Source organism: Gossypium hirsutum, chromosome A03 (assembly GCF_007990345.1).
Source record: "Gossypium hirsutum isolate 1008001.06 chromosome A03, Gossypium_hirsutum_v2.1, whole genome shotgun sequence".
Taxonomy (NCBI): Eukaryota; Viridiplantae; Streptophyta; class Magnoliopsida; order Malvales; family Malvaceae; genus Gossypium; species Gossypium hirsutum.
Genome location: NC_053426.1, coordinates 110279937 through 110342653, shown reverse-complemented (window position 1 = coordinate 110342653; position 62717 = coordinate 110279937). Strand labels below are relative to the sequence as shown.

At 32.8% G+C, this 62717-nt stretch overlaps 9 protein-coding genes and 1 non-coding gene across 15 annotated transcripts; 4 read left to right on the top strand and 6 right to left on the bottom strand.

The window, feature by feature from the left end:
* Positions 1-1948: 1948 nt before the first annotated feature.
* On the top strand, positions 1949-6404 carry LOC107886971 (inositol-tetrakisphosphate 1-kinase 3). Of its 2 annotated transcripts, none has more exons than XM_041101957.1 (10): positions 1949-2671; positions 3890-3971; positions 4149-4181; positions 4802-4922; positions 5066-5158; positions 5252-5371; positions 5468-5644; positions 5732-5787; positions 5881-5965; positions 6065-6404. In XM_041101957.1, exons 1-10 carry the CDS (start codon positions 2541-2543, stop codon positions 6157-6159), a joined length of 993 nt encoding a protein of 330 aa, XP_040957891.1. In that variant the 5' UTR covers positions 1949-2540; the 3' UTR covers positions 6160-6404. The 2 variants fall into 2 exon arrangements, with proteins under 2 accessions (XP_040957891.1, XP_040957894.1); XM_041101960.1 differs by having other exon boundaries at positions 2651-2671; positions 4149-4372.
* Positions 6405-7297: 893 nt separating this feature from the next.
* Positions 7298-11027, bottom strand: LOC107886970 (uncharacterized). Of its 3 annotated transcripts, none has more exons than XM_041101951.1 (4): positions 10723-11027; positions 8178-10453; positions 7977-8094; positions 7298-7667 (listed from the first exon to the last, which is right to left on the bottom strand). In XM_041101951.1, exons 1-3 carry the CDS (start codon positions 10895-10897, stop codon positions 8017-8019), a joined length of 2529 nt encoding a protein of 842 aa, XP_040957885.1. In that variant the 5' UTR covers positions 10898-11027; the 3' UTR covers positions 7298-7667; positions 7977-8016. The 3 variants fall into 3 exon arrangements, with proteins under 3 accessions (XP_040957885.1, XP_040957888.1, XP_016666571.2); XM_041101954.1 differs by having other exon boundaries at positions 8002-8094; XM_016811082.2 differs by lacking the exon at positions 7298-7667 and having other exon boundaries at positions 7753-8094.
* Positions 11028-12428: 1401 nt separating this feature from the next.
* Positions 12429-18498, bottom strand: LOC107886972 (protein TIC 62, chloroplastic). Its single transcript, XM_041101944.1, is given in 16 exon segments — positions 12429-12672; positions 12758-12844; positions 13160-13345; positions 13666-13851; positions 14284-14478; positions 14560-14693; positions 15195-15347; positions 15425-15535; positions 15600-15669; positions 15795-15876; positions 16224-16400; positions 16653-16692; positions 16779-16851; positions 16935-16998; positions 17001-17051; positions 18289-18498. Coding segments are annotated over 15 exon segments (1752 nt in total). The 5' UTR covers positions 18464-18498; the 3' UTR covers positions 12429-12672; positions 12758-12789.
* A 3381-nt stretch (positions 18499-21879) lies between these two features.
* On the top strand, positions 21880-25419 carry LOC107886975 (4-hydroxy-3-methylbut-2-enyl diphosphate reductase, chloroplastic). The gene is made up of 10 exons (XM_016811090.2): positions 21880-22325; positions 22410-22606; positions 22739-22918; positions 23189-23320; positions 23425-23499; positions 23590-23695; positions 23786-23880; positions 24050-24235; positions 24354-24440; positions 25108-25419. Exons 1-10 carry the CDS (start codon positions 22058-22060, stop codon positions 25171-25173), a joined length of 1392 nt encoding a protein of 463 aa, XP_016666579.2. The 5' UTR covers positions 21880-22057; the 3' UTR covers positions 25174-25419.
* A 42-nt stretch (positions 25420-25461) lies between these two features.
* On the bottom strand, positions 25462-28604 carry LOC107886974 (cytochrome c biogenesis protein CCS1, chloroplastic). The gene is made up of 8 exons (XM_016811089.2): positions 28119-28604; positions 27802-28021; positions 27586-27697; positions 27183-27455; positions 26678-26943; positions 26428-26584; positions 26255-26338; positions 25462-26051 (listed from the first exon to the last, which is right to left on the bottom strand). The coding sequence occupies exons 1-8, from the start codon at positions 28495-28497 to the stop codon at positions 25896-25898; spliced, it is 1647 nt and encodes a 548-aa protein (XP_016666578.2). The 5' UTR covers positions 28498-28604; the 3' UTR covers positions 25462-25895.
* Positions 28605-31167: 2563 nt separating this feature from the next.
* Positions 31168-33055, bottom strand: LOC121222047 (UPF0496 protein At4g34320). Its single transcript, XM_041101934.1, has 2 exons — positions 32670-33055; positions 31168-32585 (listed from the first exon to the last, which is right to left on the bottom strand). Exon 2 carries the CDS (start codon positions 32561-32563, stop codon positions 31415-31417), a length of 1149 nt encoding a protein of 382 aa, XP_040957868.1. The 5' UTR covers positions 32564-32585; positions 32670-33055; the 3' UTR covers positions 31168-31414.
* A 9424-nt stretch (positions 33056-42479) lies between these two features.
* Positions 42480-42623, top strand: LOC121225486 (small nucleolar RNA snoR83). The gene has a single exon (XR_005923365.1). It is a non-coding gene; the product is annotated as a small nucleolar RNA snoR83 (small nucleolar RNA).
* Positions 42624-42840: 217 nt separating this feature from the next.
* LOC121222038 (probable NAD(P)H dehydrogenase (quinone) FQR1-like 2) lies at positions 42841-44283 on the bottom strand. 2 transcript variants are annotated; one of them, XM_041101924.1, is made up of 3 exons: positions 44031-44283; positions 43384-43943; positions 42841-43304 (listed from the first exon to the last, which is right to left on the bottom strand). In XM_041101924.1, the coding sequence occupies exons 2-3, from the start codon at positions 43899-43901 to the stop codon at positions 43067-43069; spliced, it is 756 nt and encodes a 251-aa protein (XP_040957858.1). In that variant the 5' UTR covers positions 43902-43943; positions 44031-44283; the 3' UTR covers positions 42841-43066. The 2 variants fall into 2 exon arrangements, with proteins under 2 accessions (XP_040957858.1, XP_040957860.1); XM_041101926.1 differs by having other exon boundaries at positions 43384-44260.
* Positions 44284-45891: 1608 nt separating this feature from the next.
* On the top strand, positions 45892-49122 carry LOC121222034 (urea-proton symporter DUR3). Of its 2 annotated transcripts, none has more exons than XM_041101919.1 (9): positions 45892-46208; positions 46308-46415; positions 46497-46592; positions 46673-46755; positions 46840-47060; positions 47170-47432; positions 47504-47742; positions 48102-48665; positions 48744-49122. In XM_041101919.1, the coding sequence occupies exons 1-8, from the start codon at positions 46032-46034 to the stop codon at positions 48367-48369; spliced, it is 1455 nt and encodes a 484-aa protein (XP_040957853.1). In that variant the 5' UTR covers positions 45892-46031; the 3' UTR covers positions 48370-48665; positions 48744-49122. The 2 variants fall into 2 exon arrangements, with proteins under 2 accessions (XP_040957853.1, XP_040957851.1); XM_041101917.1 differs by having other exon boundaries at positions 45900-46208; positions 48016-48665.
* On the bottom strand, positions 48915-51865 carry LOC107886980 (HVA22-like protein k). Its single transcript, XM_016811095.2, has 8 exons — positions 51579-51865; positions 51259-51317; positions 51062-51159; positions 50537-50588; positions 50161-50224; positions 49854-49949; positions 49473-49545; positions 48915-49243 (listed from the first exon to the last, which is right to left on the bottom strand). The coding sequence occupies exons 1-8, from the start codon at positions 51594-51596 to the stop codon at positions 49134-49136; spliced, it is 570 nt and encodes a 189-aa protein (XP_016666584.2). The 5' UTR covers positions 51597-51865; the 3' UTR covers positions 48915-49133.
* Positions 51866-62717: the final 10852 nt, after the last annotated feature.

Below are 62717 nucleotides of genomic sequence, written 5' to 3'. Positions count from 1 at the left end.
TTTTTTTTTCTAGATTGTATTATTAAAAAAAATGACGTTGTCTTATGTTTGAATCTCACCATATATGAGATTTTCTTTATTTCATATAAAAATATTTTAAAAACACAAAAACACCCTTATGATAATGCAACTTATTTTATAAAAATAATGGTCTTTTAGTTATTTCCCAATCAAGTTAATCACTAATTGACTATAACTTCACTCAATCCATAATTTATATAATAATATAGATATCCAAAAATAACATATTAAATAAAAATAAATTAATAATCAAATGTTTTTAATATAAAAGATTTTTGGAAATGTTTTTGACTTTTTTTCTACAATTATAATATATATAGTTTTTTTAACAATCTCATTATAAGTTCTGATCATATTCGTTCTTTTTGACACAATGCTTCGAACTACCCATACCCTTCCTCAACCCATAAATAACAGGATAATTCGTTTCAACACACTTAAATTAATATCTTACTGCATTGACAATTATACTCATACTAATTAAAGTCTAAGTATATAGTTTGAAGGACATTTTAATATATATTTGAAGGGAAAAAAGAAGAAGGTGATTTTAAGTGCATATATGAAAGAGATGAGGGTTGATATGAACTCCACTAAGCATATTCTTTGCAAAATATATAAAAAGGAATATTCCATAGTAAGTTATAAATGGCCATAATAACATATTTTTATATGTTATTGTCACTTTAATATTAAAAAATAAGTATTAAAATTAAAGTAATAAATATTCAATAGATAGGAAAAATAACAATGGGCAATGATGTTAATTTAGTAATAATAAAAAAAAGAAAAATATTTAGGATTAAGTTTTTAGATTTTATAATGCTTGACGCGTGTTCTATAAGAATATGATAAAATATTTAAAAGTATATTTAAAAAATGACACGAAGGTTGTTAGACTCGACAAGTAAGATCATAGGTTTATAGGTGTCCTATAGAAGTATAGTAAAATGTTTAAAAAATAAATATTTTACAAAAAAATACTAGACATGTGATAATTTTTTAAAACTACTTGTAAAAAAAAAATTAAAGCTAATGTGGTAAAAAAAAGTGAAAACCAATATTATGTGTGAATATTTAATTACAGTTTTAAAAAATAAAAATAAAATTAATAAAATCATACAAATATTCTAAAAATAAAAAATAATTAGTTCCAAAGAATTGAAAACAAAATCTAAAAGAGTTGTTGAAGACATTATAAAAATTTCAAAAAATATATATATTATATTTTTCAAAATTTTAAAAATATTTATTAATTTATACATTTATTTGAACTTTTATAATTTTTAAAATATTTTATTTTTAAAATCAATCAATTGATGATAAATGTTTATAGATATTTTTAATAATTGTATTTATTTTGTGTTCTTCTCACCATGTTAGTTTTTATAAACATAAATAGATATCTCCATATTCAATTATTTTTATTTACTTACTTTTGAACGATACATAAACATTTTAATTTGTAAGATGTTAAACTACTCATTTAATAATTTATTTACCGACATAATTAATATTATAAAATTAAATTGCTCTGTTTATTTTGAGGGAGACTAAATAACTTGTAATATAATTAAATATTTCAAAATTTAATTTTGTCAAACCAAATTTGGTTTTGTTAAATTTTGTTTCAAGAAAATTATTCCCAAAAAAGGAAACACAAAATAAAAGTATATGAATGTGATAAATACAATTATAATATATATATATATATCTTGATAGAAGGATGGGTGTAGCTGTGGCTCTCCACTTTGAAAGAATTGATGCTTTTTATTTGTTCCAAATTCCAAACCTAATATCCCACTTGAAAACAGAGTCAATGCCAACAATGAAATGGGTCAGAGTCAAGATAATTGTAAATTTCTGTAATCACCCTAAATTATTTTTCTGCAATATCCCAGTTTTTTAATCCATGTATGAATAAAAAGGAGCCAAGATCAAATTTTCCCAGAAGTGAAATTCTTTTTATTTTTTTAAAGATACTGAGATGTAAAATTTGTAGTAATGGCAAGGGTAGAATGGGAAACAAGTGGTATTATTTAACTTTCCATACTATCCTCTGCTTACTAACAGGTCCTCTCTCCTATATAATTAACAAAGACCAATGCTTGTTTGTGCACCAAATCCTAGTACAACAATTTTGTTTTCTTGTTATTTTGCTCAAATTTCACTTCTTTTCATTCAAAAACCCAATCTTGCTTCTGCTAAAACTGAATATTCCCTTCAAGAATCCAATACCCAATATTTTCTTCCTCGTGTTTTTTTTTTTGGTTCTGAAAACTCCCATTTCCGCGAGACATGTATGCATTTATTTGGGGAGAATTGTAAAGAGGAAGAAAGGGTTTAACAAAAACTTGATTCTTTGTTTATTTTTCATCTTTTTTGGTGTCATTTCTTGTTGGAGAACAATCTTCAGAGAAGGAAGTTGACAAAGGGAAGAAAAACCCAGAAACCAAAAGAAAGAAGAAAATATATATCTTTGTTTTTTTAGTGTATTTTTTTAAAAGAAAAGAGTAGATATGAGGATAAAGGGGAAAAACTTTGATGGAGAAGGTGGGGAGGAAGAGGAACAGAAGCTTGTTGTTGGGTATGCTTTGACATTGAAGAAGAAAAAGAGTTTCTTGCAACCCGAGTTTGAGCGTTTGGCTTGGTATATTATTCATTACTCAAATATCCACTTCACTTTCCATGTATATATATGTATATTTTATTTATGACTGTGTTTTTGTATGCATATAGATGTGAAGAATGGCTTTTAACAATTCTTGTTTGAGTTGTATGGTCTTGCTAGTATTGCATTTGACTTTGGTTAGAGCTACAGTGTGTCTATGTGTGCGCGTGTGTGTACATCCTTTTGTATGAACATGTATGCATAAATTATAAATTGAGCTTTTCTTTTATCTCCAGTTTTTTTTTTTTTGGGGGGGGGGGTGGGGTGTGGTGGGGCGGGGAGGTGGGGAGGAGATATGTCATATGTAAGCACTGCTAAAATTGTGTGTGTGTGCAAAGGTGATCCATGCAAATCATGTTTTTTGCTTAACCTAAAATGTCAGTGTTCTGGTGGATCAAGAATCTTAGTGCCAATTGTGTTGATTCTCTAGATAGGAATATTCCACCATGTATACCATTGGGACTAGCTGTTTGGAAGAAATATAAAAGCCACTTGTTGTTGCTCTTTTTTTTGGTTAAAAGATCAAATTGGACCAAAACTATTGCATGCCACCTTCCCTTGTTGCAAGGAACTTTCTGCATTGTTTATTTCTGTTTATCAGATTCTCTTCAATCTTCATCTGAATAGCCTGCTATTTCATGTTCTGTTCTAATGCTTAGTTCATGCATTACATATATACATATATGATAAGGGGTGAGGGAAGGAGTTGTCCAGGGATTGTACCGAGATTAGGTGTCAACTGAAGACTTGAATCGAGTCGAGTCCTTTGCCACTACACCAGTGGCTTAGTTGATAGTTCGTGGATTATTATTGTGACTTGAAATGTGGTGCATTTAAATATAAAGAAAAAAATGGACTCTCAAAGCTTGACTCTGGAATCCTTTTATATTCTGTAATTTGTTTATTTATGGTGGCAATTTTCCTGTCATGTTTGATTGCAGTATTCCTGATTTAAATCCGTAAAGAACATGGAAGGATTCAAATCTTTTAATTCTGAATTTTGTATAATAAGTACTACAAGAGCTTCTTTGGCCTTCAGTTATAATCTCTCATGTCGCATTGTGTTGGACCAAACAAGAGAGAAATTATTTCTTGGGTGAATTATGAGTTAGAAAGGATGTTTTAGAGTTCTACAAGTTTCCAATAGCTTTTAGACATTCAAGAATGGTCATTAAAATATCTTTATGCTTGGTGCAGCAAAAAGGGGATATTATTTGTCGCCATTGATGTAAACCTACCGCTGTCAGACCAGGGTCCTTTTGACATTATTTTACACAAGGTTAGCGTGACTTCATATTGTCCTTATGAAATGGTTGAAGGAGTTTTATAGGTTTCCTTATCAACAATCATTCCCAATTCATTGGCGGATTATAGATTAATATTCTTAGTGTCTTTTCTTTGTATATTTATTGCCAATAATATTTTTAATGAACGATGGCTCTTATGCTTCTTCCAGTTGTTGGGGAAAGAGTGGGGCGATATTGTTGAGGTTTGTTCTGCCAAGATCATTCTTCATTTATTCATTTTGTATTAGACAAGGAATTGAATGCAGTGTTGCATTTTCTTGAGTTACAACTGCTGCTATGAATTTATGCGATATGTTCTTGCTCGGAGATATGGAAGGGACTGTAACTGGCTCAACAGAAAATCCCCTTAACATCAAAACCTATCTTTTTTCTGGTATAATATGCTAAATTCTTGCTCTCCTCATCATGAATCTCATCAGATATTTGAAATCAGTATCTCAAGAATTGGAACAAAGTGAGGATTTTTCCTTTTTCTGATTCATTATGCAAAGTCTTGTAAACATCAATGATGTGGTCAGAGAACATTGATTTGGCTTAATCATAACGAATCTTTCATAATAACAATAACAGGGCATGTGCCACTTTACAAAGTTTGAGTAGCATTTGGGTGAAACACATTTAGTTCATGTCGCCCAATGCACCGAGCTATTCAAAAACTACGTTTTCCTCAGAAGTACAGGACTTTGCCTTTGCCAATTTCAGATTCATGTTCCAAAAATAGAATTAAACATGATGGCTAGTTGAATATTTATTCTTTTTGGTATTTTTTCATTATGTAAGCACTTGTTTTTTCTGTCTGAAGGACTATCGACAAACACATCCAGAAGTAATTGTTATTGATCCTCCATATGCGATACAACATCTACACAATCGCCAGTCAATGCTTCAGGATGTTGTTGATTTAAACTTATCAGACTTCCATGGTAATCATGGTGTCACTATTTTGAACCCCAGAGATACTTTTTTACTTCCCCCCTCCCCCTTAAAACTTTGTTGCTTGTAACTATAACAGTTGAAGGAAACACGATTGCTTGGTAACTTTTTCAATGGCTGTTCATTGTTGTAGGCAGAGTTGGTGTTCCAAAACAAATGGTTATCGTGAAAGATACTCTTTCCATCCCTGATGAAGTTGCTAAAGCTGGGCTGAAGTTACCCTTAGGTATCTTCCATTTCTATATATATATTTTTAGTGCTTTATCTATATATCTGTTGATCAACATATAGTTATCTATGTTTTATTTCATCATTTCAGTTGCTAAACCACTAGTAGTGGATGGAAGTGCCAAGTCACACGAGCTGTTTCTTGCATGTGATTGGTCCTCTCTATCTGAACTTGAGCCTCCATTGGTACTACAAGAGTTTGTGAATCATGGTATATTGTCACTATCGATGCATGAACCTCACTATTTCCTTTGTACACATCTTTTTTCTAAATATTTGAAAATAAACTATGTTTGTCTCATCACAGATGGTATTCTTTTTAAAATTTATATCGTTGGGGATGCAATTAAGGTTGTAAGGAGATTCTCTCTGTCCAATGTCAACCAATGTCAGCTTGCAAAAGTTCCTGGTATTTTTCCTTTTCCAAGGGTTTCATCGGCTGCTGCTTCTGCTGATGATGCAGATTTGGACCCCCGCGTTGCTGGTAACTGATAAATATATGACATTCAGATTATGTGGATATAATTATAATTTCAGTTGTGTTTGCTCTAATCTATCATTTTTGTTGCAGAACTTCCTCCAAGGCCTTTGCTGGAGAGACTTTCAAAGGAGCTCCGTCACCGGCTGGCAAGTTATTTTTTTCACCATATCAAGCTAGGGATGGAATTGTATAATTTTAATTAGTTCATGTAGTTTAATTATATTTTCTGTGCTTTACAGGGCCTTCGATTGTTCAATATAGATATGATCCGAGAGCATGGGACAAGAGACATCTTTTATGTGATTGACATTAACTACTTTCCTGGTAAGTGGATGGAGAATATTTCAAGCTCCTTACACTATCGAGCTTTTCTTTTATTAGAACATCATTGGATTAAAGAAGGTTTTTCATGTGCTCTTTCAGGGTATGGCAAAATGCCTGATTATGAGGTCATTTTTACAGATTTTCTACTGACTTTCAAGAAGAAAAAGTACAGGGCTATCAGTTGTGAAGACTGAAGAGAGTATAGAAGGAAATATCGATTAATCGTACAAGATGTTTCACGTAAAGTGTGGTTTGGAGTATGGAAGAACTGACACAAAAACTGAAATTACTTAACTTCCATAATTACTGACTGGTATGAATGCCCTTTGATCAAGTCACTAAAGTATGGGTGGTTCATTACATTTTAGCCCTATAATACTTGTGATTGATTCTGTTCTAGAAACAAGATTACACAATGATATAAAAAATTTCTTTTTCATTTTGGCCCTTCAATTTCCTTTGTATGCTGCTGGATCCAAATGATTGAATTACAGCTTTCATGTTATGTGTAGCACGAATTACTGGTATGAATGCCCTTTGCTCAAGTCACTAAAGTATGGGTGGTTCATTACATTTAGCCATATAGTACTCGTGATTGATTCTGTTCTAGAAACAAGATTACACAATGATATAAATTTTTTTTTATCATTTTGGCCCTTCAATTTCCTTTGTATGCTGGTATGAATTACTGGTATGAATGCCCTTTGCTCAAGTCACTAAAGTATGGGTGGTTCATTACATTTTAGCCCTATAGTACTTGTGATTGATTCTGTTCTAGAAACAAGATTACACAATGATATAAAAAAATTCTTTTTCATTTTGGCCCTTCAATTTCCTTTGTATGCTGCTGGATCCAAATAATTGAATTACAGGTTTCATGTTATGTGTAGCATGAATTTTAGTGGATTATCATTAAACTACAGGCAGTTAATATGCATATCCACGAATACTGGAATTAACTTTCAATTTCCTTTGTATGCTGTTGGATCCAAATGATTGAATTACAGGTTTCATGTTATGTGTAGCATGAATTTTAGTGGATTATCATTAAACTACAGGCAGTTAATATGCATATCCACAAATACTGGAATTAACTTTGATTTGATCTCATACTTCTCAACCAAGCAACCAGAGCCTAAGGAACTGTGAAGAAAAAAAGAATTGAAAGCTAAGAGTGCTATTCAAAGTTATGAGAAGAACAATGAATAATAGTACAATTAAGTCCTTTCATTTGATCTCATACTTCTCAACCAAGCAACCAGAGCCTAAGGAACTGTGAAGAAAAAAAGAATTGAAAGCTAAGAGTGTTATTCAAAGTCCTAATCTAATGTCTGCATCCAACAACAGTGGTTCATTCACATTAGAATTGCACAGTAGTGCTACTGTTACACACATAAGATGTAACTTGTCAATCGTCACGGAGATGTAACTTGGTTTCTAATTCTGCTGGAACGCCTAACTGGAGTAGCTATCTCTTAAACTACACGCAGTTAATATGCATATCCACAAATACTGGAATTAACTTTCATTTGATCTCATACTTCTCAACCAAGCAACCAGAACCTAAGGAACAATGAATAATAGTACAATTAAGTCCTAATCTAATGTCTGCATCCAACAACAGTGGTTCATTCACATTAGAATTGCACAGTAGTGCTACTGTTACACACATAAGATGTAACTTGTCAATCGTCACGGAGATGTAACTTGGTTTCTAATTCTGCTGGAACGCCTAACTGGAGTAACTATCTCTTAAACTACACGCAGTTAATATGCATATCCACAAATACTGGAATTAACTTTCATTTGATCTCATACTTCTCAACCAAGCAACCAGAACCTAAGGAACTGTGAAGAAAAAAAGGAATTGAAAGCTAAGAGTGCTATTCAAAGTTATGAAAAGAACAATGAATAATAGTACAATTAAGTCCTAATCTAATGTCTGCATCCAACAACAGTGGTTCATTCACATTAGAATTGCACAGTAGTGCTACTGTTACACACATAAGATGTAACTTGTCAATCGTCACGGAGATGTAACTTGTCAATCGTCACGGAGATGTAACTTGGTTTCTGATTCTGCTGGAACGCCTAACTGGAGTAACTATCTCTTCTTCTACTCCTCCACCCTTCAAAATATAACCAGAAAGTGTAAGAAACAAAGTCTGATTATAGACAAGTAACAAAGGATAGCTATGATGTATGTACTTACATGCTTGCTAGGTCTCTTATCTAATGTGGTAAAACTGCCGTAGGAAGGTGAACCTGTAGAGTAATCTGATGAAGCAAGAGATTCTCTCCTGTAAGTTTTTCTAGTCTTCCTTTCTTGGATCTGATATTGATTTGATTCCTTGAGTCCTTTGTTGCTGTAAGAAGATGAGGTCCTCTCGTAGCTACTCATTTCTGATGGGTACAACTCGTTAGCTATATCTAGTTCTGTCTCCCAATTCTTGGAGGGTATCTTTTCAAGGATTGTATCCTTGGAGCTAACTGACACTGGACTGTATTCTGATTTCTTGCATGGCATGGGTTGCTCCATGGGCACTGACGCATTTGGTGTGGAAGGCTTTCCTATCTTTGTGTAGATGAAAGCTGAAGCTGCTAATAGACACAAGACAAGTAGAGAAAACCCCATCATATTATTATTTGTGAGAAATTGGTCTTCTTCTTGTCCATTAATCGTAAAATCTACAGCTACAGAACTTTGAAAGTTGTTAGCCAAATCTTCGGTTTTGAGATTCTCAGACTTCTCTTCTTCATGGAAGAAGGTTTCAGCGATGTTGTTCAAGCCATCACCCTGCGGTTCAGTGTCCACATTGTTCAAGCCATCATGTTGAATTACACTAGCCTGCCGTGAGATCACACTTTGCTGGTTTTCAGTGTCCACATTGCTCTGAAGTTCAGCTTGCATCTCAACAGCAAATTCAACACCTTTGCTCTCCTCTGTCTCTAAATGATCTAGTTCAATCTCAACCTCAATTCCTTGCTGTACTTCATCAGGTTCTTCTGAAACTAGTTCCGTGGTTTCAAAAGCTTCGTTCTCTTGATCGTCTTGTTCACCATCATCTTCGTCTACTGCATCATCTGCTTCAATCTCTCGGTAATGCTTGTTATCAAATAGTTCAGTTCCAGCATCTCTCTCACTTACAGGCTCCATTACACTGGGATCAAACTTTAGGTGCCCCTCAATCATACGATCTTCTATCAAATGACTCAAATTAGCATACTGGAAGGAACCCAATTTGTGCACTTCTCTTGAACTGGAAACAATGTCGGAAATGTAAGACAAGAAGCTAGCTGACCAGTGCTGTAGATTTTGAGTGATACGATCAAGATTGGCTTTTGCAAACTCTCTAACTTCCGGCGGCACCTGAAAATTTGATAGGCTTATTTCTTCCATTCCATTAGTAAAGGCCGGAGACTTAACCACTAGAACTGAAAAGCAAGCAAAACACAGAAACAGAAGCAAAGTAATGAACTTTGATCCGGTTGAAAAACGTGATTTTAACGTTCTGTTAGCCTTCAACCTCTGGTTTGGTTCAGATACATTACGCCCCTCTTCTCCTCCTTCATTCACCGTTTCCTCTGAAGAAATCTCCTCCAAATCTCTTTGCAAACCTTCTGTCGGTGTTTCTGCAGTAACATCAGTGTCTGAATGGCTTTCCGATGCAAAGAGTTCATCGAGCTGCTGGCTGTCTCTTTCCCGATAAAGCTCAATTCGAGGATTTGGTCTATAGTGAAGAAACTGAGGCCTTGGAGAAAGGTAGTTGGTTTTAGGGTCATAAGGAAGCACCAATGGATCAGAATCAAGTGGTGCCAAAACAGGACAAGAAGGTGAGATTGAAGCTCTAGGACTAATCTTGAAGCTGGGATCCACATTAACTGAATCCTTTTCTTCTGCAACAGTCTTCGGAACCGAATCAGAATCGTTTTCGGACTCCTTGTGATCAAATTCTGCCTTGCTTTTCAAAGGTTCCTCGTGTTCATGAGTCAAACCCCATGGAGTTGATTCGGTATCAGCGAATGGCACCTTCTGGTTTAAGCTAATCTCTGGGGTTGACTCAGTATCTTCAATGATTATGCTTTTATCAGAAAACGAAACCTTCTTCTGGTTCGAACCAATCTCCTGTGTTGACTCAATATCTTCCGTGATAACGCTTCTAACATCAGAGAATGAGACCTTCTTCTGCTTCAGAGCAACCTCCGGCGTTGTTGCACCGTTATCTCCCATGATTAGGCTCTTTACATCAGAGAACGAAACAGAAGATCGAGCTGGCTCATTTCTCTCAACCAAGATTTGCTTTCTTGGTGATGCATTGATCTTTGAAGCAGCAGAGATTGTTGGTGACATGAAATTCTTCGCACCCTTCGAAAGAGCAGGCGATTTGACTCTTGTCGGTTTGAGATTCTGGTCTCTACTGTTTTCCTTGTCGGGATCACGCAAAGAAGCTACACTTTCCCGGCCAGTGGAATGCCTTCGAGGAAAACCTGGAAGAATAAGGACACAACTCTCACTGTTTGTTTCCTGGGAAAATTTACATTACAACTTATCTAACCATGATACTAAACATGCAGAACTAAAAAAACTATAAAAATACAAATTAAGAAGCCAAACTTTAATTCCTTTAAAACCCAGACTAGATTCAACAACAAAATAATGCCCACAATTTCCTTTTTAGTTTCAAACCTAAAATTCTTAGAGCAAAAAGAAAACAGAAAATTATATCTTTAAAAGGCAAGAAAAAAGAAATTAGAACCTGAAGGACTGTTAGCCGGAGTTTTTGGGTTAAATGCTTTGCGATTAGTGATGACAGATGGCTTAGTAAAAGGATTTCCACTGAAACTTCTTCTCATAGGATCGTGGGTTTCAGCTTTTTTCAAATTAGGGTTCATTTTACATGGAGAAGAAGAAAACTTGGGTGCTGATGCCATGATGGGTTTCGATTCAATTCAATGGGAATTTGTGTTTTTAGAAAGAAAAGAAAATAGAGAAGTCGATGAAGCAAGAATGTTAAAGATTGTGAAGGTCAATATGGTGCTCGAGTTTTGAATGAAAATTACGTAACGGCTAGTTTCCTTTTTTGAAGTTGGGATTGGAATTTTGACCGTTAGGATAAGGGGGAAAAAAACGGCTATATGGTCTTGACTTTTTGCTTTGAATTAAAAAAGTTAGAAATCCTGAAATATTTTTTTTGTTTTTTTTACTATCTTTGAATTTGTATTTATTTATTATATTTTCTATTTAAAATAAAAGTTTGCCTTATGTTAAAAAACTTATTTGTATATAAATTAAATAATAGGGATTTATTTGGATAAAAATTAAATATTACAAAAATATAAATTTGTTTTTCTGGAAAGTCTAAGGTTGTTTAATGCATTTTTTTTGTAAAAATTAATTTAGCTAATAAGAAAATAATTAAGAGTCATGCTTCTCTAGCTGCTTTTTTTTTCCTTCTACTTCCAAGCTTCATTGGTTGATCCAATAGATTCAAATGTCTCAACCATCAATAAATTTTTTTTTCATGTCTCAAAACCTGACCAAATTTAGTTAAAATTGACATTGTTACATGACCAAATTTAGTTAATATTGACATCATTGCCAATATAAGAGTACATAAGCTCAAGTTCGTTGAAATACATTATTCTTTTATTTAAAAATTAAAGACGCATTATAGATAATTGTAAACATTGTATCAAAAAAAAATTATGAGAAGCTATCGGCAAGCTTCTTAATCGTGAGATATTCTTTCAAAACTTCTCTTCACAAAGCTCAAATCTCCACTCCCAATTCTTCCTTTTGTCCTAATACATAGCAACAGTCATGGCCACAACTTTCAAGGTTTAATGCCAACCATGACCTCTATGGCCACACAGCTTGAGTTTGTAGATCTAGATCTCATAAACATTAAGAAGCAAATGCCAACTTTGCATCCAGACAAGATGCCCCAACATTATGATGGCTCCTTCATACTAGTGTACTGAAGAAATTTGTATGGAATGGACACAGATTCTACTAAATTAAATACATCAAAGTCATATTTTACACATGATAACACCTTTTATGCACCATCTATTAAGCAAAATCTTATTTTTGTTCCACAATTGTTAACAAAATTTAAAGTTCATTGAATGATGTATATGGCTACTGCTTGTTGGTTCTGTTCTTTCTGGTCAAAGAGAATTTTTTTTTTTCATTCTCCCAAAACACAGTATTCCCCTATCAAAGATGCAATATCACCATTTCATACAGTTTCTACTCTCAAGCCAGCATCTGGACTCTAATTATCTTTCTCAAACAGAGAAAGAAATCAGGAAATAGCAAGTGAGGTGCATCATGCCATGTGTGTATCTTCTTGTTTTCTCGGTGTTTAAGCTGCCTCGAAAAGAAAAAAATGGGTTAAGGAAAAGGAAAATGGTTGATGTTAGAAAGTATCTAACTCGAGACATCCTTATATAAAATACATTCGAACCAAATCGTGGTTATTGTGCTTTACTATGTTTCAGAAGCATCAGTCCAAATGTATCAAATAATCTCGAAAAGTATTGACAGGGGAAAGGAACAAATGCATATACATACACATATATAGTCACAATCTCAGGCTCTCAGCATCATATAACAAGAAATTTCCATAAAATACTGCCGCAGGTTAAATTGCTAGCTTGCTTCACATAACTATAGTGGTGAGGTCCAATTTGCTTTCATGGTTCTGTTACAATCATAGACTGATCATTACTTCCATGCAACTAAATTTCCTCAAGAAACACAAAATGCCAAGGAATTTGGACTTGTACCTTATTGGACTTGGCTGGTAGTTTTGTTCTCTTTAAGATTTCTTTGGGGATGGTATCGTCGATGTTGGAGGCTTCAAGTCCTCATACCTGGTAATTTATATGAGAAGATTATGCAACAGAGTCCCACAGTTCCAGACTTTGTAAACTAGCAGGTCTAGCATACATGCAGAAAATATATATGCGGGCGTGTGTGTTCATGCATCAAGAAATGCAAATCACAAAGAAGGATAGGTCTATATGTATGTGTGTGTGAAGATTTGATGACCACGATTGATATTGAAGTGGGTGTAATGCATATTTCTAGTATAAAAAATTACTTTAATGGCATTTTTATGAAGTCATTGGATTCATGAAATCATATTTAAACAGAAGAGAAACAAAGAATAAAACCAGGGAACTCACATTGCAAAAGGAGAAAGTGGTCTTGGTGTTGGTTTGGTATTATGCTGTTCATCACTTGGTTTATCTGCTATAGAAGATTGAGCTGTGCTATTTCCTGATAATGTAGCACCTTCAGACCCACTATCCACTGGTGCAGAAGTCGGTGCTCTAGGAGATGGCGTTGAAGGAGGCTTAAGATCGGCATACCTGAAAATGTCAGAGGGCTACAATGAATGGAATGGAAAGAATAAAATGGCTGCACAAAAAAATCAAACCGAAACTGAATTGGGAAGGTTGCTCAACAAGTGTATATGTATGCATGCATGATGCCCTTGCACCAAGAAACTCAAATCACAAAGAATACCACTTATATTTATATGAGAAGGTTCTACGATTAGGATTGATTTTTGAAGTGTAAGCATATTTCTACAATAGAAAAATACTTTATTGGCATTGTAATGAAGTAAAGAATTCATAAAATCATATTTCAACAAAAGAGAAAGAAAGAAGAAAACCAGGGAACTCACATAGCAAAAGGAGAAAGTGGTCTTGGTGTTGGTTTGGTATCAGGCTGTTCATCACCTGGTTTCTCAGCTATCGGAGATTGAGCTGTGCTGTTTCCTGACAATGTATCACCTTTGGACCCACTGTCTGCTGGTGCATTTGTTGGTGCTCTAGGAGATGGTGATGTAGGGGGCTTAAGATCGGCATATCTGAAACAGTTGGAGGGCTATAATGAATGGTACGGAGAAACTAAATGGCCAAACAAGAAATCAAACCAAGATTAAAACTGGAAGGTTGTTCAACAGGGTAAAAAGTGAATATAAAGTCACCATAATATTAAAGATAAGTGAATAAAAGATCAAAATATATACATGTTATTATTATATTGAAGCAAATCAAAGAAACAGACTAAAGTGTTTAACTGCTTAATTCTTATCATATAATTTGATAAGGCACTAGGCAAAAAACCTACTACACGATAAAAATGTTTGGTTGTGATAGTTATACTTTGTGGCATGGCAGAAAATAGAGGAAATGGGATCAATATAAATGTGGAGAAAAACTGTAATGTTTTTATTTTAAAGAAGAATAAGGAGACTCAGCCAAAGAAGGACAACCCCAAAATATAGTAGCAAACTTACGCATAATAGGGAGAACGACTAGTTGACTGCTTGGATGAATCCTTCTCAGTGATGTCAGTAGCCACAGCTGCTGGCACACTGTTTCCTTCAGTGGAAGTTGAGACATTTTCTGCTGGTGCAGAGGCACTGGAACTTACTTCTTTGGGCCTACCTGGTGTTGGACTAGGAGAACTAGGTGGCTTCAAGTCGTCATAGCTATCAAAATCAATCAGCTCTTGCCTTTAACATACTTGATATGAAGGCATAACTCAGCTACTATTGAATAGATTGGCTTACACAGTGTAGGGAGAGAGTGGCTCTGTTTTCAGAACTTTCGCCTGTGCAGGCTCCTTCTCAGTAGGGGTAGTTGGTTTCTCGGTTACAATGCTCCTAGCAGGTGCTGGGTCAGGCTTAGTGGGAGTATCATATTCCTGTTTACATCAGGGCAGAAAGTTAATTGGACACTAAGGTTGTTTGTGTAGCTGAATGATCAATTGATATTTATCGGTACACTGACTTCTTCCTTACAAGTCACAACCATTGCATGTTACGGATCATTTCCTAAACCATGACAGCATTTAAAAATGACCCTGGGATCCACCCTGCCTGTTGAGCCACCACACTAACATGGCTAGCCCTCATATGAACGATTGATCACCTGCTCTTCATATAGATGAGAGACTAAACGAGAAAAGATCATTTCTACTTCAGGAGCATCACACTTTCTTTATCAAACAATTTAAGCAATTTCTCATAGGAGAGATGCAGTATAGTCATGTCTTAGATGATGGAAAGGCTCAAAATCTCAAAGAATGTTTTATGTACGCTTCATGAGCTCAAGCTCTGCCACTCAGTTTCTCAATTGTGTTTCATGTTCACAGAAAAGAGCCAAGTGTCTTCTGCACTCTAAGAAAGAAAATGAATAACGGTACCTTAGGAGAGGAAATGTCAGCACGCTGAGATGGTATCTTTGCAAGAAGTTCCTCCATAGGTCTCAATGGAGCAGTTGTTTCAGCAACAACTTCTACCACCTTACAGTATGAAAGGCTTCGGTTTTTGGCCATGCAGGCCATGAGTTCAGCCACCTTCAGTTCATTGATATTGTGAGAAACACTAAAAAAGTTGCAAACTGAAATTCAACGTTAAAAGTTAGTATATACACCTGAAGATTTGATACCAGGCCACCAAATAAAGTGTCTTCAGTGGATAGGGTGATATTATGAGTTTCCTTGAAAGCATCAGTGGGGCGCTCCATTCCTCCTGGTCTGACTATCTGAACAGGAACTTCAAGATGAGTAACCAAATCCAGATAAGACTCTTCGATTCTAATGCCTTACAGTGTAAGGGACCACTTGCATGAGTGCTTCTTCTGCCTTTCTCTTCCAGATGAGGACCCCCCAAAACAAACTTAGATGCGAAAAAGATAAAATGAAAAATGAAAACACTAAATCTTTGTTCCAATCTATTGCAAAATAAAGAATATATATGGGGTCAAAATTTTATGCAAGAAAACCTTAAAAGAAGGGACTCACTTAAGAATAGCTGCAGGAAATCCGACTTTATTTGTTCCCAAAGATGAAACCAAAATAAAGTGGTTAACCTTCACCGCAGTGGCTGCTCATCAGGCAAAAAAAGTTCAAGTTCAGCATACAGAGTGTAAAGAGGACAATATTGTCCAAATACAGAGGAAATTAACTCATCAAATAAGAAGTCTAGGACCCAAAATTTCATTTCTCTCATTTAATCTTTAAGCATCACCTTTATTATTTAGCAAGTTTTAAGTATTCCTTGAGATTTATAAAATATAAAATAAATAATGCACAGATGCCCTTGAATTATTACAGCAAGTTGTCCACCTCTCTCTTTTCAGGAAAAGAAGAAGAAAAAACATGTAATTGCTGCAATTGCCACGGGGCAGATGCGAACTAACAGATATGCCAGTGGTTCTCCATTTTGTTTACCTGCATCAATAAGATTCTTTGTGGCTTGGTAGTCAATTCGATATGGTCCTGTAATATCAAAAATTTCCTTCTCACTGGCACCAATGCAGCATATAACTACTGATGCATTGCCTATGGCTGGTGCAATTGTATCTTGTTTCTCCAAGTCACATTCCACAATTTCAAGCTTTTCTACAGCTGGTCTAAAGAACAAAGATTGCCTGTTACTAGCTATAACATCATTATTGCGATATTATAAGTTTGGGTATACTTTCCATCAGGTGAGATTCTCACAAGGTGGATGATACAGATGGAATGATTGGAAAGGCAAGTGGAATGGAGAGTAAGTATAATATTATCCTTTCATATATTTTGAATCATAGTTTTATCCAATGTTGAGAATGATAAAGTATAAGAAGAAACCAATTCCCTAGGCTCTCTTGTCCTTACGTGTAGTTCCTTCAGGATCAAGCTTCAACTGCTTGACACTCTGCATTAAAATTTCTCTTCAAATACAAGCATAACTTGGACATAGAAACAATAAAAGATTAATACATTAACAAGTTCAATAGATACCTGCACAAGAGTTTCCGCTTTCTGAGCACTCCTAACTCCAGCTCTAACTCGAAAACCAAGTTTCAAAAGCTCCCTGAAGAGTCATGAGCTTAGCACATTCTAGAAACTGCACATCCAGTTGTTAAATTTCAAGTGAAGCTGCCAGTGAGTTTTAACCTGACTGTTCGAGAGCCTACCCTGCCAGTTGCACCAGCAACAAAAGCAAGATCCTCATCTTTTGATCTGCTTTGTTTGAGATTGTTCCAGCCGTCTCTGAGCTGATTTTCGTTGTTTCTAGCAATAAAAATGTATGATAATGATCATATGGCAGTAAATACATGCCGGGTGGGATAAACAAACTGCTGAAGCAATAATGCAAAATAAACCACATTTCTGCAACTATATCTGATTTACCAACGACTAAACAATCATATGGAACAAGTCTATATACAAGGACAGCTTCAGTTCTACAATACATAAATGGTTTAACCGGGACAATTCTACTGAAAAGCCTATTTCATTTGGCTACAAGAAAAGGGAAAAAAAATATTAGAGAACTTTAATTCTTTGAAATGCATCTTATTAAATCTTGAAATAAGCGAAGGACGGATGGCATTAAGTCAATCTCAAATACTCTTATAGTCTACTCTAGATATTAATTTGACACTGAAATACCAACTTGGACATTAATTGGGTAAAAGTACCATGTAGGCTCCTATACTAAGAATCAGATTGCATTTTGCCCCTGTACTCAAAAAAAGGGCAAATTAGTCCCTATATGCTAGATCAAAAAGCAAATTGATCCTTTTTGTTAAAGATTTCATCCATTTGTCCTATTAAAAACTGGGTGGCTGACAGAATAACCAAATAGTGATATGTAGCATGTCACGTGTTCCTCATGCTGGCGTACAATAACTAATTTTTACAGTAGAAATGGATAGAATTTTTAATAGAAGGACCAATTTGCTCTTTGATCTAATGTACAAGTACCAATTTGCCCATTTTGTGAGTAGAGGGGCAAAATGCAATCTGACTACTACTACAATAGCTTCCATGTTACTTTTACCACACTAGTTGTCAACAGCAAGATCAATCATCAGTAGCCCTGATTACCAGAAAGAGGAAACGAATTGGACTCAAATCCGGCATTTCAGGATAAAAAGACAGCACAAGCTATAGACACAATTGTTTACATATGCCACTGTAGATGTTTTCTAGTCTGCATTGTTACAAGAGTAAATCCTTGATAACTTAATTGCAATTTTTTTTCAATGACACAAGGACTTTAGTCATTGCCAATTAGGGTAACTTTAAATTCCTATGATTCAAACAGCTACATGTTCATCCCTATAACTAAGGCTTTTGCATGACAAAGTGAAATTGGTCATATCTTACCAAAAATTTCACAAGCATAAAATGTCAAAAAAAAACTACATGTTAACAGCTAAATCAAATTCAAAGGACAAACCATTTGATATAAGCGCTAAAGAAAATAGCCAACAAAAATGGGAAATTTTCAAACTTTAATTACCTGAAGCTTGAGCTCTGAAATCAAAGAATTTGAGCTTTCTACCATGTGGGTATTTTTTACAAGTGGGAAGCTTGAGAATTCGACCATATCCAAGGGGTTTCTCAATGAACCCACTTCTGGACAGAGATGAAGGTACTGTTGTAATGGCTGGTGACTGTAGGGAGCAACTCTCCATTATTGAAGCCAAAAATAAAAATAAAAATAAAAATAAAGATAGAAGAAAATCAGGATCAAGTTATTTTCTTTATTGGCAATTGAGGCACCTGCTGCCACACCATGTTGATAGGATGGGTCCCTAAGGATTGTGAGCTGGCTGCTTCTCCTACTGCCACCATTGCCAAACAATATACATACTTGATTTCTTTTATCTTTTCTTTTTATGGTTCCAAAAATTTAATGCTTTTTCTTTATTACAAAAGAATTGTGCCCATGAAAAATTGAATTAACTTTTTCTTTTTAATTAAGTTTAATTATACATATATGTGTAGGAAAATACAATAAGTCCAGTGGATATCAAACTACACGAAATGATCCAGGCTATAAAGTACACAAAATTTATTATGTTTGAAATTATTGGGATTAATTTCACCAAACACCTCCAAATTTTGTTCATATTTTAAATTCATTTTTAAATTTTAAATTTTGTAATTGAGTTATCAAAATATTAATATCATATCAATTTTGTTCTTTCACTATCCTAATTGTGAATTTATTGTAAAAAAATAAATTATTAATACCTGTGCAATTATTACACAGACAACTTAAATTTACCGTGTTAAAAAAATAATATTATTAAAATAAAAAAATTATACATGTTTACAATTTAGTCACATACTATAAATATATTCTATTTCATATTTAAACTAAGGGGGAGGGAGCAAGCAAGGCCCTAGCCTTCATAATATAAAAAATTGTGCTTTTAGCCCCTAATTTATAAAATTTTAAGTAAATAAATTGTGAAATTATAGTTTGTCCTCTTCCAAAATGATAAACTTTTAATTTTGTCCTTCTAAAAACTATGAACATATATATCAATACAGTGGTGAAATTGTATTTTAGCTCTCACAAAAATATATTATTGAATTATATCAAGGTAGCTACACTAAATCGTTGGACATAATCACGGAGGGATTCATTTGCTCCCTGACGAATGGTCATCAAATAAGCTGGGGATTGCTAGAGCATCTTGTTGGCCAAGAAGCGACTCATGAATTGTCCTACTAGCTATTCAAAAGAGTGGATGGACCCCGGAGGCAATGGTAGGTACCACTATTGAGCTGTTTGCAAGAGGGTCATGGAGAAAGCCCTGCATTTGACCCCATTGGATGCTCTTAGTATGTTCATATGATTGGTATACTGGGCTAGATGGTCTTTCGAGTCCCCTGAACTATTGTATACAGACTACGGAAATTTGAAAGAAGCCGAGATATGGTTATCAAGGACTTTAGAAACTAACGACTCATTAGAGTAATTCTAGATAAATTTGTCTGTTTTCACTCCTTTTACTTCTTACATTAATTTCACCGTGAAAGCTCTGAGTTGCTCTTCTATAAAGACGTTGTTATTACCCTAAGAATGTTGGGAGGCTATTGGAAGGTCCGCATTGTTCCTGCGAAGGTCACCTGGTTTATTGTGCTCGCGGCTTTTGCAAAGGGCAGATTGTGCTTCATCTTGTTGGCAAGCTCGATTCTCTTGCTTGGGATCCTCCCAAGCGACTTTCAACTCAGTAATTAGTTGCTCATTCTGAGTGTTCCTTTGATCAAGGACACACAGTTATTCCTGCTGTTCTTTAAATAAGTGTTCTTGTTGAGAGAACTGCTCTTCCAAATGTCATAGTTTCTCTTGAGTTCGAGTCATGAGGTTAGGGGCCAGAAGCTTGTTGATGAGAACCTTGGTTTAATGGGGTAGGAGTTACAGTTGAGAGAGCTGTGTGGCTGTGAGGCAAGTTATTGCTTGCTGCAAACAATGGCTACTTGATCCAAAGGCCTAGGAGGAGGCACACCAAGTGGTGGCTAATGTTTTGTGGCTGCTAAGGGAACAATTTCAGTTGGTGCAATAGAGGTGATAGGGTTAGGGCCTAAGGGATTGCTCAGGGCTTTTACTAGCTATTCCAAAGTGAGGAGGAGGGCATGTGGCGGGGATGGAAGAAATAACCTGAGTAGAGTTTAAGTCGAAGAAGCTCCTGAACTAGGTGAGATAGGTGTGTTGGGTGGAGTAGAGGAGTTGATTTGGTTAGCTAGGTCATTGGTCTGATTGGTTGGGTCGATGGTAATGCCACTTTGAGATTGCGAAGCCATGTTCTCCAAGCTCACCGCATCAATTGTTGATACAGAGATACAACAAGGAAGATGTATGGATGAGAGAATGATGGTTGTTGAGAAGGCCGATTCACCCAGTCAAGGAAGAGAGTCGAAGGTTACAAAAAGTGGTGAAGAGGAGAGCGTGACGACTAGGTGCTAAAAGTAAATTGGTAGGGTATAGGCTTGGTATCATTGAGGAATCGATCCCTTCTTCATTACTCCAGGAGGTATTAACTTGTTGAATTTGTCATCTAGACATCATCACATAGCACATGGATGGATGCCTTCCATGGGACGAGGATGTTTGTGATAAGATAGATTTTTTCATTCATTTTGACTTGATGGTATAGAGCGGTTGAACCCACGTGGTGTTTGGTAACTAATGACACCACGTTCTTAACGGAAGCTTGAAGGTTAGGATACCAGATGGCTTGCACTTGTCTGGATGGTTGTGCTGGAAGGTAGGACTTATGGATGACTTCCCCCGGTTCACTGTTGGCTGGCTTGCTGCTCAAGTGTCCTCCTGGCTTGCCACGTGTTCTTATATGGATAGGGGTATAACACACTAGTGTAAGTGGATCTTTCTCCAAATTTAAAAAAAAAAAAAGTTATACACATGTTTACAATTTAGTTACATATTATAAATATATTCAAGGTCTAATCTCAAGAGCGAAGAGAGGGGTAGTGGGAGCCTTAGACCCTTTAAAATAGAGAATTGTGCTTTTAACTCTTAAAATTATAAAATTATATTTTAGCCTCTCAAAAAATGATATTAAATATTTAATCTAATGACTAGGCTCATAGAATAACTTGATTAATACGATATTGATATTTTAAATATTCAATCAAAATGTTTTAAAATTTAAGAACCAAATTAAATTTTAAACAATATTGAAGGATATATGTGGAATTAATTTTTTTTAAATTACTTTTGGTAGTTATTGTTCCACCTTGATTAGGCATTGAGAGAACCAAAACGATAATACTAATACATAAAAGCATATTGACTTATTTGACTCTTTTAACTTTATAAAATAAGTTATTTTAGTTATTCATTTAATTTTTTATTTTTTTAGTGCTTAAACTTTTGTTTTTCGTCAAATCACCTTAAAATATATAAAAAATAAGCGCTTATTAATTTTACTAACATGGCATACACCTGCGTGTTATGTTAGTAATTAATTAATTTTTTAATATTTAAAAAATTCAAAAAATTATTTTAATAAAAGAGTAAATTAATGGCTAATTTTTTTTTTTTAAAGCTGAAGTTCAAAATAATTGATTATGCCTAGATAAAACGACAAAAATATTGTCCAAGGAGCGAAAAAACCAAAAGAGCTGCATCATCATTCACAGTTTCACACTTGTCCAAGGATAAAATGCGCGCTCCACTAACAACCTCACAGATTTCTGTCCACTCCCTTCGCTAACGTGCGCCCATCCCCTCCTACCCCCTCTCTCTCTCTCCAATGGCGACTACTCTGCAACTATGTCGTTTCTGCATCCGCACCGGTTCTGATAACTTTGGTGGAAGATCCGGCGCTATTCCTTCCCGGCGGAAGCCGATCTCCGTCCGATGCTCCGGCGATTCAGATTTGTCCTCTTCCGTTGCCGTGGATCCCGATAACTTCGATGCAAAGTCTTTCCGGCGTAACTTGACGAGGAGCAAGAATTATAATCGGAAAGGTTTTGGACACAAAGAGGAAACGCTCGAGCTCATGAATAGAGAGTACACTAGTAAGTTTTGCTCCGTACAAAACGAAACAATTTATTTAATTTGAATTTTATTTAAATTTTGTTCTTTTTCCCCAAAAATCTCAGGTGATATTATAAAGAAATTGAAGGAAAATGGAAACGAGTATACATGGGGAAGTGTAACAGTAAAATTAGCAGAAGCTTACGGATTTTGCTGGGGAGTTGAAAGAGCTGTTCAAATTGCTTATGAAGCAAGAAAACAGTTTCCAGATGAAAGAATTTGGATTACCAATGAAATTATCCATAACCCAACTGTTAATAAGGTCTGTTCTTTTCTCTATTACTTGTAACTTTTACGCGGTTTATATGATATAATGATAAAAAGTTACCAAAGAATTAGTGGGTTGTTAGTTTCTTTGCATCAAGTTTTTTTTTTAATATATATATATATGCAGCGATTAGAGGAGATGGAAGTTAAAAATATTCCTATTGAGGAAGGGAAGAAACGGTTTGATGTAGTGGATAAGAAGGATGTTGTGGTTTTGCCCGCTTTTGGAGCTGCAGTTGATGAGATGTTGGTTTTGAATGACAAAAATGTGCAAATTGTTGATACAACTTGTCCTTGGGTAACTAAGGTATCGTCTGCCATAATTTTTTTCTGTCATAACAATTAATTCCTTGTAATCTATGTTATCCGGTCTGGACACTTCATTTTCTGTAAAGTATATGTGTCTTACACGGATTCAGACATGCAAATATATTGAAATATTTAGCAAATTTGAGTATATACAGCATGTGATATTCACACTACTCCGGGTAAAATAGTTTGCAGTTCTTCAATTTTTCTTGTTTGCAGCTTTCGGCATTCAGAAATTTCTTTTGAAACTGAAATTTTTTCTATGTAGGTATGGAACGTAGTAGAGAAGCACAAGAAAGGAGACTTTACTTCAATCATACATGGTAAATATGCTCATGAGGAGACAATTGCAACTGCATCTTTTGCTGGAACTTATATCATTGTGAAGGATATGACTGAGGTATGTCCTAAAGTGACTAAGCATTCTGTTTTCTTATTTTGGCTTGTCCTTTTGTATTTTATTAAGTTAAACTTGTTTGTTTTCGTGCTCTCTGATTTTTGAAGGCAATGTATGTTTGTGATTACATTCTTGGAGGTGAACTTAATGGATCTAGCTCCACCAAAGAGGCTTTTATGGAGGTATAATCTTTGTTGCTTATTTTATTCATATGCAAAATGTACCGAGCATTCTGCAAATATGTAGATGATGGTTGGCTTTTCCATTTGCAGAAATTTAAGAATGCTACTTCAGAGGGATTTGATCCAGATCGTGACCTAGTAAAAGTTGGCATTGCAAATCAAACTACAATGCTGAAGGGAGAGACAGAGGAAATTGGTTAGTAGCACTTTTACACTTATTTTTATATATATATCACTTCTTCCAAGGAATTGCTACTTGAGACACAGATTACATTTTGGTTAACAGGAAGATTAGTTGAGAGGACCATGATGCAAAAATATGGAGTGCAAAATGTCACAGATCACTTCTTAAGCTTTAACACAATTTGTGATGCGACACAAGTAAGTTGAATGTTTGTGACAGTTCGGTTTTTTCCATAAATTTGTGATACGTTTTCTTCTGGAAGGCTTTACAGCACAGGCTGGTTCTTCTTGTGTTCTTCCCCTCAACTGATTGCATACCAATTTTTGTGTTAATACTGAATTAAAGCTCATTTGTTGTCTTTTTCAGGAGCGACAAGATGCAATGTATAAGTTGGTTGATGAAGACCTGGATCTTATGTTAGTTGTCGGTGGGTGGAATTCAAGCAACACCTCACACCTTCAAGAAATTTCAGAGGACCGTGGGATTCCCTCATATTGGATAGACAGTGAGAAGAGAATAGGTCCAGGAAACAGAATAGCTCACAAATTGAAAGTAAGTTTAAGTGCAAAGGAATCTAGTTCTTGATCAACTTCTAATTTTGTCAGCCTAGAAAAACGTATTCTCATCGCTACTTTTTATTTTAAATTATGTGAATGCTGTATTATACCAGCATGGGGAGCTGGTTGAGACAGAAAACTGGCTACCAGAGGGTCCGATCACCATTGGTGTTACATCTGGTGCTTCCACACCAGATAAGGTAATTCTCTTTCATGTGGAATTTCATATTTCTACAATTTGGTTTACTTTTAGCTTGTCTGTTTGGACTCTTTTTTGTCTTTCATGTAGTCTATTCTAAATCCTTGGTTGACATAGGATAGAAAAGGGAAGAGGATGGAAAATGGAGGTTGAAAAAAATGAGGAAAAAATTATTTTCATTAGTGCTAGGTAGGAAGAGGAAAAAGTTTAAAGGGGGAAATAATAGGAAAAATGATCATTTTTCACTCTTATTTACAAAAATAGATCATTTCATATTGAAAAGATGGGGGAAGAGAAAATAAGGGTGGTTAAGTAAAATGTTGCATGCTTTCAAGATTGTTATTAATTATTTAGATTCATTTGTAAAATGATATAATCTTCGTTATTTTTGCTTTTGCTTTTTAACTTTCCCAAACAATTTATGTTTAAAAAAATCCTCCCAAGATTTCACCTTCTCTACCACACAGTAATAATAATTATCACCTGGCAAAAAGCCCTAGGGATCATTAGCAGTATTAACTTCACAGTTTGCAACTTTTTGGTTGTAGCTAATGCAGGGTTTGTCATACTATACTAGTTCTATTAACTTTATATTATATGGTTCTGTTAATAACACTACTTTGTTTATATTATCCAAATTAATATATATGTCTATTTGGATTAATCAGGTTGTCGAAGATGCCCTAATCAAGGTGTTTGACATAAAACGCGAAGAAGCCTTGCAAGTAGCATAAGTATAGGTTCACACAGGTGCATCAGCCAACAATGGGGGGCTCACAGGAGGATCCGACAGTGTAATCGCATATACCTACCCTTGAATTATAGTGTTGTATGTAACTATGTAGCATGAAATGTTTGATATATAGGGATCAATGTGAGCTCACAGTCTCGTACCCTCCCAGGGAGAACAGTAGTGTATCAAATCAGTATTTTATGTTAAAAGACATGCATGGAGCTAATAATTCTCCTATTTACTCTCATCTTTCCAGCACTATCTGTTACATGAATATTTCAGCTACATCTCAAAGAAAATATCAGTAGTTTTCATTATATTTGGCATATTATTGTAAACATCAAATAGGAACCATAAAGAATAATATTAACTATACAAAAATGTCAAGAAGGAGCCATAAAGAATGGTATTGCTATGAAAAAAAATAGTATTGGTAGTTTGAAGCATTAACTCATGACTTTCAATATACTATTTAGTGGGATGTGGAATTAGGGTTGGATTCTTTGTAACTATACATTTCATAAACAAATTTTGCTCCTTTGCTGCCAAGTTGTGGATTTGGTATTGTCCATGACTAGGGTTCTTAACATCTCAGTTGAATGCGTTGTTGCCTTCTTTGGTTTGACTGTAATTGAGATTGAACAATATCTTGAGTGTACCAGAAACTACAAAACTGTGGCTAGCTTGAATGCTCGTATTTTTGCCTTTCCGGCACCTTGAAAACTAGCCACCAATGTTATCTGGTTTCTTGGAAATGGATGACTCGACTATTTCAGGAACCTGATCAAGCAAGCGATTCATCTCATCTGGAAATTCAGCCTTGGCTCGGTTAGTCTTCCCTCCAACGATTACTGTTGTCCCATCTTGCAACGCCCATATCTATTATGCCAAAAAAAAAAAAAAAAAAAAGAGCATACATAAACACATGATGATTCCAATCTAACATAAGAGTGCAATCACCGGTCAAAGTAATTATTTCATTTTATCATTATCAGATTTTCTTCTCAAACAACATCAGTCATCTCTGTAATTTTGTCTTAAAAGATTTGCAGATGAGCTCATACTAGACAAATGTTTTTCACCTGTGCATGAGATAAATAACTGATGCAAGTTGTGAGCATTAGAGCACCAAATCCAGCATAGACTGCTGGGACCCCCGGATCGGTCTGAACAAAACAAGGTTTTATGTTAACAAAGACATGAAATTTTTATTTAAGAGAAATCCCAGAATGCATAATACATGAAATCTTGTCACCTTCAAGTCAAGACCACTACTTCCGATTGCATCAACGATGACGATTTTCGTTCCATCAATCTCTATAGGAAGTTTTGAGTTAGGTCGTCGCACCCCAGCAAATTTCCCTTGTTTATCATATAGGACAATAGACTGCAGATCCCGAGCAAGCATCGATCTGAAGTTCCAGTTGATCAAGGGAACATGTTTAGATAACAATATAAGCATCTCAAAAAGCTATAAAACAAAGCTGCAAAAGATATATACATACATCCCTTTGACATTAGAAGAATCAGTGTCCCCTACTGGTAGAAACGTCCCGAAAAGCTTCTTGTCTCCATTGATCGTTAGAGGTGCCATTGCCAAATTGAATGGCCCTTCACCATCCTTAAGTATCTGCAGTGCCGAAAAACTCCAATCTGTCTGGTATATAGTAATCCCACCATATCTTAAAGGGTCATTTACACTCAGTGTTTTCCTCATTACTTCCTTCCCGTTCATATCGAACAATGATAGATCGGTGTGAAATTGTGAAACCTGAAACAGAAGGTCAAATAGGTTAAAAGAGAAGATCCCTGAATAAAGTTTGTATTGTGTCTTAAAAACATCGAGGCAGGGGCTGCTTTGGGGGCTTTGAAGGTTGTTGAGTCCAATGGTTGATTCGGTTTTTATGGTTGTATATTTCAATTGCTATGAAGAGCTTATGTACTTATCTCTACCAAACGATTCTGGTTCCGTGTTTATGCGTCTTCAAACAGCAAGAAATAAACATTTACCTCTCCGCTATCGTAGTAGTCCATATAGAATTTGTTAACATGAACTTCAGTATTGAAAGCTTCGGTAGGGGTGGAAAGAAAGCCGGTTGGACCCAGTACATCTCCCATAACAAAATTGAGTCCCTGCGGAACAGTGACCGACCCTCGGAAGCTCCCTGTTGCACTAAGTGTTCCACCTGCCATTATCAGCAGCATTGCTAAATGTACTCCGATTGGTGCAAACCGACCAGCCAGTCCCTTAAAAGCATATAATGATGGCCCTTTCAAGAAAACCTGTATTAATCAAACCATGTACATAAGAGGCAACACATCAAACATGATGACCATGCTTATAAGAGTTCAAATATGATTCAATGTTAGTATTTGCAGTAACTTAAAATGGCAAAGAAGAGGAAAATACAACCTCATATCCAGCTCCCATGAGAATAACACCCAAATCACTAACCGATGCTTGAGGAAGGGTATCTGAGAATTCTTGCTTTCGGATGCTATCAGCTGACTGCAAAAAGCTCCATCTGCACACAATGGTGATTTTCAGTAAGTACAAAAATGTCTCTAAAACGTTCCCCCCCCCCAAAAAAAAAAAGAAAAGACAAGAAATTGCTATAAAACATCAAACCTTCTTGCGACCTTAACAAGTGGGATTTGTGTAGTGTAAGTGCAAGCCATAAGTGATGTACCAAGAAGAATCAAAGTTCCAAGGAAGACGGGGGATGAAAACATATGATCAAATCCAAGGGTAAGAACCCATCTCCAAGTGAAGAACCCAAAAATTGGATTTTCTTCAGGGTACTTTTGGAAATAGTATTCAGGGGATTCCCCTTGATCAATTGCAGTACCTAATTGAAAATTCCAAGCATCAAGTTCACATTTTTACAAAACAAAAAGAAACTAAAAATCAAACTTTTTCCCATTTTGGAAACCTTATTTACTTACCAAGAGCCATAAGGCCAGCAACAGTGAACATTTCACCAATAGCCAAAGGCAAGTTAGACAAGATAGCCAAAACTCTTTTGGGAAATTTCTTAATAACCCCCCAAGCTTTTCCTCCACCCTTTGGCTTTGCTTTAATTTCCTCATTACTCAGTTCTGGAGCTGAATCCGTTAATACAATCTTCTTAGATATGTTCTTCCCATCGTTTTTACGACCTTGAGAGGTTTTCACTTTGCAAGTAATGGTGATTGAGAGAGGTCTCCTGTTGAAGGAACTATGGGGTTGAGGATTAAAATTAGAATGAAGAAAAGAGAGTTTAAAGAGATGGGTTTTTGGTATAAAGAGATTTGGGGTTTTTGATGGGTTTAACAGAGTTTCCATTGATGGATTTCGTGAACTACACACAGTCTCTTGTTTTTGGATAGGAAGTGTTAGTTAAAAGATAATTGTTTTCTTTTTTGGGGGTCGTGTAATAATAACGACCGTTTGCTGTTGGCTTATCCTAAGCATGGTATTTTTTATATATGGTGAAATAGTCCTTCTATTATAGGGTCTTAATCAAATTAGTCCCTTTGAGCAATTTAATTGTTAAAAATACTTTTCCAGTCCCTTTCGATTTTGATATTGAGCAAATTGGTTCTTCTCAAAAAAAATTGGTGCAATTTAATCTCCGCTAATTTTGAAAGTGAACAAACTAAGGATAATGAATCACAAAGTTAATTTTGTCAATTATACATAATTTTGATTGGTATAATAATAAATTTAGCTCTCGATGTTTATATTTGAGTAAATGTTGCAAGCTAAATGTATTAAATTAGGATCAAATTGACAAAATGTGTAAATGTTGTAGGCTAGATTTGTTATTACTAATAAAAAATGTACTATTGACGAAAAAACATTAACGTTGTGATTAATTGTCTTTCGTTGCTCATTTTTGAAACCGATAATATTAAATTACTCTGATTTTTTTAGAGAGACTAATTTACTTTATATCAATTTTGAGAGGGATCGTAGAGGTATTTTTACCAATTTAATTTATGTAAAGTCAAATTTGAACATAGTTAACATATATTGTTTTAAAAAATGACATGAAATTTTTTTTTCATTTATAATTTAATTTTAAATAAAATGTTTTATTTACAGAATTATAAAAAAGCTTTCAAAATATAATATTAGTTAAACAATAATAAATATCTTTGTTGAAATTTAATCTTATTTAATTTTTTAAAAAATAATATAAGAAATAAATTAATTTATTTAACAAAAAGAGACTAATTTAATCTAATCTTTATAATAAAGTTACTATACATTCACCTTTTCTCTTTCCATTTTTTTATTAAATTTCTAAAATTCTCAATATTTTAAAATTTGAATAATATTTATAAAAATATATATGCAAATACAATGTAAACACAAGCACATTGTAACTATAATATAGTAAAGATAATTTAAAATAAAACTCACACATAATCAATTACTCTCATAATAAAATTTAATTTTTTTTGAATAATTTCGTTATAAATTCTAATCATATTTATTCTTTTTAACATAATATCTATAATTACATATAATTATTTTCAATCTATAAATAAGAAAATAATACGTCTTAACGTATTCTAAAACATCAAATATTCAGATTCCAAAATTTTAACTTCTACCATAAACCCAAAAATTTATCAATAATAAAAAGAAACACAATTCAATAAATAATTGATTAAAGAATTGTGGGACATATAAATTGAAAGTTGGAACCCTCATGAAGTTAGGTTGAAGTTAGATTTTTAAGGTAAGGGACAAGACAGTAGTAGATTGTTACCAGCTTTTATGCTTGATTTGATAGGAACTCATGTAAATTAAATTTTTAATTATTTGTTCTTTTTACATTAATTTTTATATCATAATCATAATTAAAATGTTTTGTCATTTTCTTTATATTATCAAATCTTATCCAAAGCTTATAAATTTTCATCTGTGTTTACTCCTATACCCATAATGGTTAACTTATTCTTTGATGTATATATTTTCTTTTTCAATTTCATCTTTATTTTTAAAAAGCCAAAAAAGAATCAAAGTATTTTTAATTAAAATGTTGATTAAAACATTAATTATTAATGATTTTAACATGTAATTTATGTGGTAGTATGAGAAAGTATTATATGAAACTGTGATTCTACATCATACATATTCTCTTTTCAATAAGAAAATGACAAATCAAATTTTTTCTTCTTGATTTCTAGCAATTTATAGTTTGATTTGAATTTTTTTCAAAAGGAAAAAGCTGAAATCAAGAAGAAAAATCTAATTTGTCATTCTCTTATTAGAAAGGGATAGGGGTGATATGGAATCACAGTTTCATATAATCCATTCTTATGATAGTCTATGTATATTTTATGCTAAACTAATAATATTTATTTATGTCACATTAACAAATGATTTAAAAAATTATAAAAAAAAATTTAAAAAGTTAAATCACTTTTTGGGGTTTGAACTTAGCAACACTCCCACACAGAGGCCTCAACATTTTTTGTCTAAGTTAATCACTAAACTTCACAATTTTTTCCACGTTGGTGTCTAAATTTTTATCCAAGTTAGTCTTTGATATTTTCTTAAAAACCCCAAAATTTAGGTCCTAATACGGGAATGATTGTCAAATTCATGGCCCAATATGGGAACCATTGTGAAGCTTAGGGACTAACTTAGACAACAAAATTTCAAGCTCTAATATGAGAACAATTGCCTAGCTCGGACCCTAATATAGGAACAATATTTAAGTTTAGAGGCTAACTTGAATAAAAAGAATTCAAATCTCAATGTGAGGGTTATTGCTAAGTTTAAGCCTCAATTGTGATTTAACCCCAAAAATTATATAAAGTTTATAATTAAAAAAAACATGAAATACACATATATCATGGGTTACCTCACCAATATCTTAAAAATTTTATCTTTTAATCAATATTTTTATTTAAAATAATAATTTAATTATTTTTAAAAAAATTAAACCTCAAACTGATCTAAAAAAATAAAGAATAAATATTAAATTAACAAAAAAAATATAAAAACTAAAATTTTTCATATAACAAAACCTAGGAGAGCTGAGTTTAACAATAATGATGAAAGGCTGAAAAGTGAAAAATTACACAATTGAAACAATATTCAATAATTACATATACGGGAAAAAAAACATTTCCAAACTGGAAAATAACCTGACAAACAAACATGTAATATCGAAAACATAAATACTGCAAATCAATCAAACATGGATCATTTTTCTTTTTTTGTTGTTGTTAGCAATAAATTTTCAGTTGTTGGGATGTTTTATAATTCTTTGAAGAACAACAGTCCTTGCTCTTCTAACATCTCTGCTACAAATATCAGCTTGTTGTCCTAAATCTTCCACGTTCTTCATAAACATCCCCAGTTTCTTTTTAATTTCATCGATCCCAATTTTCACAGCTTCTTCTTCAACTGCAAAATCTGCAGTTTTCAACATGGATTCAATCTCAATCTCCAATCTATCAATGAGGATTCTTATGTTATCCAAATCTTTAATGGCAACGTATGTTCCTGCTTGCATCGAACTAATCACTTCCTTTTGTCCTTTCAATGCGTTTTCGTAGTTTTTCCATAAAGAATCAATCCATTTCCCCATCGAACCTAATGGGATTGATGCTGCAGCTGCGAGAGCCGCTGCCACCGGTGGAGCAGCCATGGCTGCCGCCACGACGGAACATATGAAAACAGTGGCGAACGTAGCGACAAATATCATACTAGACACCTTCCGCCATGCATGTATGTACCTTAGCTTCTTATCGAGCTTGTTCTTACGAAGTTGTAATTTTTCAAGCATTGCCATTTGTTGTTTATAAACAGATTGAAATATTTGAAAGAATTCTTCGGTGAATGGATCTCCGGCCGCCTTGAAGTTCTTCAACTCTTCTAATGTTCTCGCGTATTTAATTTCACTGCCACTATCACGGCCGCCAGTTTCTGTTTCCTCATCAAACTGTTGTAATGCGACGAGGATCAGTAACTGACTGTCGCGCGCACGTTTCAAACACTTCTCTAATGCCGAGCAAAAATCGAGTGTTTTCAAGCTGTTGTCGAAGTATTCTTCGACTAGCTCGAACAGTTCTTGGTTCTTCCATATGTCTTTCTTAAATTCCAAGATAACTTTAACGATCTCTTGGTTCATTTCTAAAAGGCAGTCGGTTACCTCTTTTAATGAATCGAATGAAAGTGCTCGGACTTCGACGCCTACTGCAAGTGTGTTGATCACTTGATTTGTTCGAGCTTGGACGTTAGTGTCGAAGGTCTGCAACTCCATGTCGAGCTTACAAGCTGCTTCGTAGGAACTCAGTTCGGTCGTGGAATGTAAATTACTGCTAACATTCATAGCCGCCGATAATGATGTTGTTTCAGATGCCTTCTTGCTGGTATGATTTCCCATGATTACTGATTTAAATTATGAGCTGAATACCAGAAAAATAAATGGGATTTATATATGTATAAAAACAAAAAAACAAATTGGAACAAGAACAAGATCTCTACTTTACCAAACTAAACCGCCCCACTAAAGAAAAATCAGATTTTGAACAGTGTTTTTAATATTTTATATAGAAAAGAACCCAAAAAAAGAGAAAATCTAGAAAACCCAGAGAGGGAAACAAAGAAGAAGACTTTGAATCTTATGATGAGAAGATAAATATGAAGAGTTGATAGGGTTTTGTCTTGGAGAGAAAGAAAGCAATTAGTGATGAAGTTGGAGGTGAAATGAATGATTGATGAAGAATCTTAAAGAGACTTAAACCGTTAAGAAGCAAGAGATTGTGAGAAAAACTAAAAATAAAAAAAATTAGAGCTTTAGGGCTGGGGAATGGGAATTGTTTTTGTTTAAAATATAAAGAGATTTTTCATTAGAGAATAGCTTGCACGCATGAGATTGAAATTTTGGGACATGGAAAGGGAAACGCGGGAAGCAAGGTGTTTTTCTCTTTCTATCTCGTAATTAAACTAGTTTTCTCTGTGAACAGTTTTCACGCGCTAAAGGTACGGCCCAACAAAAAGAGGAGAACTTGCTATGGTTAAAGTTTGAAGTGTTTTACAAAATATGAGTATAAAATTTAAATTTTGAGTTAATTTAACCAAATTTTGAGTTTACGTTGAGTTAAATTTTATAATTTAAATAATTTAAATAATAGATTGGTGTAAATATCTTTTTAATTTCTGTCAATTTTAAAAATAATTAAATTGATCTCTTTCAATAAAAATCACAAAAAAAAGTTAAAAATAATTTTTTAAAAATCCAAATATTTATTAAAATTTAAAATATTTATAAAAATTTTAAAATATATAAAAATATTCTAAAATAATAATTTTGGGACCTAAATGAATTAATGATTCAAATTTATGATACTTATCTTATTTTTATTATTATCTTGATTTGAAAAAGTTTTTAAATATATATAATTTCAATTTTATTTATTCTAACATGGAATTAGTTCTACTGTAATAATATTTTACTATGATATGTTTAATTTTTTATTTAATTCGAACAATTTTGACTTGACTCGATTAAAAAAATCAAATTGAGTTAGAATGGTAAAATAGGACTCATCAATTGGATTAACTCAAAATTTTTTCACTCGATTCGATTGAATTCTCACTCTTAATTAAAATTATACCAATGATTATAACTTTCACCGGATGATTTTTAAATAAAATTTTGGATTCAGTTATAAAATAATATTAAAATATGATTCATTCAGTGTAAATAAAGTATTTATAACATGTAATAAAAATAAATGAGTCTTTTTTAAGAAAAATGTTTAAGTTGAAGTTTTAATAAGTGTGTGTCTTGAGTTAAAATTTTATTTGTATTAATATGTTATAGAAAATATTAAAAAATCAAAACATTATTATATTGGTATTTGTTATTTGTAAAATATAAGTGTATTTTTATTATTATTCAATTGAGTTGATGTCCGACAATACATAATTTAATATATTATATTTAGAGTTGAATTCGATGCAATTTAAAATTTAATCCTGATTTAATATATCTATCGGATATCAATTTAATGTGATTTTGATTCAATTTGATGCTAAGACTTACTTGAAATAATAAAAACATATACTCACAAATATTAGATAATATTATATTTTAAAAGTTTTATTTAGAATTAATTATTACAAGCACTAAATTGATTAAATAATACAATCCAAGGTGAAGCTATGAAATTTTTTTAGTGAGACTGGAACCGAGTTATAAAATTTTTGAGAGATAAATAAGTAATTTTAACATATACTAATTTATAATTCTATTATTTTTTAAGGGACCAAATAGATTTTTTTTTCAAATTTTGGGAGGGCAAAGTGCAAATTTATATAGATTATCTCATAAATTTATTATTTTTAAAGAGGCTAAATTAAATATTTTCATTTTTAAGGAGGCTAAAGCTATTGTTAGCTACTCTAGCTTCGCTTCTAAATACAATATCTAAACTAATTAATTAAATAAATTTAGTTTTATACAGAGGCGTAGCCAGGGGTTGGCAGGGACCCCGGTCCTCCTAAAATAATTTTTTTTTCATTTAGGTCTTTGAAATTTTTAAAAATTTTAAATTAGTAAATGCAAAATTACACTTTACTAAAAATGATAAAAATTTAATTTAATCCTTTAAATTTTATAAAGATATAGGCTATTTAAATAATAAAATTATATTTTTACTATCATAAAAATTAAAATTTAATTTCTACTCTCCTAAAAATAATTTCTACCTTCATTCCTGATTTTACATCTACCGAATTTAAATCTAAAATCTCAAATTTTCAATATTATCCTTAAACAAAAGCTTGACACCTTTTGACAAAATCTAGTTATGGTTATTGTAAAGGAAAGAGATAGGTGTAAACTTAGTCTCCAAGATAGAAGGTGACATTAGATAAGGAGAAGACTACAAGTCTTTTTATTTAGAAAATTACAAAGTTCTGGTCTGAATTTATTAGTTAACCAACCATCACAACTACACCCACTTTTACTTGTCGGTCCAAATTCCTTCATTGTCAAGTTAAAAGCCAAAGAAGAGTGGTAAGAAAGCTTTTCTGCTTCATTAATCTTACTTCAGTTTCCAGTGATTTTCATTTAATCCTATTTAGAAACATGACATTTATATTTTCTTTTACAATAACATGTTGGTTCTTGTTCGGTAATGAAAGACAAACCCCCTTTTTTTTTCTTTTTGAATAATTATTTAAAAAAATGTTTAGTATAATATTGGATACCTAAATTCAACACTTTTTCTTAATTTGATAACTAGATATTTTTTCCTAATTTGGTACTTAAATTTATCAAATATTATACAAATTATGTAAAATACTAATGGTGCTAATTTTTTTATTTTTGTTATGCTATAAAAATATTGTCAGTATTAGAGAAAATCCATGTTAAAAAATAAGTAGCTTAACAAATTAATATTAAATAAGAAAAAAGATTTTTTAAAACCCCAAATTAAAAGAAATTCATTAGTTTCAATTGATAAAATAATTAATTAAATAAATAAAACTAAAAGTAATTGAACGTATAAGATATAAAAAAATCATATCACTTGTCACATGTCGGTCATAAATTAATTATTTTTGCTACCTCATAAAAAAATAACATTGTTAGTATATTGGAATAATTTGCAAAACATTTGACAAGTACCAAATTGAACAAAAAAAGATTAGGTACCAAATTAGGAAAAAGAGCAAGTTCAGATACCAAATTGGACCCTCGGAAAGTTTAAGTACCAATTTAAGAAAAAATGTCAAGCTTGGGTATCAAATTAGAAAAAAAATATCAAGTTTAAATATCAAATCAGACCCAAAAAAAAGTTTAAATATCAAATTAAAAAATATATATATATAAAATTCAGATGCCAAATGTTATATTAAGCCTTTAAAAAATACCAACTTTCTTTGAATACAAGACCTAAACTACTTATGTAATGACACATATATACCATTAGTTTGGTAAAGTTGGATATTAAAAAAAATTATTAACAATCTTATTATAGATTTTGATAATATCTACTCTTTTGATACAATGTATTGACCCATAAATTGGAGGATAATACACTTTAACGCACTTAAACTTACGTCATCTTATATTAATAAGAATGTTACCAATCGAACTAAAACTCAATAGACATATTTTATTATATTATTTCAATCTGTTATGATATTAATGGATATAAATCAACATGTATCTATACAAAATTTAAATAATATTATTATATTTTCAAATTGATAAATAAAGTATGGATTAATACTAAAATATTCCCAAGCATAAGTTTAGTAGCCCTAGAAGTTTGGGTTTGCTTTGCTTCTTTCTCTCCTTTCTTCTTCTTAGGCAATTTCTTCTTTGCCTTGTAAAATAAAGCCAAATGGATAACACTTTTGGACTTAAATGCAATGTTTTAAAAATTGAACCGGTCCAATAATAAACAATAATTTAATAATTTAAAAAATATTTTTAAAAAATATAAATATGTTTAATTATTATTTTTATCTCAAATTTTTTATTTTTTACCGATTCTGAACAAATCACTCAATGATCGATTCAATCTTTTTTATTTAAATTGATATACTAATTGATTTGATCCGAATCTAACAAAACAGTTCGAAAATTAAATGATAAGCCACACTTAACCTTCAAGGAAAAAAGAGAGATGGTGTATAGTTTCAATTTCACATTTCTTGTTCTTCAGTTCTCATTTGTATTATTTATGTTCAAGTTGTTATAATTATAATTTTACATTTTTTTAAATGAGAAATAAGATAATGGCAATTTTGTAAATTTATGAGAAAGAAAGGGGTGTTTTAAATGGAGAGTTGGAGACTCGTCAGTCATAAGAAGCAGCAACAATGAAGCGAAAAGTAAGCGAGTGGTGAATCTGGTAACAGCAGCGCCTGCCTTCCATGTACCGGTTTTTGGGATGACACGTGGCTACAATATACTGGCAGCCGCAATTTCAAAATTATTTTCACGCCACGTCATAAAATAGATGCTTGACGTCACGTCCTCTGTAACGCTCCCCCACTTCTTGGGCTTCGCTTTTCTCTTTTCGGCCTATCTATGAAACTGTAGAATTTTTAAATAGATTGATTTTAATCGATTTATTTATTTTTTTATAAATTATAAATTTTCTTTTTTGAAAAAATTAATTATTAAATATAATAAAAATTAAACAGAAAATATATTTGATTAATAATACGAGTTTTAATATTTACGGCTTTTTGATAAATAAAAAAAAAGGAAAAAATTCATTCATTAGGGCTATCTTCAATCCATATAGTACCATCTATAATATTCAATGCAAACTTAGCAAGTATATGGGCACCAAGTTTCCCATCTCTTTTAATAAAGGACCAAGAAATTTATCAGAACTTACAAAAAAAGGAAATAATATTTTCGATCCTGGAAAAGGAGCCATTTCCCTTGGTTAATTTTGAAAACGTATTAACTGCAGATATATGAACTTTGTTTCTCTTAATTGTCACTTTTATTCAATTTATATTATTGATTTTACATGCAATCATTAAGGGTTATATCGAGCTAACAAAGAGACAGATTTAACATACATAATTAGGGTTCAAATAATTTGGAATTAAATTTTAATTTTTTGTCTACTAATTACTACATTATTTATCATTGAGTTATTCCACTAAAGTACTAGGATTGAACTCTCATTTATTATGTATCATTACGATAGCAACTTAATAAGTGCTGGTTCAATGATCTTGTAATAAGAATGTTACTTTCATAGGATATCATTAATTTATTTGGGTTAAATTCGTTCTTCCAATATGATCCTATTTTATATTATGGTAATCATTACATCTTCCTTCGTGAAAAAGCCAATTACTAACAAAATGTAACACCCCTATACCATGTTCGACCTAAGGAACCTGATATAGGAATATTACATTTGGTGCCAAAGTGATTTTGGTTAATCACTAAATATATTTTGAACATAAAAAATATATATAATAAATTTAAATAATTTACATTTTAGCCCCTATTACTACTTGGAACATACTCGATCTTCCTAAGTACATGTCATTCTATTCAAAATTTTAAAACATACCCTCTTGATACTTGGAGATGTGATGAGATGAATGCTCGAAATCTCAAATACAACTCTTCAAAATTACTGTACCTAATCTGCGCACGGAAACAAACCGTACGCTGAGTATACACTCATTGGTATTACTATAATTCAAATACTTAAGGTAAAAAAAATAAATATGCACATTTAATCTTACCACCATTTACTTTCAATGAATCATTCATGCATTTAAACTTTAAATTTTATTACTAATAATATCTATCTTAAATAGTTTTCCTTCATTTTAATTTACATATCTCCTTACTATATCAATATTCATTTCATACATTTCATCAATAACCATTTCATAAACCATAATTTCATACATTTCATTTCCATACCCCAATTAAATATCTTATTCCATTTCATATCTAAAATCTTACAACATTAGTCTTTCAATAATCAGTTCATACGTTGTTCTATCATTTCTTATTAATAGCTATTTCCAAATAGCACTTATTTACTTAGATTTAAACATCATCTCACTATATCAAAAAAAAAAAATATATATATATATATTAAAATTTCATTTTAATATCCTATTTCAATTCTTATTCAAAATCACTCAATATCTTTTCTATTACCGGTTCATTTATTTACCGCTATTAACACGACTCGGACTTTAGCAGATACACGGATCCAACCAAAACACACCAGTATGGCACTCAGTGCCTCATAAGATAATTCGAAGTAATAGTTGACACCCAATGTCTCATCGGCCAAGCTGAAATAAGTTGGTACCCAGTACCTCATCGAATCTATCCGAAGTAATAGTATGACACCCAATGTCTCATCGACTAGAGGTCAAAGTATCCCTAAGCACTTCTAACTATGGCATGCCAATTATATCTGACTCAGCCCTATTAGTTAACAGGAAATTCAAATACATTTCAATTTCACTCAATATTTATATCAATTTCACTTCAATCATAATTTGTCATACTTTCAATTCAAATCACTTTCCACTTTCCAATTAATATACATTTCAAATACTTACATATATTCATAATTCAATTCAATTTTATTCAATTCAATATCAATACTCACCTCATTTTACTTACAATGCATTTTAATTAAAATATAACAATTAATAATAAATAGATTTGAATTATAGTAATACAAACCGTATATCCTCGTGTTATTCCTCGTCAACTTTCTCTTTCTCCTTCTTAGCCGATGTTTCCGGCACGACGTTAGCAAATTAACTTTGAATCCTTACCCTAATTTCCCTTTTCTTTTTCTTTCTCTCTTTTCTCCCCTGTTTTCGTTTCAATTTTGTTTGTTCTTTCTTTTTGTTTCCTTTATTTATTTGTTTAATTATAATATAATAATATTTTATTCATATACTTAAATATTAAGTATGTATTTAATATAAATATATGTATATTATACATACACATGGAATTATATTTTGTATGTTTTATTTATTTTATTTTATGTTATTATATTAATATAATATAATAATTTAATAATAAAATAATATTTACTTATTATTATAAGTAATTGTTATTAATTTATGTATTTTATTTCACCACATGTATTTCACTATTACTACACAATTGGCACTTATGGCTTAATTATTAATTTAGTCCCTTGACTTTTCTCTATTCTATAATTAAGCTTTTACACTTTATTCAATTTAATCCCTATACCTAATTAACCTTAATTCAAACTAATTCACCTAACCAAAACCTAATTAACCACACATCTAATTTCGTAAATACTTATTAAAAATATTTACGAATCCGTTTTACAAAAACAGTAACCTGAAAATGCACTTTTCTGATACCCGTAAATTTTGGGTCATTACACAAAAACTGTGGTCTTGTTACTTTTCCAGTTATCATACAATGTCAATGAGAGGATATCGTTTAGCTTTTATAGGGTTATGAATTCCACTATTGTAAATAAAGTTATGTCATGCATAAGTCGTATAGCCAACGCGTCAGGTTTTGGCTCTTTAACTATTTGAACTCCAACTTTTAATACATCAAATTATACAAGTCATGCACACATAGTTACTTACTCAAGATTAAGCTAATTCACACTATAACTGCACAAGTAAATTAATCCAGAAAAGAATCTAGTATTAATTTGATTTGGGTCTTGTCCGATGTGTTGTTAATCTAGACAATCACATCTATATCTCTATCTTTTGGGAGTAAACCACTCCAATACCCAAGATAATGTATCTCTCTATTTGGACTTGATAGACGACATAATAGTCCTTTAATCGTCTTGCCCAATTTCAATTCATCAGACTATGAACCTTATAGATTACCTACTAATATAAGTTGTCTTTTCGCATTATGATCTGACCGTATAATACAAGTAAGTATTAGTTATACATTAGGTAATTAATGAGTCAATACTTTCTTACATTTTGCTTTGCGTGCAAAAACCGTTAATAAGATATGCAATTAATATAAACTACACATAGATGTCACATGGCTAGAACTTTTGTCTGGCAAACCGTGTGGTTTTAGGCAATTCCTTGGGTTCAAATCTACCTAAGTCAACCTTACTCTCGAAAAATGAAAATTCTTGTAGAACTTCTCTAAGGCACCGATGCAAAGCGGAAGCAAACTCTGAAAAGGAAAAAGCTAAAAACAGACAAGGAAAGCTACAAAAAGAGAGTGCACATAAAGTGGTTGAGTAAATGCTCTCAAATATTTCTTTAACTTAGAAAGAATGAAGTGATTACAAATGAAGAAGGAGACCTCTATTTATAGTTGAACTCTCCCAGATCCAACGGTACAAATTGAATTACATCAATGGTTGATATTAGTTCTCATCTACAATAAGGAAGTCCTAAGGGATTTAAATTCTATAAATGTTTATCCTTTAGCATTTACAAGAATCATCTTGGTAAAATACAATTTATTAAAATGTTTCAGTTCAGCCAGGATTCAAGTAGATGGGCTTCAAGTCTCTTCCAAGTGATGGACCAATTTTGATGGGCCGGATGACCCCAAGGGAACATAAAAGGTTTGGAATATGAACACCAGTTTGGGCTCCTTTGCGCACCCTGTGTGTAACACCCCTAACCTGTATTTTTTGCCAGAATAATGTTACGAAGCATTACCGTAAAAACATAACTTAAAAAATTCATTTCTAAACATTACCATAATCATAGCATAATCCATTCATACACATGCATATCGTCCCTTATTCAAACCCTTGGGGCCTTAAAAACACTTTAGAAACGATTCGGGACTAAATTGGAAACATTTGAAACATTGAGGAAAAAGTTAGAAAAATTAGGTTTAGGGGTCACACGGCCGTGTAACAACCAAAGTAAGGACACATGGCCATGTCCCAGCCCGTGTAACTCTCTGACTTGGGTAGCACGGCCAAGCCACACACCCGTGTGCTAGGCAATGTAACTGCCTGACTTGCAACCTTTAAAACCTACAGGGCTCACATGTCCGTGTGTCAGGTCACGCGAATTGTAAGACGAAAGGTCTAGCCCCGTGACACTAGTTGTGGCTTGGCAAACTAATATCCATGCATGTCATGTAGTATTGGAATTAAGGACAGAATGATTGAGAATATTATCAAGAAGAATCCCATATAAGTTCATTGGGAACAAAAATCAATCCTAGACGATATTATTTCCTAAACAAATTGATAGAGGTTGTTTGAAGGTATGATGATCGTGATGCTACTCTTAGATGGACAGTAAGTAAAGCTAAGGAGAGATTAAAAGCTTTGTAATTCTTTATTTATGTTTTCTTGATTTTTGTTTCTTGTGCTTTGATTCAATATAAAAAAGAGAGAGGAGAGAAAGATGGAAGTAGGAAGAAAGAAAAGAAAAGAAAAACAAAGTAAGAAAATATTTAACCCCTTTTTAAGTTTTAAAAAAATTAACCATATGTCAAGACATAATTGGTTGAGAATTACTACATCTAACAAAAAAATATTTTAAATACCTAAGTCAAAAAGGTGTTATAATTCAAGGACTAATTTTGCATTTAAGCCAAAACAATAAAAAGAAAAGTGGAGATCTAGGGTTTTGGACGACTACCCCAAGTTCACACTATAAAAAACAACATAACCCTCAACAACTCTCCAACCAAAGCCGAAACTGTGAAAACATGAGTCCAGTTTCTTTCTCCATTTTTTTTATCTTCATTCATTAGCTTCGTTTTTTTCTGCAGAAAATCTTCATGTTTTTGGTTCTTTTTAGTTGAATAATAGGAGATGGCCTTCATAATCCCAAATGAGCTAAAGATAAAAAGGTGCTTATTTGATTCATGGGAGGCCAAAATCAAATACCAAAATCTGGGGGTTTCGCTGATGGCGCGTTTTCTTTAATTTTTAATCGAAGGTGTTTATTAGTAACCTCTTCAGACATTATCCTTGTTCTTCCAAAATTTTAGACTTCTTAATGTTGATAATTAGTATTTAAAAACATTTCCTTTTTGGGGTTACCAGTATGGTTTTTGGCCAGCTTTAATTTTTATCTTATGAATGCTCTATTGATTTTCTGGGTTTTTCATAAACTGGGAAATGCATTTGTTTGCTTAAAAGATCTATTTTTGCTTCAGATTCAGCAGAAAAGAAAACAAAAATGGAAAAAATCCATGCTTCAGTGGCTTGCTGTAAATACAAAATTTAGCAGTAAGTGGTTTATAACTGAAATAATGGCAATCTTTCGACAAATAAGGCAAATCAAAAGCTGTAAAATGGGAAAACCAAGCCATAAATATGGACGTGACTGTTAATCTATTGACAAAGTGGTATCTATTAAGGACAAGTTTGAATGAAAAAACAAACATGGTGTTCTTTGTTTGAACAGCCTAATTGTTACGAGGAGTGGCAAACCTTCTGACAATTCCAGCCATGTATCTCCCTTGATGCTCAGCAAGTGCTAGCTCTGTTTCACTTGGTTCCCTTGTACCGTCACCGGAATAAACACCGGCACCGTATGGGGATCCTCCTCTGATTGAATCCATTTTGAACATTCCAGAACCAAAAGTGTAGCCAATAGGAACATAAACCATCCCATGGTGAGCTAACTGTGTGATGGCAGTCCACCTGAATTGCAGAAAAATATATTGTTTTAAAGGCATTTTCATTACATAAAACATCAGATCAACTCGAAGGATATACTCACGCGGTCGTCTCCTGGCCGCCGCCTTGTGTCCCGGTGCTCACAAAGAAACCAGCGGGCACACCTGCAAGCCTCTGTTGCTCCCACAAGTGTGCCGTAGAATCGAAAAAAGCCTTCATCTGTGACGCCATGGAACCGAACCTCGTCGGAAAACCGAACAACAACCCATCAGCCTCCACCAAATCATCAACCGATACAAAAGGCAACTCATCTTCCTTCTGTGGCACCCTCATCTGTTCCAATACATCCATCGGTAGTGTCTCCGGAACCCTATACAAAAACCCTTCAACCCCATCAATGGAATCGACTCCTTTCTTCATCCTTTTAGCTAAACATTCCACATGACCATACATGGAGTAAAAAACTATGAACACCTTGAGTTTCTTCGATTCTTCTTGAAATAAACTGTTCTCAATTTGGTTCCGAAGAGGAGCATCCCTAACAGGGTCTGCAAGATCTTGATCTGATGCTTCTATGGCTGATCTTTTCTTGCTGAAAATACAACCACCTCCTTTACCCATTAAAGCTCAAAAGAAACCTGTTTAAGCTTATAAGAATATACCCTGTAACAGACAACAAGAAAGAAAGAAGATGAAAGGGGGGAAATTGAATGTCAGGTAATGTATTGGGATTAGGGAAATGGAGTTGACCGCTTTGTTTGAGCTGTTCTTTGGTCTGGACTTTGTAAACTGAGCTGGCCGATATTCGCTGGCATAACAATGATTGTATTAGCTTTGAAAATCAATGGTCTTCCACAATTGGCAACTGTAACATGTTTTCTCCTTTAAATATTTGTAAAATTAACATGATCCAATACCATTTTTTCCCTTCTTTCTTTTATAGAATTCATCGTTGATTTTAAGGGTGAAGTTAAATGACATGAAAAGGGTGTGGCACTATGATTTTACAGTTTATAAGTAATATTTTTTGAGGTTATATTATTTTTCATCTACAGCTAGCACGTATAACGTGTTCAACTAAAAACTAGCAAAAAAAAAACATATTAGAACATGAAGGACAATTCAATGCACCTACAAAACAATTGGAACAAATTCAGTGGTTCTGTTGTTATATAATACAAGTTTGCATATCAGTGTCTGAAAACACCTAAATTCAGACAGAGATTACATTGAACACCAGCAAACAAGCAACTCCACCAATCAAAGGCTTATAATATATATATATTTGTTTTGAGGATTTCTTGTGTTTCCCAGCTTACTTGTGTCAGAATTATGAACGTTTCATAGACCCATTAATTCTTATCTAAACTCAAAAAATAGATATCATCGAATTGATTTTAATCCGAAAATGATCCAAACTCAAAATAATCTTTTGCTTGGAAACTACCATCCAAGGTACCTTTCAATATAGTTACAACAGTGAAGTACTTATACAGTATATCATTACTTCCAAGTCCAAAACAGGGTAAAAATCTTTGAAGAGGAAAGAAATGTACAAAAGCAAAATATATTGAAAGGTGAAATGAATCAGGTAAAGCTTGTATGGACAGGTATGAACTTTGAAGTGCTTCAAAAAAAAAAAAAACCTTTGCAATGTAGCACAATGGCAGAGGAAGAAAACAAAAATCCAAAATCAGTAAAGAAGAAATCTTTATAGCAAAAGTAAACTATGGGGTTATTTTTACCTTTGTATAAATGGAAGTATATCTGTCATAAGATTCTTCTTTTGCATCCAGTGATGAGTGTTGATGGAAACAGGTGAAGGGATCATTGTTGTGATCCCAAAGCAATATACATTGACAACATTAACTAAATAATGTGCTTCAAATTCATAAACTAAAAATAATTGATGAAGAAAATGCACAGCTTTGCTAAGCTTCAACACAATGAACTTTGAACTAAAGGGTATAATGTAAAGTATAAATTAGCATAAAATAAATATTAAGAAAAAAATAACAAAAGAAAGTAGAGAGATGAGTTGGTGGCATTTCCTCGTTCATGGTGACGAAGCTGACAGAGACAAGGGGTGAATAAATGCTAAACGACGTCGCTTACAGCACTTAACTTGAAGTGATCATGGCTTAAGGAGGAATCTATTTTTTAATTGGCACAATAATTAAGAATTCTATCAATTTGGTCATAATTATAAAAATTCAATAAATTAACCTCTAATTTTACATATTTTATAAATTTGATGCTGGTTATAAAAAATTAAATTTAAAAAATAGACTATTTTAAAATTTTATTTTCCGATAAAAGTAAAAAATTAGAAAAAAATTTAAGAATTTAAAGGATAATTTCAACAAAAAAGTGGCTAATCTACAAAATTTAATGGCAAAATACCTAGCTATACATATATATATATATATATTAGTTGAGTTAAATGGCTTGAATAGGAAATGGGATTTATGAGAAGGTAATAATTAGATAGTTTACTTGATTCACTCAGATACAGAATAAAAACTGGTAAATAAGAAAGATTCAGTACCCACTATACAGGAGCAAATAATATAAGGCCAGATATATTCATATTGAATATAACGTGTGGTTAAGGTATCAAAGACAAGACAATAGAGAGTTTTAGTTTGACTTTAGCAGAAATCGGATGAAACAAGGCAAAAGCCTAAGCGTGTGTGTAATAAATATTCAGATACCAGAAGGAAATATAAAGAAGAAAATTAATATCAAAGTATGAGCCAAAAGTGTCCTCCCTTTGAGTTTTCAGGCAAGTATTATGATGTCCAAGAAGGTATAGGGTGTGTAAGGCAAAACAGTTTCTTTGAAGGCAAAGCAGTGCTGAATCAAGGCCTTGGCTATTCTGTGATTCTTGGGTTTGGTGCTTTTTTTGCTTTTTTCACTTCCTTTTTGGTAAAAATTCAATTTGATCCAACAGCCTTTCTTGGATGTTAATACTGGATGGTTCGTGTGTGTGTTTAGATGTTGAATTTGATTTTTTTTTGTAATCAGGTGTGGTTAGAGAAGCGATATGTTGGTTCACGCCACACGTCCGAATGGTTCAATACGGCCGGCCGGAATGTCAAAACGGGGCTTATCGCGAGCGTGATCGTATCGCAGGTAAGCTATCAAATACCATCCATCATATCTGCAAATTGATACAATTTTCGTTTTTCTGATATGCTTGTAATGTGTCTCTAGTGGACATGGGCTGCTACCATTTTGCAAAGTTCCAATGTTGCTTGGCAGTATGGAATTAGTGGACCTTTTTGGTATGCTAGTGGTGCTACAATCCAGGCAAGTTCCATACTTGTTGCTGCTATGAACAATCATTAACTTGCCTATACAGTAATACTATTTCCTATTCTAATCAACAGGTACTATTATTCGGTGTTATGGCTATCGAGATCAAACGGAAGGCTCCCCATGCTCATACGGTTTGCGAGATCGTGAAGGCTTGGTAAGCACTATCGGTTATCACACCAATACAAAACGAAATTGTTTCGTATTTAAACTCTCATCTCCCTCTTTCAACATACCTCAGCTGGGGAAAAGCTGCACATATCGTCTTCCTTACTTTCTGCCTTATGACAAATATCATCGTGACGGCGATGTTGCTACTCGGTGGTTCTGCCGTGGTGAACGCGCTTACGGGGGTGAACATATATGCCGCTAGCTTCTTAATACCACTTGGGGTAATTGTTTATACATTAGCAGGAGGGCTTAAAGCTACCTTCTTGGCTAGCTACATACACTCGGTCATTGGTATGCATGCTCTCATAGTCCCATCTAATTTCATTAACATTCGTTTAGGCATATACCTATACATGTGTTAAAATTTGACCCTTTGTTAATGTTTTTGAATCCATTCCAGTGCATGTGGCTTTAGTTATCTTCGTATACCTAGTTTATACAGCTAGTGACAAGCTTGGTAGCCCCAGCATCATACACCACTATGTTCAGGAAGTTGCTAGCAAGTTAAGAACATGTAAGGAGCCAATTTCCCACAATGGACAATCTTGTGGTCCTATTGCTGGGAACTACAAAGGTTCTTATCTCACAATCATGAGTTCTGGGGGTCTTGTTTTTGGGATTATAAACATTGTGGGCAATTTTGGCACTGTTTTTGTTGACAATGTAAGCTTCACCAACGATTACACTAATTTTCAATTACATTTAGTGATATGGTGGCTGACGTAAGTTTTTAGGGATATTGGGTGAGTGCCATTGCCGCACGACCTTCATCAACTCATAAAGGGTATTTGTTGGGAGGGCTTGTATGGTTTGCTGTGCCATTCTCTTTGGCAACATCATTGGGTCTTGGAGCCCTTGCCCTTGATCTACCACTAACAGCTGACGAGGCAAGCCGTGGACTGGTTCCTCCAGCTACTGCCATAGCTTTGATGGGAAAAGGAGGATCCGTACTTCTCCTTACCATGCTATTTATGTAAGTTGCATTCTGCTTCTCTCACTACCTTTATATCCGTCGCGCCGTTCGTCATAATTCAGAATTGTTAGCATAGACAAGTCTTTCAAAGTTTTGTCAACAGCACGTAACTCTCAAACCCAAAATCTCATGCACAAAAGAATGCACGTGTTTAAGAGACATGTTAATACCTAAATACAATAATTTTGTATGACAATATTGTCCGGTGTATCAGGTTTACTGGGATAAACCTCAATATACCATTCTCTTGTTTTTTTGTTTTAACGCGGGCAGGGCTGTTACATCAGCTGGTTCTTCCGAGCTAATTGCTGTTTCCTCGTTATGCACATATGATATCTACCGTACCTATATAAACCCAGATGCCAGTGGGGAGAGAATCCTGAGTGTTTCAAGGGCTGTTGTGCTAGGCTTTGGATGTTTCATGGGATTGTTTGCTGTAATATTAAACAAGGCTGGAGTTTCATTGGGTTGGATGTATCTTGCCATGGGAGTGCTTATTGGCTCAGCAGTTCTCCCAATTGCTTTTATGCTTCTTTGGAGGAAAGCAAATGCTGTTGGGGCCATTGTAGGGACGATTACCGGTTGCATTTTGGGAATTGTCACTTGGTTGTCGGTGGCAAGCATTGAATATGGCAGAGTAAACCTCGACACAACCGGTCGAAATGCACCGATGCTTGCCGGAAACGTGGTTTCCATACTTACAGGTGGAGCCATTCATGCACTGTGCAGTCTCTTATGGCCTCAAAACTATACCTGGGACACCACAAGGCAGATAACAATGGTGGAGAAGGAAGAGAGTGATTTGAATGAAGATGAGTTGAAAGAGGAAAAACTAAAAACAGCCAAATGATGGATAGTGAAATGGGGTGTTGGTTTTACAGTTGTCATCGTTATGCTGTGGCCTCTACTCACTATTCCTGCAGGTAAATTTTATTTGCAGCAGAGATAGAATCTAACCCATTGCAGCTAATGCTTTTTCTTAACACAAAATTCGAATGCAGGGGAGTTTAGTGTTGGCTATTTCACATTCTGGGCGGTCATTGCTATAGCATGGGGCAGTATCGGATCAGCAGTTATTATTGGTTTACCATTAATTGAAAGCTGGGAAACCATAAAAAATGTTTGCAGTGGCATGTTTACAAATGATAGACTAATGGAAAAGGTTGAGGAGATGAATTTCAAGCTGAATAGTATTATGTTGGCAATTCCAGAAGCAGAGAAAGCATATTTGGTGGAGAAAGAAAACAAGAAGAAGTAGAAGGCATTGGAGCAATAAATACAGCAATTTATGTTCTCGAAAGGGACGCCTATCCTGTATAGCCTGAACCTTAAATTTCTAAAAAACAAGAGAAATATTAATGCAAACAAATCTTAACCTTATTGTGACAGTATCAATCTTCAGTTTCAGATTGCCTATCAGAATCTGCTTCGCTTGGGCCTTCAATGGAACAATTTGACTGTCTTTGCACAGGCTGAATATAATCGCAACCAATCTGGTTCACTGGCAACATAAAGAAAATGTGAGACCAAAGGATGCTTTTACCCTTATTGATCTGTTTCTCTTTTCAGAGTCCATCAAATTTATCACGAGAAGGAATTATTAGTAGTTGATTGAGAAAATCAAAATAACGAGTTGAATTGACAGAAACACTTACAGGATGGTACTTTAAACGTATTTAGGATGAAGTTTAGTACTACTCAATAAAATTAATTAAAATCCAAGTCTGTACCTGATGCCATGAGTTTCATAAAAAGCAGCCTTGCAAACTTGATTTCCGTTTGGTGTGCACTGATGATTTTGACCTGCAATTCCATTAATCTATCAGAAAGATTTTGCAATTACTCGTTTAAATTAAAGTCTAAATAGAAACCATCTAATTCAGCACTTGGCAGCAAAATCAGCCTTGAATTAACAGATTCCTTGTTTCTCTTAGGAAATAAGAATGAAAGTTGACAGGAACGGTTCAATTAAAGAATGAGAGAAAAGAGGGTGGAACCAGGGGCTCAAGAGTGGAAATAATTTACATAAGCCACAGGATACAAGTTCCTTTTTGATGAGCACTCTGAAACTAGAAATTCATAACCTTCCATGGTAAAATTGTAGATCTTACCATTTCATTGTAAATACACCCCAATATTTTATCAAGCCTAGATTGGTGCTTCAGTAGAAATGGACGGAGATGGCTCATATACAAATGTTCAGCTCCCTGTTAGAAAGCAATTAGTTAAGAAAAGCACCTTGCTCACTGTATAATTTCAATTTATCGGTTGCATATAGAAAGAACAAAATTAAGAATATTCAAATCATGCTGACTAATTAAGATGTATCCTGATAAAGGATACACTTGAAAACAATGCATGCAAGATCTAGTAACAAGATATCCTATCTTTGAAAATAGAAGCAAAATTTTAGCTTACATTGGCAGATGGAAGTTGAAGCCAAACTAGAAAAGCAAACTTTGCATAGTAGTAGAAAGGAAACCTGGTGAGTAAAAAAAAATGAGCTTCCTTATGTTGGAGCAACACTTAAAAGAAAATGCCCCAAACCTAGAAAAATGATGAAACAATATCGAAATAAGTAAGCAAATATTTTCTTTCTTTTTTTAAAAAATCCTTAATAATTCAGCTCCAATGTATAAAATGAAATGTATTTCACTGCAAATCATCAATAAGTTTAATCAACCACACATGCAAGAAATGCACCTTATGAAATGTGAAACGATTCTATGAATCAAAAGACATAGCACCACTAAAACAAAATCCACATGCAAAATTTAGGTTTAGGAAAAGGTACCAGGACAAGAGTTTGTCCGAGAACGCTTCAGCAACACTAAAAGATCCATAAACTGCAAGCAAAAATTAGAACTTATATGACGTAGTGAATAATGCTATTGCAACAATTTATTTTGATTATACATCACATGCAGCAGCTATATGCAAGCCATTTTCAAGCCACTTAACCAATCAATTTCAGATCACATTGCTTTACACAAATAAACAGATTAAAACTCAAAAGGTCACGTCAATAGGATGTTTACAAAATCAGTTTTGCACTGCGTTTATGCAAATCTGATATGGCTGTTGCATTTTTGTACTTTATTACGCTTTTTGTTTCCAAATTAACTTTCCCATTAAAAACAAATTCCTTGTAATTTTTCAACTTAAGAATATATTTATGATTTATGAAGAGTCAATAGTCACAATGAGCTATCAATGGGAAGATCTGTTGTAGAATTTGAATTACATTAAACAAGAGATAAAGAGAGTCAAATTCCAAGTAGCGGTAAGCCAAAGCAAAAGTTGCAACAGAAATGATAACCTGTCCAATAAAGAAGCCATTTTCGCTGCTCGTTTTGATCGTTGCTTTCAATTGCTTTAAACGTTGAGTAAACAGGTAAAACAGTCCCCACTGTACAACTGTTAAACCCAATTTACAACAATTAGTAACAGACTCATAATCAAAGGTGACAAGATTGACAAGTTTCTACAAAATGATTCATTCAGCTAAGAACTTACCATGCCGTCCGAACAACAATGTGGGAACTAATTGGAGAAAAAAGCAACCTTAATCCCACCTAAACACATTCAAAACCCCATAGTTATTGAGTATTCAGTTGACATAAAGCAAACCCTAATTGTTCTAAAGAAAATATTTTTTTAAGTTAAACCAAACAGCCACTACTATCCATTCTTCAAAGCAGAAAATGAATAAATTAAACCCTAAATTAATTGAGAAACTACAATTCAAACGAACAACGTTGATATTTCAATCCATAATACCAAATAATATCACGATTACACAAAAAAAAATTGGGAGAAAGAAAGAACTAGGATACCTCGCTCGTTAGATCCATGAATTTCGGAATTTGCAGATAAAACTGGAACTAAAGCCTTAATCGCCTACAGGAAGTAGAGGATTAGAACAGTTGGTGACGAAGAGAGAGAGTAGCATTTGAAGGGAATTTTGGCAGTTGCTGTGCGCTAATGAAAGTCGTAAATATATATTTATATATTTTGAATTACAAGAGGAGGACAAGTAAAGAGGTGCGGATAAAGAGCGGATGTGATTAGTGTATTTGAACTGCTGAACACTTCACTATTCTATTAGGCCTAACAGACAGATTCTTAAAAGTCCTAAATATTAGTGACAAATGGAAACCTGAAGTTCACTATTAAGTACACAAATCACTTAGTAGAACTATTAATGGGTTAGGTTATGAGTCTCAGGTTTAATCATTTAGAATTATTTATATTATGTTAATTTTATATATTATACAATTTAAAACATATTAAAAAAATAAATTTATATTAAATAATAATACTCTAATATAAATATTAAAATAATTATATAAAATAAAATTATTAAATATTAAAATAATATAATATAAATATTTTTTAAAAATTAAAAAATAATATAGGTAAGCATAATATAGATTGAGTTAGTCTTTTGTAAGTATGGACTGTAATAGCCTAAATTTTTAGTGGTGTCGGAACAGTGATTCGAGATCACTAAATCCGACAAATGAGTAGAAAATATTAATAATTTAGTGAATATAAGTTAAGTGTGAAGTTAGGAAAATTTTTGAAATAACGAATAGTATACTAGAAATAAAAATTTTAAAAATTAGAATCGGAAATGAGATATCGAGAGTTTGAAAATTTTAAAACGAGCCATAAATATTTTTATAAATATTTATGGAGTGTTAATAAGTTAGTATCAAAGTTTCGTTAAGAAATTTTAAAGTTTCGATAGTTAATTGAATAAAAAGGATTAAATTGTAACAAATGTAAAATTATGGGAAATGATTAGATAGCTTAAATGATAAAAGAAAGAGGGTTTAAAAGGCAAATAGACCCAAGGTCTATTTGGGCTGGACGGCAAGGTGCATGAAACCAGCAGGAAAATTGATGAATTAAGGGCAAAATTGGAATATTACAAAATTTACTTAAAAACTAGGACTAAAGTGGAATTATCTAGAATTCTCATTATTTTTCTGCATTCTCATCAGCAAAAACACCATAGAAGGGTTTTCTTAAGCTATTTTTTCATATTTTCATTGCAAATCGAGAACCCGAAGCAAGTCGAGGAAAAGAAAAAGTAGCTGATTAGTCCCTGAACTTTCACAAATTTTGCAAATCGACCCAGGTAAGTTCATATGGTTGAAGTTTAATAATTATATGTTAATTTTATGAATTATATAATGTAATATGTATGATGAAATATATTTATTGATAAATAGAGAATAAAATAACAACACGAAAATCGAATAAATGATTAAATTGAGCGGAATGTCGGATTTGAGTACTTCTGACCAATGACAAGTGATAAGTGGTAGCCTCAGCTACACTTATCTGATCAGTGATAAGTGACAAGCAACAAGTGATAAGTGGTAGCTTTAGCTACACTTATCTGATCAGTTACAAGTGATAAGTGATAAGTGGTAGCTTTAGCTACACTTATCTGATCAGTGACAAGTGATAAATGTGATCAGTGTAAGACCGTGGCAGGACTATGACTTCAAAAGGTGATAAGTGATCAAACACAAGACCATAGTTATACTATGGCAAAGTGAAAGTGAAGTACTCAATTTTCCGTAACCATTCCCTAATTTGGTTAAAGAATGATATGTGACAAATGGGCCCCAAAAGAATTAAAGGAAATGGATAAGTGGTAGTAAGTTTATACAAGGGAACTCACCAATGGCTGTGGTTGACAGGTGAACTTAATAATTGATTATATTGTATAAGTGTATAAATATTTGGTCAGATTTATGTTTTATGCCTATGAACTTACTAAGCTTCTATAAGCTGACATGAGTGTAATCAATGTCTCTTGTAGATTGACGTGGAAGGATATGGAGGATCGGATCAACACAGAGGATCACACTATCCAGATTATCTCCGGTAGCTTTTGTAAATTTCTTTTTGATTTATATGGCATGTATAAGGTTTGATGATTATATAAATGCTTAGACTTGTTTAATGAATATACATTAAAGTAAAGAATAATGAATATGTTAAATATTATGATTATAATAGAAATATAATTTGGTATCAAATTGATTGAAATGAATTGGTTGGTTGGATTGGTCTCGGTTTTAAAATTTGCAGGGAAGGTTAGATATTTATAAAGGGGTTATATTGAACAAAAAAGAAATACTTTGGGATTTTGCGAAAAATTCCCTATGGTTTCGATTTAATTCTGGTTTGGTCTCGAAGTATGTTTTGGGCTTTGGAGACCTATCTAAAGGACGTCATGACATGTTTTAGTAGATGAATAGTATTTAACTCGTATTAATGGAAAATTAATTCGGTAAACTCCAGTAATGCCTCCTACCCTATTCCGGCGACGAATACGGGCAAGGGGTGTTACATGGACAAATTTGGATAAAATTTTAGATTAATATTTCGGGTCGGATCAAGTTCAGGCAAACATAAAGTATGTTAATATCATATTTAGGCTCAACCCGACCATTGAGCACCTCTATGTGTTAGTAGTCATACGTGAGTCGGACTTGGACCTATTATAGAAAAAATTTGGATAAACTACACTAGTAGTCACCTAACTATTAGTAAATTATTTTTTTGGTCATCCAACTATGAAAAGTTACAAAATGATCACCTAACTATGAAAAATTATAAAATGGTCCCTAATTATGTAATACCCCTACCCGTATTCATTGCCGGAATAGGGTACGAGGCATTACCGGAGTTTACGAATTAAATTTTTTTTTTATATTCAATATAGCCCCTTTATAAATATCTAACCTTCCCTGCAATATTAAATCGAGACCAATCCACATCAACCAAATCAATTCAACATATTTTCAAGATAAATTCATGCATATTTATAAGATAACGTCATCACATATCTAAAACCAGGTTTGTTAACCATACTAATGGCTAACTTTACATTCATTTCACGTTAACATTTACTTTGTTAGCTTATACATGCCATTGACTTCCAAAATAAAGTTTCTTTATATACCGAAATCCTAAGGTTGACAGTGTGATGCGTCTCCAACCAAATCCGACCTCCGAGCTCTTAACACTACAAAATAGGGAAAAAGGAAACGGGGTAAGCACTTTGTACTTAGTAAGCTCATGTAACAAGAGTTATACTTACCAAATATTTTCAATACAATATAATAAACATTCATATATCCATTCAATGCATTATTACCCTAACATGCACAAACTCAACATTCAAGTTAGTACAATAATTTCCATGTATCAATAATATATATACCATGATTGATGAGCTCGTCAATACCATGATTTCCATTTCCTTGTTATTTTTCCATATTTATCCCGTTGAATTTATCGGAATTTCGATGGATTTTCAGAGGTACACATTTATTGTACAATTCCGGGTCCGTCAATTCATATTCATGTGTGCACATATCCATTTCAGAGAGCACACTCCCGCGAACCTCAACCTTGCAGCGGGATTACCAGTCCAGGCTAAATCCCCTGCAATATAAACTCATAGAGTATTGTCGGGATTACCAGTTCAGGCTAAATCCCCTGCAACGACAATTACTCTAATGAGCTTGGATCTGAATTACCAGTTCAGGCTAAATTCAGACCCTAATTCGGATTACCCGTCCGGGCCAAATCCATTTTACACATATTCTTTGGGAGGGCTATATCAGGATAGGATCACCCGTCCGGGCTAGATCCTTTTTACCGTCAATTCCTTTTCAGAGATCCATCGAATTTTCCTTTCATTCAACCGGGATTTCTTCCCATTTTATCAAATATATCAATGTTTCATCAATTTTTATAAAATGAACATTCAAATCATATTCATATAAAAAACATGCATTTCAAGCATTTAAGAATATAATTCAAGTTACATGAACTTACCTTGATACTTGTTTGTAAACAATAAAAATCTACTAATCCCGAACATTTTCCTTTCCTCGATCTAGCTTCGTATTTGAATCTTCCGGATTTGGTGCAAAAATTATGAAATATCAGCTTAGAGAACCCTCCTATGGCGTTTTTAGCTGCTGGAATTGAAGAGAAATGAAGAGAAATCTAGATATTTCCTATTTAGTCCTAGCTTTATTTAGTTAATTTTGCAATATTCCAATTTTACCCTTAATTTATCAATTTTTCTACTGATTTCATACCCTTGCCATCCAGCCCAAATAAATTTTGGGTCTAATTCCCTTTTAAATCATTTCTCATTAGACTCTTAAGCTATTTAATCATTCTAGCAACTTTTACACCTATTACAATTTAGTCATTTTCATTTAATTGACTACCCAAGTATTAAAATTTCCTACCGAAATTTTAATACCACACTAATAAAATTTCATAAATATTTATAAAATTATTTTCGACTCGGTTTTACGAGATAGAGGTCTCGATACCTTGTTTTTACCCAATTTCTTCAATAATTTCTTTTTCTATCTAATCACTAAATTGGTAAAATTTTTCTATCAATATTTTCATACGATTTTCCTATCATATCCATTTTCAAGCAAAAATATTGAAATAAATTTCTCTTTAAATCGGATCTATGGTTACGAAACCATTGTTCCGATAACCTTGAATTTAGGCCATTACAAATTATTCACCCAATTTTCAATTTTCTTTTTTGGTTATTGATCGACTAACAATAGTTGCTTTTAAAATTGACATAATAGCAACTATAACCATCGATATTTATAAATTATATCAATTTAGTTTTGGTTCTAAAAAATTTAACTCTTAACATTTACTCATTTAGCTCTTGAATTTGTCACTTTATCCCAAGGTGGTACTTATGATTTTTTTGTCCCAAGTTTATACCTGAATTTTTATTCCGTCAAGGGTTTTAGTACTTTTTTTGCAACGAAGTTAAGTGTGGTACACATTACACTTTATGACAATAACATGTGGCAATGTTGACATTATTATAACATCATAAGTTGATTTTTTTTAATTTTAAAAGATTTATTTTTAAAAAAATTAAGAAATTTAAATAGTAGCAATATAATAGCGAAATGGTAGCAAAACAATAGTATCCTGTTTTTTTTTTTAAAATTCGAGCTGGGTCTAGCCTAGGCAAAAAAAACTTAGGGCTAGTTTAGCATTGTTTTTGAGAAGTGCTTTTAAAAAGTATGGTGGAAAAGTGATTTTTGAAAATTTTGGTTTATGATTTAAGTATTTAGTATTGCTGTAAAAAATTACTTTTGAGAAATAAAATACCTATTTTAAACATGGTGTTATAAAATAATAAATATGCATTTAAATAATGTTCAAATAAGTTAATATTATGATATCTTACTAAGAATATAAAAATAATATATTATAATTTGTTGTTAATATTTTAATATATGCAATATAAATTTTAAATATTTTCAAAAAAATCAATATTAATTATTCACCAAATTGAATTCTAATATATAAACTATATTTTAAATAATAAAATATAACCAATAAAAATATGACATTATATATATAATGTCGAAACCATTTTTAAATTTTGAAAAACAGGGATCGACTTTAAAAATATGAATGGAGTCGCCACCAATCCTTTTTGAGGTGTGATTGGGCCACCCTAAAATTGATCGTTTTAATAAAACATTTGGGCTTATTAAAACAATGATTTTTGGTTTGCTAAATTTGAGAAAACGGGCTCGGGAGTCGGTTACGTACGAGGAAGGGTTAGCACCCTCGCAACGCCCAAAAATTGGTACCTTATTTGATTAGTTAATGTCTTGATGTCGAAACTTAAAAAGATTTTAGAGTACGATCTTCTTACTTAAAAAAACATAAATTGGATAAAATGTAAAGACCCACTCATTTCGAAGGAGAAATATGTCATACTCAGTAAGTTAGGGTCTAACACTTCAGACCTTCGGAACTAAGTTAGTATTTGATTTTTTTAAAATTCATGTATGAAGGTTCAAGAGAAGGGTATTTGGTCATTCGGGACTCATGAAAAATTAGAACTCAATAAGTTAGAGCTCAATCTTTTAAAACTCCCAAGTGCCAGGTATTGCCTTGATTTTAGAAATCCCTATCCTCAAAACTGCAATGCCACACCCAGTAAGTTAGGGTGCAACATCCTAAATTCCAAGAATAGTTTTTTTATTCGAACTTCATACAATTAGATTTAAGAAGGGTACTCGGTTATTTAGGTTTAACGAGGAAAATTGGAACCCAAGTTAGGGCACAATCTTCCCTAGGATCCTAAATATCGAACATTGCCTTTATTTTGAAAACAATCGAGGATAAATCTTTAAATAAAATGAATTTGGGCGGTTAAAACTTAACAAAAAAATGATAACATGCAATATGAAAATAGCAATATAATAACCCTAATAACATATATTAATACCTAAAATATAGCAAGCATAAAGAAAATTAAGAACAGTAGTAATAACAGAAGTGATGGATGTAATAACATTATAAATACAGCAATGATTAAAAAAATGCACAATGGAAAGGAAGATAATAAGCCAATGATGATGTTAGATATAGTGATGCAAGTAAAATAAAGATAATAATTATAGTAAATTAGTAGTAGTGTAAAATAATAAATAATAATAGTTTAGTATAAAAATAGTGACCGATAAGAACATTTGAAAAAAACTTTAGTGAAAAACAAATATAAAAAGTTATAAATAATAATAATAATAAAGTAGTAGTAGTAAATAGTAAAAATAAATAAAGTATAACAAGCAAAATATAGTAAGTATAGCAATCTATATTTAAAATTATTAACCTTTAATAATATATATATAATATTTAAGATAAAGAGTACAAAAAATAATTTTTTTTAAAAAAATTAATATAACAGATAATATAATAAATATAATAAAATTTTATACATAAAATAATTAGTTTTACTTTTAAAATATAATAAGTATAATAGGTAATAGTATAAAAACAGTATAATAAATAGTGGGATAGAAAAAAACTAAAAAAACAGTAGGATATAATAGAATAAAAATAATAAATATTACAAACAAAAAACAATTAATTTTATGTTAAAAGTATTTAAATAATCAAAATGGGGCTTAATTGAAATTAAAATGGGAGTTTTTGGGCCAAAATAGGAATTAAAAACGGTTAGGGGGACCACGTTGGACGCGCATGTGAACTAGGGGACCAAAATGGAAAATTCTCTTTTGCCCAATGTACAGCATTTAATACAGGACTAAAACAAAGAGGTGTGCAAATATTTGGGGCCAATTTTTAAAAAACAAAAAAGTAGCATAAAAGGACCCAATCTAGTGGGCACACGCAAACGAAGGACTAGGTACGCCATAAGCCCCCCCCCCCCCAAAAAATTAAATGGTCCACTCTCTTTGTAATTAAAACCAAAAAAGTTGGCTGTCTGCCATTAACACTATAATTAAAGAACCCCCCCTCATTTCTTTAATCCCATTTTGCCGAATTCAAAAAAGAAAACCAAGGGGTTCGGCCCCCTTTCTCCTTCTGCTAGGGCGCAACGCCCATCATCGCAGCGCTTCCCCTCCCCTCCGCGCTCATCGGCGACCATCGGAAACCAGGTAAGGCCCTCCTAAAATCTTTTTATTTTTTTAAACTCTGTTTTTCAAAAATACAAGATAGATCCACAAAAAGCTCTAAAGATTAAAAAACTAAAAGAAAAGATTGTAACCACCTTATTCTATTCGAATGTATGAAAGCTTTTACTCAAAACTTGCTGTTTTCGTATATTTCTCTCTGATTTTTGTAGTAAAAAAAACGACCCTTTTACATTGTTTAGAATGGCTTTTATAGCCTAGAAAAACAAATAAAATCTTCTATTGGTTGCTATCTGTTTGCTTCCTGTTACAGGTGTTGTTGCGGATATCTCGGAAGCATGAGGCGTGACAAAGAGGGATTGCTGGTAGCGCACGTCTCGAAGGTACGGTGGATGGTGGAGTGGGACGCTGGTGAGAGGCGTGCGGCGCGAGGGCTCAAGCAACAGCTTTAGGTTTCTGTTTGTTTGGGCCTTGTTTGGGTTTATTTTTGGGCCTGTGTTTTAGATGTAAATGGGTCTTGGGAGCTTTGGGCCTGGGCATAAATTTAGTCCTACAGCTGAAATTTTTGACTTTTCAAAACCAAAAGCACTTTTGAAATGGATAAGCTAAAATTTTTAGCTTTTCCTCTCTGAAAAGCACTTTTAGTGCTTAATTACTTTTTGACCTCTCCAACAAGGTATTTTTTTTTCTTAGTACTTAATTATAAATGTGTTAAAATCATTAATTAAAATAAAAAATTTTATTTTTTAAAATATTAATTACAAATATTTAATGGTTATATTTAAATATTTAAATTATAGTTTATATATTCTAATTAAATTTTATAAATAATTAATATTTATTGCTTAAAAATATTTAAAATTTATATTTTATATATTAAAATAATAATAAATTATAATAATTTTTTTATATTCGTACTAAAATATAAGAATATTAATTAATTTAAATATTATTTAAAAACATATTTGTTACTTGATAATAACATTTTAAAATGCACATTTTATTTATGAAAAGTACTTTTTGACAGCAATACTAAACACTCAAATTTTGAACCAAATTTTTCAAAAACATTTCTCCACAGCACTTTTCAAAAGCATTGTCAAACTAACCCTTAGCCTTGTTTCTTGCTTGAAAAGTACTTTTGACTCCAAAAGCACTTTTAAAAAGCAATGCTAAACAAAGCTTTAGTTGAAGCTAGACTCATTTTCTAAATAGACGTTATTTTTTGTTCAAGCTCATTTTTAGGGCTTATATTTTTGTTCAAACTTTCTACTTTTCAAGCGAGCTTTCCAACTGAGTGAATAATCCAACCTATGATCAGTTGTAATACAAACAGCAAATATCAAACAAAGTAATGAAAATTATGATAAAGAGATGAATTAAAAGGGAAGCAAATGGGATAAATTTGGGTTACTCTCATTCGTGCAAGACCTTATAAATATTGGGCCTAGTTTAAACCTAAAAAAATCCAGTTTTTACTCCTAAGGCCATATATTTCCATAGGCAGTTCAAGAATTTTTCCCTTCTTAATTTTTTATTATCCAACTTGGAAACTTGAATAATTGTTGACCATAATTATTATATTTATTTTATTTTAATTTAATTTAAAAAATGTTTTATTTATAAAGACTATACTGAATTTTAAATTTCCTTATATGAAGCAATACTCTTTTAGTGGGATTGTTTATTTTATAAAGTTTTTTAATTTTACAAATGAATTGTAATATAAAATAAGGTTATCTGATACGAGTCACAAAAGCCCAAATTCTTGAGGGCAAGGCCGAATAAGAAGATTCCAAGCCCAATCAAGAAATCCACCCATACTTAGTTGAAAATCAGGCCAAATTGTTAGAGTGGCCCAAGTTGTAAAGTTTTATTTTTATTTATTTATTTATTTTACTTAGTTTAAATGTTTATCCAAGAGTCCCAAATAAAAAACCCTTGGCCGAATTTCCATATTAAAATAATTAGGAGTTTTTTTTTTAGTTTTAGTTTTAGTGTTCTAATTAAATTAGGAAAACATTTGAAAGGCCTATTTATATGGCTTGGCCAACCACCCTACATTACATTACAATTACATTGAAAATTTCAGATTTGATTTGAGTGAAAATTCTCTTTGAGTTCTTCAAGGATTTTCTCTTGAGTTTTCTTTAGAAGTTGTTTTAACAATCTTTTTGATTGTGGGAGCCATCTTCAACCTTCTTCTTGCCATTGATATTCTTTGGAGGGGAGATTAGAGCCGTTTGAAGGGAGTTGTGAGATCTTTCGGGATTTCAAGGCTTCTTAGGACTTATCTTTTAATTTCTTACTGTCAATTCTTTCTTTATTTCTACTTGTGCTGAATCATTATCTAATCTATTTTCTGTTCTTATTGTGTTTTCAGCCTTTTTCTATCTTAAGGAATCAGCCCAAAAATCCCCAATTTCTAGGGTTTTTCCATACTCTTTTTGGGTGAAATTAGATTGTCGAAATTTGGGGAAAACTATCTTGGTGTTCAATTGGGCAGAATCACAATCTCCTTGAGGGTTTCAAGAACCCTAACACTTATTTCTATTCTCAATTTGATTCTTTGCTGATTTGGGGATTTTATTTCAGATCTGAAAATTCAAAAATCTAATCTTTTAATTTTCTGTTTCGTTTCAGATCTAATTGTTTAGGGTTTTCGTAGGAGTTTCTCGTGACTTGGCAACTCGATCTTGGTCCGTGCGCAACCCCGTATCATTTGGTATCAGATTTTGGGCGTTTTGGGTGTTCTTGGTTGATTTCTAAACTGATCTCTATTTTTTAAATTACAAACAGCAGTTTTACCCAGAAAAATTTTCGAAAAAAATTTATTTGAGTGGGTAAACGTTTTCTGATTGATCTGAAATTTTACATACATATTTTTGGCACTGTTATTGAATATACAAAAATATTTCCCGCAAAAAAATAAGTCGAAAAAGTCAAAAAATTGAAAAAAGACGAAATCCAATAAAAAATTAAAAAAATATTCAGCGGGTTGAATTTGGTGCCCAAATTTTCCAGATCAAAAATTAAATATATAAGGACACTCCAGATTTAATTTCGTGATTTTTGGAGATCGGGAACACCTCGAACGAAGTTGTCAAGTTACTCCGCAGTTTTTCGGGTTTTCTGTTTTCAGCAATTTTTATTGATTCTTAGCTGTAGGTTTTCATTTGTTTACCTTTATTCTTCCTTTACGTTATCTAACACCTTCTTGTTTCTTGTGTTAGTAGGATTTAAACGTGTGCACAACTTCTTCCTCGGTGCAACACGAATCAATTGGTGTCTCGTCAGTTTTTGGCATCCTAGTGCAAATTAGGATTCTTTGGTAGTTTGGTTCACACTCTCTAATTGGTTGATATAAACTCTGATAAAGAACTCACAAGATTGAATTCGACCTCATTGAGAATTTGAATTTTCTTTTTGAGTGATTAATGGTGAGGTTTGCTAACTTTTATTTTTGAGTGTTGAGTGTTTATTTTT

Bases quoted from the DNA above. Each gene is read 5' to 3' on its own strand.
- LOC107886971 (XM_041101957.1), top strand. From the start codon at position 2,541: ATGAGGATAAAGGGGAAAAACTTTGATGGAGAAGGTGGGGAGGAAGAG. The intron at 5,159-5,251 runs GTATCTTCCATT...TCATCATTTCAG, and splicing joins TGGGCTGAAGTTACCCTTAG to TTGCTAAACCACTAGTAGTG. The intron at 5,372-5,467 runs GTATATTGTCAC...GTCTCATCACAG, and splicing joins ACAAGAGTTTGTGAATCATG to ATGGTATTCTTTTTAAAATT.
- LOC107886970 (XM_041101951.1), bottom strand. From the start codon at position 10,897: ATGGCATCAGCACCCAAGTTTTCTTCTTCTCCATGTAAAATGAACCCT. The intron at 10,454-10,722 runs GTTCTAATTTCT...TTATTCTTCCAG, and splicing joins TCCGGCTAACAGTCCTTCAG to GTTTTCCTCGAAGGCATTCC. The intron at 8,095-8,177 runs GTAAGTACATAC...TATATTTTGAAG, and splicing joins ATAAGAGACCTAGCAAGCAT to GGTGGAGGAGTAGAAGAAGA.
- LOC107886975 (XM_016811090.2), top strand. From the start codon at position 22,058: ATGGCGACTACTCTGCAACTATGTCGTTTCTGCATCCGCACCGGTTCT. The intron at 22,607-22,738 runs GTCTGTTCTTTT...ATATATATGCAG, and splicing joins ATAACCCAACTGTTAATAAG to CGATTAGAGGAGATGGAAGT. The intron at 23,321-23,424 runs GTATGTCCTAAA...TGATTTTTGAAG, and splicing joins TTGTGAAGGATATGACTGAG to GCAATGTATGTTTGTGATTA.
- LOC107886974 (XM_016811089.2), bottom strand. From the start codon at position 28,497: ATGGAAACTCTGTTAAACCCATCAAAAACCCCAAATCTCTTTATACCA. The intron at 28,022-28,118 runs GTAAGTAAATAA...ATTTTCAATTAG, and splicing joins TGCTGGCCTTATGGCTCTTG to GTACTGCAATTGATCAAGGG. The intron at 27,698-27,801 runs GTTTGATGTTTT...CATTGTGTGCAG, and splicing joins CTTGTTAAGGTCGCAAGAAG to ATGGAGCTTTTTGCAGTCAG.
- LOC121222047 (XM_041101934.1), bottom strand. From the start codon at position 32,563: ATGGGAAATCATACCAGCAAGAAGGCATCTGAAACAACATCATTATCG.
- LOC121222038 (XM_041101924.1), bottom strand. From the start codon at position 43,901: ATGGGTAAAGGAGGTGGTTGTATTTTCAGCAAGAAAAGATCAGCCATA. The intron at 43,305-43,383 runs GTGAGTATATCC...TCTGCAATTCAG, and splicing joins GGCGGCCAGGAGACGACCGC to GTGGACTGCCATCACACAGT.
- LOC121222034 (XM_041101917.1), top strand. From the start codon at position 46,032: ATGAGCCAAAAGTGTCCTCCCTTTGAGTTTTCAGGCAAGTATTATGAT. The intron at 46,209-46,307 runs GTAAAAATTCAA...TTTTGTAATCAG, and splicing joins CTTTTTTCACTTCCTTTTTG to GTGTGGTTAGAGAAGCGATA. The intron at 46,756-46,839 runs GTAAGCACTATC...AACATACCTCAG, and splicing joins TGCGAGATCGTGAAGGCTTG to CTGGGGAAAAGCTGCACATA.
- LOC107886980 (XM_016811095.2), bottom strand. The intron at 51,160-51,258 runs GTAAGTTCTTAG...TGGGTTTAACAG, and splicing joins ATTGTTGTTCGGACGGCATG to TTGTACAGTGGGGACTGTTT. The intron at 50,589-51,061 runs GTTATCATTTCT...TTTTGCTTGCAG, and splicing joins ATGGCTTCTTTATTGGACAG to TTTATGGATCTTTTAGTGTT.